General features: G+C 37.7%; 1 protein-coding gene across 3 annotated transcripts; it reads left to right on the forward strand.

The window, feature by feature from the left end:
- Positions 1–9,364: 9,364 nt before the first annotated feature.
- On the forward strand, positions 9,365–44,397 carry HNRNPR (heterogeneous nuclear ribonucleoprotein R). 3 transcript variants are annotated; one of them, XM_081226045.1, is made up of 11 exons: positions 9,365–9,562; positions 12,767–12,935; positions 15,180–15,298; positions 15,851–15,958; positions 18,339–18,452; positions 31,465–31,641; positions 33,227–33,362; positions 34,798–35,003; positions 39,882–40,031; positions 42,855–42,976; positions 43,113–44,397. In XM_081226045.1, the coding sequence occupies exons 2-11, from the start codon at positions 12,779–12,781 to the stop codon at positions 43,723–43,725; spliced, it is 1,902 nt and encodes a 633-aa protein (XP_081082171.1). In that variant the 5' UTR covers positions 9,365–9,562; positions 12,767–12,778; the 3' UTR covers positions 43,726–44,397. The 3 variants fall into 3 exon arrangements, with proteins under 3 accessions (XP_081082171.1, XP_081082172.1, XP_081082173.1); XM_081226046.1 differs by having other exon boundaries at positions 12,770–12,935; XM_081226047.1 differs by lacking the exon at positions 12,767–12,935 and having other exon boundaries at positions 9,368–9,562; positions 43,113–44,396.
- Positions 44,398–72,089: the final 27,692 nt, after the last annotated feature.

Here is a 72,089-nt window from a genome sequence, read left to right on the forward strand (position 1 = left end):
TACACATGTAGTCTATTTATAATCAATTCTTACGATTGCACTTTCAAAACAAACATAAGTAAGTTATACTGAGGGAGCAAGACTCACAATCCCTGTTAAATCTGATTTGTGTAACAGTATAACATGTATATTGGTATATGGGTAATAATCGTAGAATTCTACTGGATTTTGTTTAAAAGCTTACAGTAACACTTCCTAAGGTTTGTCACACATAACTCTTCTGTCTGCCTATAGGGAAGCCTTAAAATAATTAAAACTCAATGGACCAAATATTATGTTCAACAGTCTCCTAGAATTTGATTTCTGGAATTTAGGTGGCAGCTGCTGCCACCGCCTGTGCCAGTCTCTTTAATGGCTGCAGAGTTCAGTGTTAGCGGGTAGATGCGCCAAGGTGCCGATGGTGAGTCTCCAGGGAATCCTGCTGTTGCTAAGTGGGAAAATGTGGTGTTAAATTCTTTCAAAGACCAAGTGTTCATCACTCTTAAATTGGACTTAACAAACCTAATTGAACTTGAAAGTTGATTTTTTTTTTTTTGCCACACCACGTGGTATGCGGGATCTTAGTTCCCCAACCAGGGATCAAACCCGTGCCCCCTGCAGTGGAAGCGCGGAGTCCTAATCACTGGACCACCAGGGAATTCCTGATTCTTGTTTTCTTTCTTTCTTTTTTAAAAAAATAAATTTATTTGTTTTTGGCTGCATTGGGTCTCCTTTGCTGCGCGTGGGCTTTCTCTAGTTGCAGTGAGCGGGGGCTACTCTTCGTTCTGGTGGGCGGGCTTCTCATTTCGGTGGCTTCTCATTGTGGAGCACGGGCTCTAGGCTTGCAGGCTTCAGTTGTTGTGGCACGTGGGCTCTAGAGCGCAGGCTCAGTAGTTGTGGCGCACGGGCTTAGTTGCTCCTCAGCATGTGGGATCTTCCCGTACCAGGGCTCGAACCCCTGTCCCCTGCATTGGCAGGCGGATTCTTAACCACTGCGCCACCAGGGAAGTCCAATTCTTGTTTTCCTGAGTTTGACTGAGGAAATGGAAGGTTGGAAAGGAGAGCTCATTTTCCTAAATTTCTTTTTCAGTTTCCCACCCCCACACACACTTTTTCTGTATTCCCTCAACAGAACCCAAGGAGAGCAGAGAACTCATTTAAAAAAGAAGGACAAAAATAATTTCAAAATCAGAGACTACCAACTTCAGGTTTGGAAATATGAAGGCTTAAAAAGACAAAGGTTTAACTTTATTGGGTTTCATTCATCTCTTCTGGCTGTGTACCATAATGATTATGAGACACGAATTTGGAGTTACATCAGAGTCTGAGTCTCAACTCTGACCTGGGAATTAGTTTCTTCATCTGCAAAAGGGAGATGATACCTTTTGGTACCTGCCTCATATATTGTGAGCATTAAATGAGATAGCATGGCAAATGCTTTAAAATGCTAACTAGTATCATGAAGTCTATGTAGGTATAATCTCCATGGGATGTTTTCTTTTCTAGCAAAGCTACCCAAATGGTTGTTGCTCCTCCATATTGAGACCTTGTGAGGCCACAGTTTTGTTCTTAGATACTGTCATTTCTCAGAACATGTTCAAACTGCATTGCAAAGCCAATTTGCAAAGCACATAAGGAAAATGTTCTCATTATCTTATATCACAGTTTGCTTTGGGCTCTAAATAGTATTTTCTAACTTATTCATCAGATTGACAATGATGGGTTTTTGACTGATAAAAATGTCTACCTCTACAAATGAAGAATCTGCCAACAATAAGACTTTAATTGAAAAGGAGCTTGATGAAGTAGCTCAAAACTCGGTTTGAGTCTTTGTTCACCTGTGTGGCTTTGAGCAAATGTTTTAACCTCCCTGAGCCTTGTTTCTTCAATAAAATGGGATAATATTACTAGCCTTTAACATTTCATGAGAGGATCAGCAACAGCATTTGTAAAACACTGGACACATAGTAAGAGCTCCATAAATGGTAGTGACTATTGTTTAAAATGTTGTGTCACAAAGATAAAGAAACACTCTTTCCATTTTAAAACAGCTTGATGAATTTGAGAATTAGAAGGGAACTCATTGGGCCAGCTAGGATAATCTTCAAAAGAAAAAATGCAAAAATGATGATAAAGCAGGCACACAAAAATGATGATAAAGCAGGCCTTGGGGTAAGTTGACTACAAGCTATTGCAAGCCACCCATATGGCAATTTATTTTTTAAAAGAAGCATAATCCTAGGAGGTAAAAATGAGAGACAGTGTTCAGCTCTGGCCAGTCTTGATTGGAGCACTACCATTTTGGAAAATGGTAAATAAAGACATTTATTATTTATTTATTTATTTTATTTCTGGCTGCGTTGGGTCTTAGTTGCAGCATGCGGGATCTTTGCTGAGGCATGCAGGATCTTTCCTTGCAGCGTGGGCTTCTCTCTAGTTGTGGCGTGCAGGTTTCCTCTTCTCTAGTTGTGGCGCATGGGTTCCAGACCACGTGGGCTCTGTAGTTTACCTCACGCGGGCTCTAGTTGAGGCGTGTGAGCTCAGTAGTTGTCGCATGCAAGCTTAATTGGCCCGCAGCATGTGGAATCTTAGTTCCCTGACCAGGGATCGAACCCACGTCCCCTGCACTGTAAGGCAGATCCTTTACCACTGGACCGCCAGGGAAGTCCCTCTGTATTATTTCTTTTTTCCTTTCCCCTGTGTGTGACTTCGAACTGTGTCTGGGATGGCTTAACCTTGTTAGTAGCAAGTGAAGGCATTTTAAAGAGGCTGAATTGATGTAATCTTGTTTGGACTCTGAGGAACAGACTGTTTCTTTTAGAATCATGAAACAGACAAGCAAGATGAAGATTAATCTAAGGATCCAATAAAAAGGTTTGGTAATTTTAAACATTCTTTGTTAGTTCAGGTTGTAAGTGGTAAAAGTCAAAGCTTCAGTTTGAATATTCTGGTGCCCTGTAACTGTTTTAAGAAGCAAAAGCATGTTGTTCATTGACATACCAGTCAGACCACAGATTTGGTCTGTCACGGTGCAGGGCTGTGGACTCGTCTTGCTGTGCTGTGTTACCTCATCTTAAAAGGTTAGAGATAGCTACCCACCACCAGTCCCTGCCATCAGGAAACCTGCACAAGCCTCTTAGATAGACTCATCCACCAGAGGGCAGACAGCAGAAGCAAGAAGAACTACAATCCTGCAGGCTGTGGAACAAAAACCACATTCACGAAAGATAGACAAGATGAAAAGGCAGAGGGCTATGTACCAGATGAAGGAACAAGATAAAACCCCAGAAAAACAACTAAATGAAGTGGAGATAGGCAACCTTCCAGAAAAAGAATTCAGAATAATGATAGTGAAGATAATCCAGAACCTCGGAAAAACAATGGAGGCAAAGATCAAAAAGATGCAAGAAATGTTTAACAAAGACCTAGAAGAATTAAAGAACAAACAAACAGAGATGAACAATACAATAACTGAAATGAAAACTACACTAGAAGGAATCAATAGCAGAATAACTGAGACAGAAGAACGGATAAGTGACCTGGAAGACAGAATGGTGGAATTCACTGCTGCAGAACAGAATAAAGAAAAAAAAATGAAAAGAAATGAAGGCAGCCTAAGAGACCTCTGGGACAACATCAAAACGCAACAACATTCACATTATAGGGGTCCCAGAAGGAGAAGAGAGAGAGAAAGGATCCGAGAAAATATTTGAAGAGATAATAGTCGAAAACTTCCCTAACATGGGAAAGGAAATAGCCACCCAAGTCCAGGAAGCACAGCGAGTCCCACACAGGATAAACCCAAGGAGAAACACGCCGAGACACATAGTAATCAAATTGGCAAAAATTAAAGACAAAGAAAAATTATTGAAAGCAGCAAGGGAAGAACGACAAATAACATACAAGGGAACTCCCATAAGGTTAACAGCTGATTTCTCAGCAGAAACTCTACAAGCCAGAAGGGAGTGGCATGACATATTTAAAGTGATGAAGGGGAAGAATCTACAACCAAGATTACTCTACCTGGCAAGGATCTCATTCAGATTTGATGGAGAAATCAAAAGCTTTACAGACAAGCAAAAGCTGAGAGAATTCAGCACCACCAAACCAGCTCTACAACAAATGCTAAAGGAACTTCTCTAAGTGGGAAACACAAGAGAAGAAAAGGACCTACAACAACAAACCCAAAACAATTAAGAAAATGGTCATAGGAACATACATATCCATAATTACCTTAAACGTGAATGGATTAAATGCTCCAACCAAAAGACACAGGCTTGCTGAATGGATACAAAAACAAGACCCATATATATACTGTCTACAAGAGACCCACTTCAGACCTAGGGACACATAGAGACTGAAAGCGAGGGGATGGAAAAAGATATTCCATGCAAATGGAAATCAAAAGAAAGCTGGAGTAGCAATACTCATATCAGATAAAATAGACTTTAAAATAAAGAATGTTACAAGAGACAAGGAAGGACAGTACATAATGATCAAGGGATCAATCCAAGAAGAAGATATAACAATTATAAATATACATGCACCCAACATAGGAACACTTCAATACATAAGGCAACTGCTAACAGCTGTAAAAGAGGAAATCGACAGTAACACAATAATAGTGGGGGACTTTAACACCTCACTTACACAAATGGACAGATCATCCAAAATGAAAATAAATAAGGAAACAGAGCTTTAAATGACACAATAGACCAGATAGATTTAGTTGATATTTATAGGACATTCCATCCAAAAACAGCAGATTACACTTTCTTCTCAAGTGCACATGGAACATTCTCCTGGACAGATCACATCTTGGGTCACAAATCAAGCCTCAGTAAATTTAAGGAAATTGAAATCATATCAAAAATCTTTTCTGACCACAACGCTATGAGATTAGAAATGAATTACAGGGGAAAAAAACGTAAAAAACACAAACACATGGAGGCTAAACACTACGTTACTAAATAACCAAGAGATCACTGAAGAAATCAAAGAGGAAATCAAAAAATACCTAGCGACAAATGACAACGAAAACTATAAGACACTGATGAAAGAAATTAAAGATGATGCCAACAGATGGAGAGATATACGATGTTCTTGGATTGGAAGAATCAATATTGTGAAAATGACTCTACTACCCAAAGCAATCTACAGATGCAATGCAATCCCTATCAAATTACCAATGGCACTTTTTACGGATCTAGAAAAAAAAATCTTAAAATCTGTATGGAGACACAAAAGACCCTGAATAGCCAAAGCAGTCTTGAGGGAAAAAAACGGAGCTGGAGGAATCAGACTCCCTGACTTCAGACTATACTACAGAGCTACAGTAATCAAGACAATATGGTACTGGCACAAAAACAGAAACATAGATCAATGGAACAAGATAGAAAGCCCAGAGGTAAATCCACGCACCTATTGTCAACTAATCTATGACAAAGGAGGCAAGGATATACAATGGAGAAAAGACAATCTCTTCAATAAGTGGTGCTGGGAAAACTGGACAGCTACATGTAAAAGAATGAAATTAGAACACTCCCTAGCACCATATACAAAAATGAACTCAAAATGGATTAGAGACCTAAATGTAAGACTGGACACTATAAAACTCTTAGAGGAAAACATAGGAAGAACACTCTTTGACATAAATCACAGCAAGATCTTTTTTTTTTTTTTTTTTCTTTTTGCGGTATGCGGGCCTCTCACTGTTGTGGCCTCTCCCGTTGCGGAGCACAGGCTCCGGATGCGCAGGCCCAGCGGCCATGGCTCACGGGCCCAGCCGCTCCGCGGCATATGGGATCCTCCCAGACCGGGGCACGAACCCGTATCCCCTGCATCGGCAGGCGGACTCTCAACCACTGCGCCACCAGGGAGGCCCAGCAAGATCTTTTTTGATCCACCTGCTAGAGTAGTGGAAATAAAAACAAAAATAAACAAATGGGACCTAATGAAACTTAAAAGCTTTTGCACAGCAAAGGAAACCATAAACAAGATGAAAAGACAACCCTCAGAATGGGAGAAAATATTTGCAAACAAATCAACGGACAAAGGATTAATCTCCAAAATATATAAACAGCTCATGCAGCTCAATATTAAAAAAAACAAACAACCCAATCCAAAAATGGGCAGAAGACCTAAATAGACATTTCTCCAAAGAAGACATACAGATGGCCAAGAAGCACATGAAAAGCTACTCAACATCACTAATTATTAGAGAACTGCAAATCAAAACTACAATGAGGTATCACATCACCCCAGTTAGAATGGGCTTCATCAGAAAATCTACAAACAACAAATGCTGGAGAGGGTGTGGAGAAAAGGGAACCCTCTTGCACTCTTGGTGGGAATGTAAACTGATACAGCCACTATGGAGAACAGTATGGAGGTTCCTTAAAAAGACTAAGAATAGAATTACCAGATGATCCAGCAATCCCACTACTGGGCATATACCCAGAGAAAACCACAATTCAAAAAGACACACGCACCCCAATGTTCACTGCAGCACTATTTACAATAGCCAGGTCATGGAAGCAGCCTAAATGCCCATCAACAGACGAATGGATAAAGAAGATGTGATACATATATACAACGGAATATTACTCAGCCATAAAAAGGAATGAAATTGGGTCATTTGTTGAGACGTGGATGGATCTAGATACTGTCATACAGAGTGAAGTAAGTGAGAAAGAGAAAAACAAATATCGTATATTAACGCATATATGTGGAAACCAGAAAAATGGTACAGATGAACCGGTTTGCAGGGCAGAAATTGAGACACAGATGTAGAGAATAAACATATGGACACCAAGGGGGGAAAGCTGCGGGGGGTGGTGGTGGTGGTGGTGTGATGAATTGGGCAATTGGGATTGACATGTATACACTGATGTGTATAAAATTGATGACTAATAAGAACCTACTATATATATAAAAAAAAGAAAGAATGGCCAAAAAAATCCCCAAATTAATAGAAAACACTAATCTACACATCTAAGAAGCTCAAAAACAAATTGGATACAAGATTTGTTTAAAATCCAAAATCATTTACTGTACTTATAAAGGACAAAACCCACATGATCAATAGACAAAAACATTTGGGAAAATCCAACATCCATTCTAAAAACTCTCAACAAATTAGGAATAAAACGGAACTTCTTCAAAGTAATAACATCTACTGGGACTTCCCTGGTGGTCCAGTGGCTAGGACTGAGCTCCCAATGCAGGGGGCCTGGGTTCAATCCCTGGTCAGGAAACTAGATCCCACATGTCGCAACTAAGACCCAGCACAGCCAAATTAAAAAAAAAAAAGAACATCTACTAAAAAAAAAAAAAAGGTTAAGAGATATAGCTGGAGCTCTCCCTAGCAACTCATTTTTATTATATCTATTTGTATACTTGTCCTGACTTGTCAGCTAGAATGTAAGCTCTCAGAGGACAGAGATTGTTTTATTCATTTTATATTTCCTACTTTCAACACAGTGATTTATATGTAGACGGCACACAACAAATATCTGTATAATACTGCATTCACGAATGCACACACACACACACAGTTGTTTTTGAAATGCAAAGCTCAGATCACCATATTTTCCAAATCAAAAAAATCAAGATATATGGTCTGGAAAGGTGGAGTATACTTAGGAGGACCATATGGGTGAATATTTGAAATATTATCTCAGAAAATATTGGCTGATAGAATCACTTTAATTACAGTATCCAGTCCAGGGGTTCTTATCCTGTGTTAAATGGACTTAAAAGAATCTCTGAATGGAATTCACTGGCCCTTCAACTTGGAAGGGAAAGAAATAACAACTTTATTTTCACTAATATACTGCCAAAATTAAGCATTTTTCCCCATTGTTAATGTAGGCAACAAACCAGAGAATTAGCAGTACTTTTCACTCCGTCACCAATAGGAATCACAGATATTTTCATACACATTATAGTTGTGGGGTTTCATGAAACATCTCCTCATTGCTTACATTTCAGTAGTTGTTTGACCTGCTTCACGATCTTGATATTTAATACTTAAAGAAGAAGATTACTATGTCACAAGAGTTTAAAAAATGTATTTCCTGATTGTATTTCAACATTTGTAATGCTATGTATTTTACTTTATTTTATGCATTTAAAAACCTAAAAGATCCATAGCTTTCACCAGACTGTCGAATGGCACAAAATAGGTTAAGAACCCACGAGCTAGAAGCAGATTTATGTGAAGCTAATAAAGGTTAAGCTTCAAAGTCCCTTTACCATGCCCTTCCAAGACTCTGTTCCTAAATTTGTATTCATCATTTTATATTATTTTTCTAAAGGATCCCAGCATTTGTATAAGTTTCACACCCCATAATACAAAAGTTGGATTCACCATGACGTTTAGCCCAGTACCGGGCACATAGGTTTTCCATAATTAATTTCTGGTTGATAGCTTCTGGGAAATTTAAACGATCCTCGAAGTTATCTGGAAATCTTGCAGACCACCGCTTGCCTTCCTCCACTTCCCGAGAGGGATGGGGCAGTGGAGATGGGGTCGGAAAGGAAGGGCCGTGGGATGAGATAGGTTTGGACTAAGGCAAGACAGGGAACAAACCAGTAGGGGGTGGAAGGTGAGAAATGTTTAGGAATAACGGGAATTAGTCTCCCTTGGGAATGAGCCCTTTTCCTTGCACGGCTCCTTTGGTTTCGTAGTTGTATGTATCTGACCTATCTACCTTGTGAATATTCATTAGCTCCAAACCCCGTGAAGAAAGGTCTCTGCTCTGTCATTTGTAGGTAACATTGCTCTTGAGAAACGCCCACTTCAGCGATTTCCCTCACATTCTGAGCTGCTCCCAACGATGTGTGGAAGGGAGCCCGGGAGTCAGCTTTCCGAGCGTTCCAAGGGATGATTTTCTACACGAAGAAATTCTCCAACAAAACAGACGAGCCAAATCCTTAAACCGTGTTCTAACTAGAGTCCAAAAGACGACCTAGAGGGAGGCCGGACCGCGTGGCGGTGGGCGTGTCTGGGGCGAATGCCGGCGGCGGCGGCTCCCGGCGGGATTACCGGCGCTGTGGCGCCAGCCAAGGGGCGGGAGGGCCGCGGCCGAACAACCCGGTGCGGACGGTAGGGGGGGGCTCCGGAGGCGGCCTACTTGTTCGGCCTCGCGCCGGCTGCAGACGAAGAGGGAGGAGCCTCGGCACCCTGGGCTTGGAGCACCGCAGTTTCGCCTCCACCCGGGGCTTCGCCACAGACCCCTTTGTGTTCCTTCCCCCGCCCCGGAGGCTCCCCAGCCGGCGGCGCTGAGTTCCCTCATTGGCTCAGCCGACGGCTTCGTCGATTGGCTCCCAAGTCGTCCGGCGTGGTGCGCCTCTTCTCGCTACTATTGGTCTTCTGAGCTGTTCCTCAGGCCGCCGCGCGCGGTGATTGCCCGGCCGCTCGGAGTCCCTGGAAGCAGTTCCGGGAAACCCCGCGTGCTGCCGGGATCGCGTCTCTGTCCATGAGGGGGGGAGGGGGTGGCGCGCGCGCCATTTCTAGTCGTTTTCAAAGCGCCTCGCGCAGATTCTCACGGGCCCGGCAGTCGGCCCCAGCTCTGCCCTGGTGAGTTTCGCGCCGGCCCGCGGGGGGAGGGGCCGGGAGCCCCGATCCGACCCTACTGGGCCCGGCCGTGGCACTGCGCCTTGTCCCCAGTTTCGTTTTCGCTCCGAGGCCCCGGGGTGGGGGTGGGGATGGGCTGGTGGCGGTTTCAGCCTTGTCCGGCCGCTCAGTTGAGGGCCTGGCCCAGCCGAGGCGCCTCCTCGCCCTCGCTCATCCTCCCCCCGCCCCTCCAACCCCCGGCCCACGGTCCGGCCGGCCCGGCGCCCTCCGCGCAGGCTGCCGGGCCGGGCGCGCTTTTCCCGCCTCCGCCCGCTGCTCCACGCGGCCGGGCCGGGCCGGCGGCCTGGGACGCCCGCGGCCCCATTGCCTCTCCCCGCCGGAGCCGTCTCGCTCCCGTCTCTTCCGGCCTAGCCACGAGTGGGATGTGTTGCTGATCCGGACCGGCATGGGGAGGGGGTGGGCAGAGGGCGGGATACAAACCCCGGGTGACCTGAGCCGGGAGAAAACTTTTGTGTGAAGCAGAGGCCAAAAGGCTGGTTTGTGTAGGAAGCCTCCCTCCCCTCCCCCATTCTGCATGCTGCGAGTCGAGATTTGAAGGAAAAAATGACTACTAGAGGCCATGAAACTTAGCCTTGGAGCGGCGCCTGAGATACCTAATTCTAAGACTGTCATAGGCGCGCTAAATTGGAAAGGCGATTCTTTTTCTTCTGCGGTAGAAACCGTAATTGCCAAAATTTAAAACTTGAAGCCACGGGGCTCTTGAAGGGTTCAGTCCTTTCACACTACCTGTTTCAGATTTTTGCTGTCCTCCGGAGGCTGAATTTATGTCTCATGAGTCAGTCGTAGGTTAAGGGCTTGACACTCCTAAGCCATGAGATAACCGTTATCTTCATTTCGTTGGTTCTTCTAAAGCCGGTCTCTTAAATGTGAAGAATTTTCACGAGATGTTCAGAAAAAATCAGGGAGGGGCTAGTGCCAGACTTCCCAAATCCCCCAGCAGCCCTTATTTAAATTTCTACTTTTCGCAAAAAAGTTTAGATCAAATGACTTAAGTCACATTAGTGTATTTGCTGCATCCAGAAATATGGTTTGGCTGTGTGGCATCGTATTGAATACACACAAGAGTTTTAAATGGTCTCATATGACATGAAAGTCTTTTTTTAAATGAGCACATTGTATTTGGCTTGAAGAGAGCTTTTTCCTTGATCCGAAAGGTATTCTCTGGACTCTAATAGTTGTACGTTTTTGTTGTTGTTAAAGTTTACAGACTTTTTTTGTAAATTTCAAACAATTTCAGAATCAACTTGTAGAGAGCCTTTGCAGTGAATGGTAGTCATAAATATTTCTGTCTTGTGCTTAATATGCAACTTGTCTTTTTGCTTTACACATACTTAAAAAAAATACCACCTTAACAGATGTTCGTTGAACTTTTCTGTTAAAAATTTGCTTTCTTTCCGTGACTAATAGTATTCCAAGGTGCAATACTGCAAGGGTCTTGTGATACGGAGAACTTCTGAGTTCTGATGATCTTATGGTCGTACTTGGGGGTGGGGGAGCATGGAAAACTATGTTCACAAAGATGTTTTGGACTTTAGGATGCATCTTTATAGAAGTAGGTTGTATTAATCAGTAAACTGTTCATCTTAAACTGTAAGTAGTTTCTTGATCAGAAGTGCCAGTTTTGAATGGTTTTGTTTTTGCCAGTTCATCAGAATTTGAGGCTTGCCTTGAGAAACATTTATCCATCCAGCGATTAACCACGGAGTCTGCGTCTGTATAGACATTAGAGGGCTACGAAGTCTTAATAATGTTTTGTAATCATAAGAAGTCATGGTATTGTTTATCCCATTTTCAAAGTAACCCTTTCTGCATTTTCCTCTCTACCCCGTATTACCTCCTTCTTAGTCTTCCTCCCTTTTTCATTAACTTCAACTAAATATCGGTAGACTTTGAAATGAAGTTGTTTTAAGTCGGAAAACTGCACCTGGTGCATTTGCACAGTGTTTTGATAAGCAGTGTGGAGGTGTGGTTATCTTACGTATGGGTTTTAGCGCTTTTTAGGAAACTTGTATTTTCTTTATAGCGGACTAGGTATCTTGAGTTTCATCAAGAAAAGTAGGCTTTTCCTTGAAATCCACCTTCATGTCCTTTATTTCAGTATTCGTTGCAGTGTCTTTATTCTGGTGCTTATTACCTTCATCACATTATAATTTCACCACAGATAAATGCACTTTAACTTTAATTCCATCTTTTGAGGAGGTAGTATAGAGACTGGCCTTGTATGGTTTTATTATTTAATCTCTCTCTTCAGGGAGTTGATCCATTTCAGCATTACATACAGGTTGAACACCCAAAGTGATTTGGGTAGGTTAATCTGAGACGTCTGACCTAAGTTTATCCTAATTAGGTAATGTTTGTTGAAACTATTTGGAAGAAATTAGTTATCCGTTCTAAAATATGTTTTTTAGGTTTATTTTACTGATACGAAAAATTCAGTATACACTCATGATTTTTTTTTTTAAGAAGCAACCTTAACTATAGCTCACTTTTTATTTTATGTGGACTTAAAACAATCATTTAGCTTTTAAACCTGGTCATTTTTTCTTTTAAATCTGTGAATGGGAATAGCAAATTAATTTTAGAACAAAAATTAATGTCAAGTTGTGTTTTTTGTTTTGTTTTAAGTGAGGCGGAGAAAGCCCAAATCACCAGAATGTTGAACTAGAGACAACAGGGCATTTATTTCACACCTATCTTGGATTTGAAGCAGAGCTAGGAAATTTGAAAGTCCTTGAACCTTAAGTTGTCTGTGGGTGTTCATTCTGTTTTTAAACCAAACTTTTTAAAACTGTGTAAGAATTGAGAGCTTGAGGGGCTTTTTAGGATTTTGTGGTGATTTGTTGATAAGCTCATCAGGACACAACAGCTGCTTTTGTTAATCAGTGATTCTACCTTAAGTAAATTCAAGCCTTTATTTAACCTAGTGTACATGAAGTTCCTTAAATAACACTTCCATGTACATTTTCCATGGTTTTACAGAATTATTATGCAAATTTAGGTCAGATACATCAGAAAAGACATCATAAAATAATATTTTGATAGAAGTTATTAGCAGCATGTATACAAATTAGTTTAGATAAATCATGCATTGTCCTACAAACTAGTTATTTCTGGCTTAATGTAATATAGCTCCTGAATTTTTTCCAGCAGCATAATAAAATGGCTAATCAGGTGAATGGTAATGCGGTACAGTTAAAAGAAGAGGAAGAACCAATGGATACTTCCAGTGTAACTCACACAGAACACTACAAGACACTGATAGAGGCAGGCCTCCCACAGAAGGTGGCAGAAAGACTTGATGAAATATTTCAGACAGGTATAATATACATTTCTTGTTTCTGACTGGTTATGAAAGTGAGGGCAAACCACTTTGAATTTTATAGACTTTTTTTAAGGTTAAATATTATTGTTTCTGATCTATATAGAGCTGAATGTTACTTTCCCTTCATTGAGGGCATATTGGGTTTGACTTTGATATTCTTATTTCATTATTTCAAAGCCTTCTTAGTGTTGAATATGCAGTCTTAGTTGTTTCAGAACAGTACATCAATTTGTCTTAGATTTACCATCAATTAATATATATGTTTCAGCATATCAAATTTTACATTTTTTCTTAATCTAAATCAGTCATCATTTTGCTTTTACTTTTCTACTTTAGCTTCTTAAAGTGATTGTTAAAACAGCTTAGGTCTGATTAGGTGGCATAATAAGAGGACTAGTTAGACTGTATTGTCTGAAATGATAATAAATGTCAGACTCGTTGAGAGTTTGTGGCCTGTCTAGTTTCTAACAGACAGACATCCACAACTCTCAGTAATTTGGAAGTGTTTGGTTTGTAACAGCTGCCTTTTTTTTTCTTTCTTTCTTTTTTTTTTTAAATCTAGGAGTCCCATGGTTAAGTGCTTAAGGAAATTTGAACATTTTAATATGGTGGTTGTAAGTGGTTTGAAGTTCTAAAGAGGGAGAGAAATATATCCCCTTAGGAAGTGTTGTTCATAAATAAATGTGTCCTTCCCCTTTGGGGCCATAGATGGAAACTTTCTTCCTCTGTGTTTTGTGTGCCTATCCAGATTCTGGGAGAGAGAATTGAGCTGTCTCACAAACGTGTCTTAAGTACCGTAGTAACAAATATCTGGGGTTTTTTTGTCCTTAAAACATTTTTTATTTTTAATCTGAGAAGCTCAAGATAATTTTAGACATTAAAATGACTTCTCAAAATGACTCCTGAGTGATGGTCCCATTTGAAAATCAGTCCTCAGGAACTTTCTGTGACATTCTGCCATAGAGAATTGGCAGTGATCTGCTTTGAGATACTCTCTTGTAGAGTGTTCTGTTACTGATAAGAGGCTGATGGTTTGGGTGTAGGGTTGGATTGACAGAATGGACTGATGGCTATCCTGAGTTGTGGCTTTGGGTGGTGATATGGAATATTCAAGTAAGGAAACTCCAATTATTTAGGCATGCTCATTTTGAGCTCTTAAAGCAAATCATGGCAACATTTTTTTTAAAAGTAACTTCGCAAGTGATAGTATTTATTATGGAGTAAAGTTCTTTTTGGCTTTACCAAAATGGAGTCACTTTTGATGTTAGTTCATATGGATTTGGGGGTTTTAATCTGCCAAATATTTCCATTTTACTTTGGATCAATTCTGAAATATTGAGAAATATAAAATTTAACAGACTTAAGAAATTATACTTAAACTTAGTAAATGTTCTGTGTGCAGTTAAATATACTGTATATATATATAGAATGCAGTGCATATATTTTCTGTATAGTTTGCTTGTTAAGTCCACAGTAAAGTCCTTTTAATGCCATTTGCAAAAATTGTCATTGTTGACAGTGTTGTGAATGCCACAGCATCTTTTAAAATCTCATTGTGACACTTCTGAAGAGCAAAAAAATGCCTTAAAATATGACTTTCAGAATTGATTAATCAAGCTGCACTGGCATTTATAGAAAAGTTTAAAATTATGCCTTTCCACATTCTGACTGCAGCAAAGTAGATGTTCAGATGAATTTCATTTTATCTTAGGTGCTAAGGAGGGAAAGCCTGTGACACTTTTTGGAGAGTGGAAAGAATTATTTAGTAAAAGAGGTTCTCTCTTATTTTTTTCCCCACTTCTTGTGTGGTTAGCAGTAACTCCAACAGTGCATGTAATTTGAAGGTTGCTCCTTGGGAAATACAGTGTGTTCTTGTCACCCTAACATAACTTGTTACATTAATGCTTAATCTGTAGTACAGTGTGTACATCAGATTTAACTTCCGGAATTTAAACGTTTTGGGGAGTGGGAAATGGGGTTAGGATTTTTTTGGTTTTGGGGGGGATATGGGGATTGAAATTTATGTTTATAGGTGTTGACATTTTATCTTTTGTTTTCATATTTGTACTCTTGACCTTTCTGTATAGTATTTGTATAGCTGCCTATATACATATAGTTAAATGAAAATGTAGTTAGTGATAGTATTGAATATAACAATTCTTGATTAAACACTGATAGCACAGTTTAGATTATCCCCTTTGTTGCAATAATGTTACCCCTTTTCAATTTAATTTTTAGGATTGGTAGCTTATGTCGATCTTGATGAAAGAGCCATTGATGCTCTCAGGGAATTTAATGAAGAAGGAGCTCTGTCTGTACTACAGCAGTTCAAGGAAAGTGACTTATCACATGTTCAGGTAAGGTCATTATTCAGAAATGTCTTTGAACAACTAATGATCTGAGATTATTTTACTGTTACTTTTTTTCCTGTGGAGGAGTGGTATTTTTGTTTCTGACTACCTCTGCTTCTTTTAAAAAATTAGCTTAAAGAAAAAAAGATCTACATGGCAGAGAGTTTTCAGAAACACAAGCATAAAGGAAAATTCTCTCACTCCTTTGTAATATTTTTGGATTATGTGATCCTGTTTTATTATCTTGGAGGGAAATAATGTTGGTGGGAGGAATAGATTCAGGACACCTGGCAAAATAGCCCAGATACATTTAAATATCTACCAATGGAAGACTGTTTTGCCAGTGTAGCAGGTAAGCTCCCCGGAGGTCTTGTGTGTCTTAACTGCTGTCTGTCCCAGTCTGGCATGTAACAACCACTCTGCAAATATTTGTTGAGTGAATAAATGAGTAAATATTTTGTTAAAATTCTGGTCTTCTGAAATTTAAATTTAATTATGTATTTGACGCTTCATCAATTCATGGTGGTTCTTTTTCATTGAATTACTTGGCTGTTCTAGAACAAAAGTGCATTTTTATGTGGAGTTATGAAGACCTACAGGCAAAGGGAGAAACAGGGGAGCAAGGTGCAAGAGTCTACAAAGGGACCCGATGAAGCAAAGATCAAGGTAAAACTTGACTTGGATAGTTGTAATGAAATTAAATTTAATTATGAGATCAAATGCTTCTTTTCATGTTTTCTAGAAACAGTTGTTTGTTTTTTTTTTTTTTTTGCGATACGCGGGCCTCTCACTGTTCTGGCCTCTCCTGTTGCGGAGCGCAGGCTCCGGACGCGCAGGCTCAGCGGCCATGGCTCATGGGCCTAACCGCTCCGCAGCATGTGGGATCTTCCCGGACCGGGGCACGAACCCGTGTCCCCTGCATCGGCAGGCGGACTCTCAACCACTGCCCCACCAGGGAAGCTCTGGAAACAGTTTTTATTGCACGTAAAAAAAAAGAAAAAGAAAAACTAGTGTTTGGAAATGAGATAATTTAGGGGAAATTACGTAAGAAGAATTTTGGGGGCAGACATTTAATTGTATGTTTGGTGAAAATTCCTAAACATACTCTCCCTTATTCCTTGTTATTTTGGCTATGAATGACATATTTATTGATACTTCCAATAATAGTTTTTTAGATTGATTCAATCATGTCTTTTCAGTTTCTTTCCAAGTATTTTGTGTCTTTTCTCTTGCTGAAGAGGTGTTTTAATAACTGCTTTCCTCCTCCTCAGTTTTTATTTACTTCAGTTTCTTTGTTTGTAAACTGGGAACAGTAATAGTACCTACCTCATGAAGTGTGAAGGTTAAAGGAATTAAGATACGTAAAGTGCTTAGAGTAATGCCTGGAATATAGCGAGAACAGTATAACTATGAGCCATTATTATTATTACTATTATTATTTAGATAAACTGAAAGGTGAATATAGGGCTTTTAGTAAAAGAATTAAATGGGTATTGATGTTGTGCTGCAGTGATAGACTTTTGAGTTTGAAATAGTTAATTTATTTAACGTTGAAGTCTGTACAAGAAATATTTTAGACAAGAAATATAACATAGTTTTTATCATGTAACTAGCATATATAAAGCTCCTTTGTACCTTTTTTCCCTCATCTGTAAAATGGCGTAATCCCATTCTTATATCTTTTAACTAATAGATGAAAACTCTATATGCTGCTGTAATGGTTGTTTTTTTAAAAACTTATTGCTGTTCATTGGATAGATCTGTATTATTTCCCTAAAGCTGGCTATTTGCTCTTGAGAAGGTGCATACTATATATGTAATAAGTGTATATTACATATTATACAAGTAATGTATAATATGTAACATGTTTTGTGTGTATTCTATATTACATGTATTTCTGTGGTTAAAATAGTCAAAGGTAGAAGAATGGAGAGTCTAAGGTAACTGGAATCCCGGGGTTCCTCCAGAGATATTTTTGAAAACTATTGAACTTGGTGATGTCTAAAGTCTGTTGCTGCTCTGACGTGCTGTGATTTTAAAAACCTGAAGTGTAAAATTCCCCTTTCTAGGTAGATTCCATTTCTTTTTTTCCACGTGTCTTTGTTCTGTAGGCCTTTCACACGAACACAAACCCGTAAGGGCAAAAGGACATTATCTTCTTCTCTATGATTCCTCTTAATACCTAATATAATGTTGTGAGGAAGGTTGGAAATCAGGAAACATAGTTTGTTTTTTGAAACCTGAGAGTATATTCATTTGGTAATTGCCAGATGTTTTGAGTCTGTGCCGTATGAGAAATGGTCTGGTTTTTATGGAGCTTATGGTGTAGTAGGAGTACAAAACAACAGGATTAAACAAAATAAAGGTTAAATTATTTGAGTACAGTAGAAAGACTAGGATGATGTGAGAAATAGTAAATTAGAGAAGTTGCATAAAAGAGCTAGGACTTCTGCTTTTTTTAAGGATAGAGAACTTTTTTTTGTTTGTTGTATTATGAATTTATTATTGTCAGTATGATATGGACACTCAAATCACTTTGATATCCTTTAACGCCAGCATCCTCACTGGAATTAATATAACCTTTCCGCAATGTTCTTTAAAGGGGATAGAGAACATTTCATTTGAAAAGAGTCACTGGATGTAAGTATGCTACGTAAAGGGAGGAAATAAGGAAAAAATCTAATTGACATAGAGGGGGTGCAAAATGAGGAATACTGTGGTACATAAGTATGAATAGGTAGCCTGGGGTCAGCTTATGTCAAAGTTTTAGTAATCCTTCCCCCTTTTTTCTGTTCTGATAACAAAAAAGTGATGTGTGCTTGGAGACGTAACTTGCCTGCAACTCTTTCCATTAAATGTATGGAAAGGAGAAGTAAAAGTCAACACGTGTGAGAGGAACCAGTGTGAACTTTGTGATTTTTTTTCCCCAAACTAAAATACATAACCTAAGATGTTAGGGTACCTTTTGGAAAATATTTATATTTTGATTTGTGTGTGTATGATATTTAATATTCAACTATAAATAATTATGTATAATTATCTTTAGGCCTTGCTTGAGAGGACTGGTTATACCCTGGATGTAACCACAGGACAGAGGAAGTATGGTGGTCCTCCACCAGACAGTGTGTACTCTGGCATGCAACCTGGAATTGGAACAGAAGTAAGTGTTCTTCAGCTGTTCGCTGAAATCTTTCCAGTTTGTAAATAATTCTACCTATTGTATGATGGGGGAAAAAACTGATGTTTTTCAAAGAGCTATTATTATTTTTTTGGATATCCATCTGTATTTTGCTGCCATCATAAGTAGGGATAATCATGTGACTGGTAGATACCCAAACACTTTGTAAAGGAATGTAGAGTTTTTGGAACTGGCTACTAAAACTGTGCAACTAACAACACACCATTTTAGGTCCTGGGGGTGAGGTTATCAAGGAGAAACAATTGCTTTATTCTGTTTTTGTTTTTGTTTTATGTCAGTAATTTTGAATGGTGCTTGTCCTCCCTCCTTGACCTTCCCCTTCATCACATAGAAGATACTCAGTGTTCACAGAGAGATTTATTGAAGGGAGTGGGTTGCACAAGGGAAGGATGTAGAATCAGATAAAAGGTTGAGCACATTGGTCTATACTTGAACAAAGAAGGAATCCTTCCTCCATCTGTGTTTTCATGAAGGTCTCTTCATATACCTTTGTGCTAGCCTATTCGAATCCTTTAAATGGAAAAAACTGTGTGCCAAAAGGTAAGCCCTGTTACTGCACGGACCTTTTCTGTTTGGTGTCTATTTAGTGCCTAGCATAGTGCCAGGAGTATAGTAGGCACACAGTATTTGACAAATAATTGGTTATGGTTTTTTTCTTTGAGTACTGTAATCCTGACTTCGTAACTTAAAATTTAAACTAGGTTAAATGATAATCTTACAGGATTTTCTTTAAAACAAAGTGATGGCAGTAGCTTCCTTAGGTGATGATGTCAGTTAAAATATTTAGGTGGTATTGTTATATATCTCCTACTTATTAGAATTCTAAGAAATCTTAAAACATTACTCAAACATTGTCAATGGCACCCTTCTAAAAGCTGAAACTTAACTTTTCAGGTAGCCAGAGGCAAAGATTATTATTTCTGGTTTGTGAATAGATAAACAAAGACATCACCGTTTAACATAACACTTTAGATGTATATCAGAGCTAATTCTAATTATGTTCTCTGTATGTAGAATGTTCTCTGTATGTAGAATATTTTCTGTATGTAAATGTTTACAGTTATTGGTTCCCTGAACTTCTTTTATACATTACAATTAATGTTCTGTTTCTTAATATTTAACATTATGAAAAGGGCTCTAAGCATTTTTGTTTTTTGTGATACCTGTATCAGCTACATATGTTTGTTTTGAGTCTCAAAAAACTACTGTAAATTACTTAATGCTATATAATTATTGATAGAGTTGGGATTGGGACTGTAAACCATCTACATTCCTTACAGGAGCAAGTGTCATTGAAACAATATACAAGTGAATGATATCTTTAGCCTTTTACTCACTTTTGTCCTCTCATTAATCCCCCTCCACCATCCTTTATCTTTAATGTTCTATTTATGTTGTGACTCTTTAAAATCTACATTTATATTTTATTTTTAAACAATATGGAAATATAGTTCAGCTTTCTTAAAGGGACTCCTACACCATATGTATTTTTTTCTAATGGTTTTAAATTTTGTTCCTGGCATCAGGATTTTTTTTCTCTTACCTTAAGCCCTCATATAAAATGAATAAAAGTGGAATTGATGCTTTGCCTTTTTTCTTGTTCTTGAGGCAGCTTGAAACACTTCCAAGAGGAGAATACATTTTGAAAAAGTTATCTGTAGTATACCATGTGATATCCTTATCAATTATTGCTACATTTTCTTAGTTTTGTTTCTTTGACTAATTATAAAATCCTTAGGAGTAAAAATTATTTGTATCATATGGTTCTGTTCTTCACAATGTCGAATATAGCCTGGTGTAAAATTAGTTGGTTGTATCTATCTCATAATTATAGAAATAAACTTTTTTTATTAGATTGGTTTCTTTAATGAGCTCTTTAATGGAAACTTGTTTTATCTTTGCTTTATGTAGATAAGGAAGGAGTTTGCTAGTACTTTAAGATTTCACTGGAAGTATTTGAACAATTTAATAGAGTAAACTTTTGAGTATCCGATTAGAAACAAATAGTATGCTAATTGTAAAATATGTATACATTCTCTTATATTGCACTCCCTCTTTAGCAGAAAGATGCATTTTTCTGCATGTTAGATATCATTACATACAGCAGATATGGTTGCAGCAAAAATCCCTATATGAGATCACCAGCCTAAGCCACTCTTGTCAAGCAGTTTGTTGCAATAAGAGTGCAGTGTAAAAGTTTGGATTTCTCCCTTAAGTTTAGATTTCATGAGATTTGGCCTATATGTTTTGAAAATTAAAGTTTTTAACATACTGGGTTGATGATAGGTTTAGTACATAATTGGTTTTAATTGGTGTCATATGGATGCTCTAAGGTTTGGGTTTTTGTTCTTTTTTGGTTCATTACAGTTACTAAAAATTATTATTAGCTCTTTCTTTTAATGTTTTATTTTATTTATTTATTTATTTTTATTTTTGGCTGCGTCGGGTCTTCGTTGCGGCACTCGGGCTCTTCGTTGCAGTGTGCGGGCTTCTCTCTAGTTGTGGCATGGGGTTTTCTGTCTCTAGTTGTGGTGAGCGGGCTCCAGAGTGTGTGAACTCTGTAGTTTGCGGCACTTGGGCTCTCTAGTTGAGGCGTGTGGGCTTAGTTGCTCCACAACATGTGAGATCTTAGTTTCCCGACCAGGTATCTAACCCATGTACCCTGCATTGGAAGGCGGATTCTTAACCACTGGACCACCAGGGAAGTCCCCCCCAAATTATTATCAGCTCTTGATTGAGGAAGTTGAAATTAGGGTCAGTACATGAGACTGACATTATTAAAATTAAGCTATGAGAAGGCTACGAGGTTTTATCTTTGGATAAAATCTACTGTAAAGGGCTTCCCTGGTGGGGCATTGGTTAAGAATCTGCCTTCCAGTGCAGGGGACACAGGTTCAAGCCCTGGTCCGGGAAGATTCCACATGCTGTGGAGCAACTCTAGAGCCCAAGAGCCACAACTACTGAAGCCTGCGTGCCTAGAGCCCGTGTTCCGCAACAAGAGAAGCCACCACAACAAGCCCGCGCACTGCAACGAAGAGTAGCCCCTGCTCACCACAACTAAAGAAAGCCCAAGCACAGCAACGAAGACCCAGTGCAGCCATAAATAAATAAATAAATAAATAAAAATCTACTGTGAATTAACCCTGTAAGTGAGTACTCATTAATGGACATAGTTGCTAAGCATTGACCTTGAGATGAGAAATACACAAGAATGATAAGTATCAATTTTGAAATGCGTTTTTTTTTTTAGTGTGCCTTGGCTCTCAGGCTTAGTCTGGTTATAGTATCTTTGTATCCTTTTTTTTTCCTTTTTCTTCCAGTTTTATTGAGAAATACTTGACATACAGCACTATATAAACTTAAGGTGTACAGCATAATGGTTTCACTTACATACATCATGAAATGATGACCACACTAAGTTTAGTGGGCGTCCATCATCTCATAAAATTAAAGAAATAGAAAAAAATAGTGATTTTTCCTTGTGATGAGAACTCTTAGGATTTACTCTCTTAGCAACTTTCTTATATAACATACAGCCGTGCTAATTACATTATGTTGTACATTATATCGCTAGTACTTATAACTGGAAGTTTGTACCTTTTGACTACCTTCATCTAGTTCATCCTCTCCTCAACCCTGCTTCTGGTAACCACAGATTAATCTCTTTTTCTATGAGTTTGTTTGTTTGTTTTTGAAGTACAGTTGACTTTCAACACTGTGTTAGTTCCAGGTGCACAACACAGTAATTTGATATTTCTGTAGTTTCAAAATGATTACCATGATAAGTCTAGTTACCATGTGTCACAGTATCTTTCTATTCTTCAGCTGGTATTGTAAAACTGTTTTAATTTGTTTCCATTGACAAATGTAATCTCTATGGAGATCATGTCTATGTAATAAACTCTTGTTTAAAGAGCATAGCACTGATGATCTGTTGAGGAATTCAAAGGAAATGGTAGATTGGGATCTAACTCTTTGGTGTATTAGCTAGTTGAAGTGTTAAAGAACCAGTGTATTTAACAGACCTGTAAGTATATGACTTTGTAGCATCTGAATTGAATTACATATAAAGAAAAGCTGCTGTGTTTGCAAAATAGCGAATAGGAGCTGGATAATGGAACCACCCTAGTAGATAATCAAAAGACACTGTTGAGGGACTTCTCTGGTGGTCCAGTGATAAAGAATCCGCCTTCCAATGCAAGGGACGTGGGTTCGATCTCTTTTTGGGGAACTAAGATCCCACATGCAATGGGGCAACTAAGCCCGCACGCCTCAGCTAGAGAGCCTGAGTGCCGCAAACTACAGAGTCCACGCACCCTGGAGCCCACGTGCCACAACAAAGAGCCCGTGCCACAATGAAAGATCCCGGACCCCCCAATGAAGACCCCCCCATGTGCTACAACTAGGACCCTATGCAGCCCCCTCCCCCCCCAAAAAAAAGACACTGTTGAGCTGTATGGTTACTTCTGTTGATTCCTTCCAGAGTCTCAGAGGGCTTTCTCTATTACTGTTGAAATAATGAGTGGATAGATGATAGACAGCCAAAACTTTCAAAGCCTTAATGCCTAGTGAGTAAAGGAAGAACTGTTGTTAGGGTATTCGCTAGATTCTGTTGGTCCTGGAGGGGGAGGATTAACCTGATTGAGTGGTTACTCTGAACAGCTCATATGGAGCCAGAATAGCTCAACAAGTTAATAAAAGGAAAACATTTATGTTACATTTTAGTTAATTTAAAATAGAGCTTAAAAACTTTAAAAAGAGTGATCTTAGTTTTTGAATACTATTTATTTTCAGCCTTTTTAAGTTCTTTTAATGTCCTAAGTTAAATTGATCTTGAAATGAGACCATCTCCTATTTCTCAAACAAATCAGTATTTTTGGCATGTTTCTTCATGGACCCCAGTGATTATAATATTGGGCACTTTGTTAACCATAGGTTTGTGGATGTTTCTTTTATTTATTTATTTATATTTATATTTTTAATTTTAATTTTTTGTTTTGTTTTGGCCGTGCCACGGGGCATGTGGGATCTTAGTTCCCAGAACAGGGATCACACCCATGCCCCCTGCAGTAAAAGCATGGAGTCCTAACCACTGGGCCACCAGGGGATTCCCTGATGTTTCTTTTAAAATAGAACAGTATTCTTATGGCAAAGCTATAAGTTGGACTTCCAACATTCAAATGATAATTTAGAGTATGAGGAGCTTGCTGTTACGAATTCTTTCTGTAAGGTAATCATTAAATTGCTTTTCCTGAAAATACAGATTTTTTTCATTTTAGGTATGCTTAATGAAGCAAACCTGAATGTTTCTAAAAATACAGACATGTGTCATGAAAGAAGTATAATAATCTGACACTTAGCTTCCTCACTTAGGTATGTTCAACTGTTGTTTTTTTTTTTTTAATTTATTTTTGGCTGCGTTGGGTCTTTGTTGCTGCCCACGGGCTTTCCCTAGTTGGGGTGAGCGGAGGCTAATCTTTGTTGCGGTGCATGGGCTTCTCATTGCGGTGGCTTCTCTTGTTGCGGAGCGTGGGCTCTAGGCACGTGGGCTTCAGTCGTTGTGGCTCATGGGATCTAGAGCTCAGGCTCAGTAGTTGTGGCGCACGGGTTTAGTTGCTCTGCGGCATGTGGGGTCTTCCTGGACCAGGGCTCGAACCCATGTCTCCTGCATTGGGAGGCAGATTCTTAACCACTGCACCACCAGGGAAGCCCCTCAACTGTATTTTCATAGTGCCACTGCATGTGCTTTCTTTGCTTTTGCCTGTATTTGTAATGGGTAGGGAGAAAATATGGATGGTGAATGATGTAATTATGAAGCACAACTGCATTATGTTAATAGAAACAATATAAAGCAGAATTTTCTTCCCAGAACAGTTTTTAAATACTCAAATACAGATATTCTCAAATTTAAAAATATTCAAACCAGGCTAGGCCTAGTGTGGCCAGAGAACCTAGCCACAACAAAAAATACATTTCAAAATTAATACCAATTACTCGTGTGTATTTTTTGTTTCAGGGTACCTTTTATCAGTAGCTTTTTTTTTTTTTTTTAAAGTGTTGTGCCCTGTTAATGAATGCTGATTTATAGAGTTGATAATGTTGTAAGGTGATATGCCTGAAGCTAGTGAGAAGTGGTCAGATTCTGGATAATTTGAAAGCATATCTAACGATTTATTGATGAGTTGGATATGGAGATATGAGAGAAAGGAACCAAAGATGACTTTAAGACTCATGACCTGAGTGGCTAGAAGGATGGAATTGCCATTTGTTGAAATGAGGAAGGCTACAGAGAAGAGCAAATTAGCAGGATTGAAAGATAGTAGTTCAGTTCTGGACATGTTACGAGTTATGTGTCTCTTAGACATCCAGATGGAGCTGTTGAGTGAGCAGTTGCTTAGATCATGGAGTTCATAGGAGAATTCTGACTGGAGATTATAATGTGGGAGGCATAAGCATCTAGATGGGTTTTTAAAATATATATACATATATTCATTTATTTTTGGCTGCCTTGGGTCTTAGTTGTGGCATGCAGGCTTCTCTCTAGTTGTGGCGTGCAGGCTCCAGAGTGTGTGGGCTCTGTAATTCCGGCACGCAGGCTCTCTGGTTGTGGCACACAGGCTCTAGAGCGTGCGGGCTCAGTAGTTGCAGCACGGGCTTAGTTGCCCTGCAGCATGTGGGATCTTAGTTCCCCGACCAGGGATCGAGCCTGCATCCCCTGCATTGGAAGGCAGATTCTTAACCACTGGACCACCAGTGCAGTCTCTAGATGGTATTTTAAAACCATGAGTTTGGGTGTGTCACCAAGGAAGTGTGTGTAGCTAGAGAAAAGGTCTAAGATCTGATTCCTGCAGCCCTTCAACATTTAGAGTTTGGGGAGACAAGAAGGAACTAGCAAAGGGGACTGAGAAGAAAGAGCCAATGAGGTAAGAAAAACCAGGAGTGGGGTGTGCCAGAAGTCAAGTGAAGAAAGTTTTCATAGAAGGAAGAATGGTTTATTATATCAAACTTCCCAAGTAAGATGAGGACTAAGAATTGACATTTGATTGTGACAGCATTGATGGCATTAATGACTTCGACTGGAATGGTGGTAAAAGCCAGATTTGGAGAAGATTCAAGAGACTAAGGAGATGAGAAATTTGAGGCAGCAAGTATATATGGCTCTTTTGAGCAATTTTGCTACAAAGGGTAGCAGAGAAATGGGGCAATAGCTAGAAGGTGTTATAATCAAGATTTATTTTTTATTTATTTATTTTTTTGCGGTATGCGGGCCTCTTACTGTTGTGGCCTCTTCCGTTGCGGAGCACAGGCTCCGGACATGCAGGCTCAGCAGCCATGGCACACGGGCCCAGCTGCTCCGCGGCATGTGGGATCTTCCCGGACCAGGGCACGAACCTGTGTCCCCTGCATCGGCAGGCGGACTCTCAACCACTGCGCCACCAGGGAAGCCCCTATTTTTTATTTTAATTTAAATTTTAAGGGAGAAATTATAACATACTATGTGCTGATAGGAATGATCCATGTATAAAGGGGGAAATTGATGATAAAATTGTTGCCGGACCAAGGGTCCTTGAGTAAGAAAGAAAGGATGGGATCTAGTGTGTAAGTTACAGTATGAGGTAGATGTTCATTCGTATATTCATTCAAAGATGAGCAGCTGTTGTGTCCCTGGCACTGTGTTCAGTGCTGGGAATAAAATGAGGATCAAGATGTGGGCTCTCTGCTCACATGGAAATTGAACCCTCTTGCTGATGTTATTCCCAGGTAAGGATCTTGAGACTCACTGATTGAGAAACTTGCTCAAGGTAAATAAAATGTAGATTTGAATCCCACATAACTAAAAACTCACTGTTTCTCAAATTCTCCCTACCTTTAAGCTGTCACCCTACTACAGCAAGCCACCATCATCCCTTGCCGTATTAAGCTGACTGGTCAGCCTGTTTTTCCATACAGTCCACTTTCTATCCAGCTGCCAGAATATTCCTTTTTTTTCTTTTTCTTAAATTAATTAATTTTATTTTTGGCTGCGTTGGGTCTTGGTTGCTGTGCGTGGGCTTTTCTCTAGTCGCGGCGAGCGGGGGCTACTCTTCGTTGCGGTGTGTGGGCTTCTCACTGCGATGGCTTCTCTTGCTGTGGAGCATGGGCTCTAGGTGCGCAGGCTTCAGTAGTTGTGGCTCGCGGGCTGTAAAGCGCAGGCTCAGTAGTTGTGGTGCACAGGCTTTGTTGCTCCTCGGCATGTGGGATCTTCCCTGACCAGGGCTCGAACCCACGTCCCCTGCATTAGCAGGCGGATTCTTAACCACTGCGCCACCAAAGAGGCCCCAGAATATTCCTTTTAGAACATAAGTAATACCCAGTTGTTTGTCTGCTCAAATCCTCTGTCTTCCTAAGAAATAAAACTCAAACTTCTAACCATGGTTTAACTTAATCTGGCCCCTGTTCTCTCTTTCCCATCACTGTCTCCTGTGTGGACATTTTATTTTATTTTAATTTTTTAAAATAAATAAGTATTTATTTATTTGGTTGCACCAGGTCTTAGTTGCAGCTGGTGGGCTCCTTAGGTGTGGCATGCAAACTCTTAGTTGCGGCATGCATGTGAGATCTAGTTCCCTGACCAGGGATCAAACCTGGACCCCCCGCATTGGGAGCGCGGAGTCTTACCCAGTGCGCAACCAGGGAAGTCCCAGATCTTTTATTTTAATCACTGGCCTATTTGCTGTTCTTCAGATATGTCAGTTGTACTCCCCATCGTTTTGTACTTGTTCCATCACCTTGGAATGCTCTTTCCTCAGATTTTTACTTTATTTTCTCTCTTAGGTCTCAGTTCAAATTCACCTTTTCAGGGAGGCCCTTCTATTAAAATACAACCTCTTCTTCCTTTATCCCTTTTCTTTGCTTTTTTAAAAAAATATTTATTTATTTATTTGGCTGCGCCAGGTCTTAGTTGAGGCTCGCAGGAACTTTTTTTTTTTTTAGTTGCGGCATGTGGGATCTTTTAGTTGTGGCATGCGGACTCTTAGTTGCGACATGCATGCGAGATCTAGTTCCCTGACCAGGGATCGAACCCGGGCCCCCTGCATTGGGAATATGGAGTCTTAGCCACTGAACCACCAGCGAAGTCCCCCTTTTCTTTGCTTTTATTTTTTAAATTTTTAAAAAATAAATTTATTTTATTTATTTTTGGCTGCGTTGGGTCTTCATTGCTGTGTGTGGGCTTTCTCTAGTTTTGGCGGGTGGGGGCTGCTCTTCATTGCGGTGTGTAGGCTTCTCATTGCGGTGGCTTCTCTTGTAGTGGAGCGTGGGCTCTAGGCTCACGGGCTTCAGTAGTTGTGGCATGCGGGCTTAGTAGCTGTGGCGCACGGGCTTAGTTGCTCTGTGGCACGTGGGATCTTCCCGGACCAGGGCTCGAACCCGTGTCCCCTGCATTGGCAGGCAGATTCTTAACCACTGCACCACCAGGGAAGTCCCTTTGCTTTTATTTTACTTAGCCTTTACACCTCCTGAAATCATATTGTTTATCTTTTTTTTTTTTTTTTTTTTTTTTTTTTTTTTTCTTTTTGCGGTATGCGGGCCTCTCACTGTTGTGGCCTCTCCCGTCGCGGAGCACAGGCTCCGGACGCGCAGGCCCAGCGGCCATGGCTCACGGGCCCAGCCGCTCCGCGGCATATGGGATCCTCCCAGACCGGGGCACGAACCCGTATCCCCTGCATCGGCAGGCGGACTCTCAACCACTGCGCCACCAGGGAGGCCCCCATATTGTTTATCTTTAAATATTTTTTTTGTCTGTCAGTAGAATACAAGCTTCATTAATGCCTAGACCTTTCTGTGGTGTTCACTCTTATCTCTAGAATATAGAAAAATACATGGCTTATGAGTCCATGTCTCGTGAAAGGTCTAGACAAGTTCTCTGACTAGAAAGGGAGCCAGTTATCTGTATAGGGTAGCATTATACATTGGAGCGACTTCAGCTTATATTTAAAAAATAAATTGGAGGGCTCCCCGGTAGCGCAGTGGTTGAGAGTCCGCCTGCCGATGCAGGGGACATGGGTTCGTGCCCCGGTCCAGGAAGATCCCACATGGCGCAGAGCGGCTGGGCCCGTGAGCCATGGCCGCTTGAGCCTGCGCGTCCGGAACCTGTGCTCCTCAACAGGAGAGGCCACAACAGTGGGAGGCCCGCGTACAGCAAAAAAAAAAAAAAAAAAAAAAAAATTGGATATGGATGGGAATGGGAGGGATTAAAAATATCTGAGGTTTTTATTTATGAGAGTATTATTTCCTCAGTCATCTTGGGGTGGAGGGGGGAGCAGAAATTACGTTCTCCCAAGAGAAATGTGGGGAAAATCAGAGGAGCTGACTGACAAGGGTAGGTTTTAGTCATTTTGATTTTTGGATAAAGGAAACGTTTGTTACAAATATATTATACCTTTATTGTAAAATATTTAGAAAATATAATAAGGAGAATAAAATTAGAGTAGTTTTTTTCATGTATTGATAACAACTTTTAATATTCTGATACATAGTCATTCTTATCTATACATACATTTATAATCAAAAAACAGAAATTGGCGTTGCTGAACTTACTGATGATTTGGGATAAAATCAGGACTATCAGAGGAAATGTTTAATAGGTAGTTGGAGATCTAGAATTAGGTCTTGGGATGTATGGGATGTATTGGGAGATGACTGTAGAGTTGTAGCCTTTGGGAATGGATATGATCCTTACGAGTGAAGAAAATACAGTGAATTATGGGAAATAGGGCCATAACTTTGGGAAACATGCAGATTATTATTAGATGGATAGACGAATCACCATGGAAAGGATAGAGGAGTAGTTAAAGATTAAGACCAGGTTAGTGGAGGATTCTGAAAGCTTAAGGGAAGAGAATTTTCAGAAGATAACATCACCACTGTTAATGCTTGTTGAGAAGGCAAGGATGATGAGACTGAGGAAAGAAAGACTTCTGAATTTGGTCCTTAGAAGTCCATTAGTGACGTTAGGGCATACAGTTTAGTGATAGAAGAAGAAGCCAATTTTTAGAGAGTTAAAGAGAGCGTAGATGCAAGTACTTTTCAGAGTGAGCTTTTATTAGAAAGATGGTTCTGTAGGGATGTCACTCAGATGATGCCTGATGTCTTATTTATACTTCTCGTAGCTGCACAGTATTAAGCATACAGTAGATGTGTTGAATAACTGCATGAGTGAAATAAAACAGATATGGGCCATGTGTTCAAAGCATTTAAAAGTGAAAGGAAAGATACAGGCTAAAAAAGGGGTTTTTTTGTTTGTATTTTGTTTTGTTATGGGAGATTTGGCATGTTTGAAGCTGGAGGAACCACTGGGAAGGAGAGAATGCACTGAGCAAAATAGGACAGTTGAAGAGATGAAGATTTGCGATTATTTCCAGAAGAAGGTAGTGAGAAGAAATGGGCTTACTTATTAGGGTTAAGGAGCTAACCTTTTTTTGGAAGGGAGGTGAATTTCTGAGGTATAAAGGAAAGAAGTGAAAATAGATGTTGAGAAAGGTTTTTAAGACTGAGAGGAAAGAATGTTAGGAAACCAGTGGCTTTGCAGGTGATCTCCTTAGAATGAGGTTTAGTGAACGAGGATTGGAGACTTTAAGGAGGTAGACAAATGAGAATAGCTGTCGTGTGAGAATTGTGCTAGAGATTTAGAAGAAGACCTCAAGTTTTACCAGGTAGCAGTGAAGGTGAATCTGATTATTTTGAAAAGGATTGTCTTAAGATAGCACAACTGTAGTAGAGCTTATTAACACCAGAAACTTAATCTCCAGTAATAATATTGGCATCTTTTGGATTGCTATTATTATTACTTCATTAATCAGGTCATTTCAGAATATGAAATGTTGATGTAGATGAGTTTCACTAGAAAATTCATCTCATGCAAACACTAATTTACTCTTTAAGACTTTGTGTGTGGATTGCTAATGTTTTAACATAAAAGATTATTTTCAATGTTGTTGACATGGTGGAAATTTGAAGAAAATTGTAGTCTGATATTAAATACTGAGAGGGTTTCTGATTGTTTAATTCTAATTTATCATTCTTATATAACTTAATCCTGCTTACTATATAATTCTAAATAAGTGCACAAAATCTTTAAATGTTGAAAAATTTTTTTCATACTTACTTAAAATGTAATATCCTGATAGAGAAAGGGATAGATTGAAGCACTGGAGTTTCGTTTTTTTTTTTAAGCCACGCAGCATGTGGGATCTTAGTTCCCTGACCAGGGATTGAACCCGCGCCCCCTGCATTGGAAGGGCCGAGTCTTAACCACTGGACCACCAGGGAAGTCCCAGCACTGGAGTTCTAAGTAGTAAAGAATTTGGAGTTGAGGATAAAATATGAGGAAGACCTCATCAATCTTTTTGTTCAATTATTGTTTTTATAAAAATGCAGAGGGGGGCTTCCCTGGTGGCGCAGTGGTTGAGAGTCCGCCTGCCGATGCAGGGGACACGGGTTCGTGCCCCGGTCTGGGAGGATCCCACATGCCGCGGAGCGGTTGGGCCCGTGAGCCATGGCCGTTGGGCCTGCGCGTCCGGAGCCTGTGCTCCGCAACGGGAGAGGCCACAACAGTGAGAGGCCCGCATACAGCAAAAAAAAAAAAAAAAAAAAAAAATGCAGAGGTATTTCCATGAAGATTTATACATGCCTTTTATTCTGTATTTTTGTGAGAAAAAGACAAATTATAAAAATTCAAAATTTAGAGCTGTTACCACAGATTTTGCACACTTTTATTAATCATTTTCCATTTTTCAATATAGAATATTGTTCTATGTTGATGCCCTGTAAGTCATTATAATAAAAACTAAGGTTAGCTTTGCAAGATTCAAATTGTCCCCATTTTTCCTTAACCATCTTTCTGTCCCCACCCCTTAAAAAAAAGGCAGCTAGGCTTTGTGGCTCTAAAATCAAATGCTTACATTGGGATTCTAACACAGAGGTTTTATTTCAGGTCTTTGTAGGTAAAATACCAAGAGATTTATATGAGGATGAGTTGGTGCCCCTTTTTGAAAAGGCTGGTCCCATTTGGGATCTACGTCTTATGATGGATCCACTGTCTGGTCAGAACAGAGGGTATGCATTTATCACCTTCTGTGGAAAGGAAGCTGCACAGGAAGCTGTTAAACTGGTATGTGATAAGCAAATGCCCACTGTCTAGCAAGTCATTATTTGAGAGAAATACCTCAATTGAAAACACTTGCAGTTAACATTGTTTCACTTTCTTTAGTTTTTGCTTTGAAAGTTTTTATATTGACTGAGTTGGTATGTCACCGTTGGCTATTTTTTTCTGATTATAAAAGTAAAAAAGAAATGAAAGTACCCAAGAAATAAGTTATTAGAGAAAGTCTCCCATAATTCTAAAGTTATTTATTAGAGTGATTAGTATCTAAAGTTTCATTGAATATTTGGCTTCTGCAGGTCTCTCTTTTGATCTTAGACAAAAATGTCAATTCTTGCTGTTAAACTTTAGGGTAGGATTCTTAAAGTGTGATGAAGTCTGGGATGGGTTCTGGGGAACATAACTGGGCAACAGTGACTTTTAGGACACAATTCAGGAAATGGCTGTGAATCTCTCTTGTTTTTGCCATAGCCTAATCATACAGTTTATTTTCTAAGTATATTCTTGTTCTTTCCTATCTTTTTGTTTCCAAGCCCTCCAGTTCTCTCTGTCTTTAATCTTTTCTCTCTTTTTCTACTGTTTTATAACCAATCTAGTAATTTCCTTTCTGTAGGGCCTTTTACCCTTTGTACTTATTCCAGAGTAGTAGTAGTAGTAGTAGTAGTAACAGATACGCCAATTAAGTATATCTTTGTTCCTATTCTGTTAAGATACAACCCTCTCAGTAACCCAAAATAGCAATATCGTTGTTCCTTGGCATATTCTTTTGCCAGACAGCTAAAGGCCTCACTTAGTCTAGTTCTAGTTCTTCTAGAATGGTAATCTCTTTCACCAAGGCTTTTGGTTTTATTAGTTGCCTCAAAATTAGTTCTACTTCTAGCTTGACCCAGATTTTAGTTTTTATTACGGACTTTTCCTTCTAGTTTGTTTATTCAGTACCGAGAAGTTTTCAAAGCTTTATTTCCTTGTTTCTGCCAACATATGGATGATTTTTTTAAATTACATATCTTTTAGTAAACTAATAGGTAAGTAATGTTAAGCCATTAAAAAGCTAAAGTTTATCAAGGAAATCATCACCATAGCCATTTAAATGAAACATTTTTTATTCCTGTCATTTCATATAATTTTATAAGTATTGTGTTCGATATGTAGTTTCAGATGTTGGAATTCTGTGTTTTATGTAAAATGTGAAATTCTAAATTTCTTTACATTGATTAAACACAGCTGGTATTCTTTATATATTATTTTACCTGTGGCTTATCTATATCTAATTTCATCTCCAAGGGCAGATGAATGATCAGTCTCAGGTATTTTTTCTGAAATTCTCTGGGAGAAAATCTTCAGATAGATAATACTGAGATATGAAATCAGATCTTTTTAAAGATAAAGTGAATAGCAGTGAAGGTTAAAACTAAAACGAGAGGCTGTAACAGGTTTAAAAATACACATTTTATGTTACGGCAAGCATGAGGGAACTCAGTGAGTTCATGAGGCAGGGAGTGTTTGACCTTAAATTGTTCAGTTTTTTAGCTTGAGATCAGTTGTTCTGAGTTTGGGGTGGTTGTGGGGTGTCTGGTTCTTTTCTTCCTTTCAGTGTGACAGCTATGAAATTCGCCCTGGTAAACACCTTGGAGTGTGCATTTCTGTGGCAAACAACAGGCTTTTTGTTGGATCAATTCCGAAGAATAAGACTAAAGAAAACATTCTGGAAGAATTCAGTAAAGTCACAGGTAAAACAAAAATGTATTTAGAAATTAGTTTTGGGAAATCTGTGGTACTATTTATAGGTGCAGAAAAATGAGATGTATCTTAATCTAAGAATTCACATGTCTATTCAGTGTCTAAATTGCCTCCTTTCTTCTTTTTAGTGGTTTGGACTAAGCAGCTTCCCTTGTAGCCTCAATTTCTTGGAATGTCCTCTTTACTTTGCCTTAATTGAACCCTAGCTTTTGACACAGCCTTTGCTCTGTAGCCCTCAAGTGAAGGAAGGCTTTTCCCCCTTGACACTCACTGTGCTTTAGGGCTGAGGGGATGAGAGTTCTTAATCCTCCTTCTTCCTCTTACCTTGTCTAGATCGGATTTTTCCAGATTTCCAATTTTAAATCCATGGAAGTGATTGAAAAGAACATTTTATATCACAGATTTATATACATTTATATATAACTGAAACAAAATTTAACAAAATTATATTTTCGCTTACTGCATATGATTTAGTCTGACATTTCCTATTCCATTTCATTGTTTTAAATGCTAATGGAGATCCACTAATGCTAGTTGCATTTAAAAAAACACTTTTAGACCATTACTTCTCCATCCCATATAAAAACCATTATTTCTTTACATTTTTGTCATCCAGACATATACTACAGATAAACAATCCTTTCTCCCTCCTTCAAGCTGTCACCTGTTGCTCTTCTGGTTTCAGTCTTGGATTAATTGAAGATTTTTTCTGGTTCACAGTCTTTCTCTTCTGCCTGAAATTGACTTATTGTTAGTACTTTTAACATCTATGTGGATGAACCATCCAATGCTGTAACCTCCTAGTTTTATGACTGCCTCATCTCTGGTCCTTCACTTCAGCTCTCCCACATTCAAATCACATTCTGGATCTTGCTGCTGGGAGTAAAATCTAAGCACTCTTAAGGATATGGATGGTATTTAAAAGTAGGGACCACCTAGAAAGAACATATATGGAAAGATGAGGGTACAGAGGTACACCGGTTTTAAGCAGTTACTTTTATTCTTGGTAAAAATAGTAACTTTTAAAAAGTTAGATTCAAGGATGATTTTTGGTCATGATTAGTTGTTGAGTGGTCTCTTGGATTTATATTATAATTTGGTTTTTAAGTTCCTTGGTAGTATTTTCATAAATTTTAAGCTCACGTTATATCAAACACTCTAAAACATTGTTGTATGTCAGAATACAGTAGTTGGACTTGTTTATGGCTGTACCTTCAGGATCCCTAAAATTAAAAGGGAACATGAAATACTATCCCTAGCTCCATATCTAATAATGCTGATTTAATTGTCTACTAGGTAATTAGCAAATAATTTTGAGGCTTCTTCAGTTATTTTTTGCTCTTCGGCAAGTGGATTTAGGTCTGCCTAATCGCTAAATGTGTGGTGGATGCTTTTGGCTTATATATCTGGCTGTTGGTTTAACAGAGGGTTTGGTGGACGTTATTCTCTATCATCAACCCGATGACAAAAAGAAGAATCGGGGGTTCTGCTTCCTTGAGTATGAGGATCACAAGTCAGCAGCACAAGCCAGACGCCGGCTGATGAGTGGAAAAGTAAAAGTATGGGGAAATGTAGTTACAGTTGAATGGGCTGACCCTGTGGAAGAACCAGATCCAGAAGTCATGGCTAAGGTAAATGCAATTGCTTGGGTTGGGGGTGCAGTTGTCATTTAAATTTTGTACTCAGAATAATGCTGGAATATTTCAAATTTTACAGTAAATACAAATTGTAGCCCTTGATCTTAACTATTTAGACACCAAATTTAACAGTCTGTCTTGGTATCCAGCAATTTCCATTAACCATTCCTTTTTCTGCAGATTAAATGTGTAAAAGGAACTGAAATGAAATCCCTTCAATTAAGTGTTTGTTTAGTCCTAGGCACTATGAGAGATACAAAGGTAAAAAAGTTAAGAAAAGAAAAAAGACAAGGTCTTACTGAATAAAGAGAGAAGTAATGTTCTGGTGATTATGAGTTATAATCTTCATTGACCATACTATGACTTTTATTACATGGCCATGAATTATATTTTATTGAGATTTATAGTTTACTTTCCTTTTTCTTTTTTTAAAGCTTTTCTTTTTTAATGATCAAGCTCCCTTAGAGTACTGTCTCCATGAAGACAGGCAAAGGGTTATCACGTTCGCTGTTATACAGTAGTGGCAAAATATGCATGGCAAGTCCTGTAGCGGGCCCTCACTTTCCTCCTAAGTCCTGTACTTTCATTGCCAGGATCTTTGCCTGGTAAAGGATGGTTCCAAGAGTTCTGGTTCTTAGGCTTTCCTCTGGGAGACTCCTGGGGTTGAAGGGACACATCTGAAGTTGCATCTCTGCTGCCTTTAGTGAGTTTTCGAGTATTTTGGTGTATGTCTCTTTCCTTTTCTGAGGCAGCAACTCTATGGATGGTGATAAATGAGTGGTTGGATTATTCTGGACTGAGAAGTCTTTTCCTCAGGCTTTTTATTCCAGATTCTGAGGAGACAGTCCTCACTCTTGATTAGTTTGGAGGAGAGCCCTGGTTTATACTAGCATGGTAAAAGTTTTTGTAAGCAGAAGCATTTTTGGATTAAGCAAAGAAGGTTCATTGAGAATGAACTGGAGAGACTCAGATGTGTCTCTCACTCTTTTTCTTATATTCTTTGAGTAGATAGGTGTCAAGGAAAGGGACTGGGAATCTAAAGAGCCCTGCTTTTTAATTTTTATTTATTACTAGCTTGATTTTAATTCCACTTGTTTCTTCTCCTAATACAATTGTGACTTTGAGCAAACTTACTGAATTTGGATGTTATCTGTTTTATTGGAGTTGGATAAATCTCTTTACAAGATCTCTTACAACTTTGAATCTACCTTGTAGAAACTGACTGTAGCCTGTATTGCATTTCCTATAAAAACATTTTAAAAATAGCTTATAGATTGAGAGGGGAATAACATCCCCAGAATATCTAAATTATAGCTAGTAATTTGCTTATTTGACCACTTTTCACATACCTCTGCTAACCTTTCAGATTGAAATTCATCCTAAATCTTTTTATAAGATTAGAAAAACCTCATGATTTTATTCTAGTAACTATTCTTCCTGGATCAAAAACAAGTTTCAGAATGAAAAGGAAGCTTCTATAAACTTGAACAATACCGATTTGAATAAACTTGATTGAATAATGCTCCTTCATTGTTTTCTATTCCGGGGTTGGGCAAGGGGGAGTATACCCAATAGTGTAAAGCTTCTGCTGTTGATTCACTGTATCAGTGTTATCATTCATTGAAGATTTTTTTGCCAAGTTGGGTCATTTTTGTAATCAACCAGAACCAAAGAGCCTAAATGTATCTTTCTTTTTTTTTTAATTTTAATTTTTATATTGGATTATAGTTTGATTTACAGTGTTATATTAGTTTCAGGTGTACATAAATATATCTTCCTTAAAGGGACCTTTTTCCTATTGAATGTTTTAAATACAGTTTCAACTAGTAATTTTTATATAGGATGCTTTCTTTTCATCTCAGAAAAGAATAAAAGGTCCATGTTGAGTTTAAAAAAAAAGGTAAATAAACCAGTTGGAGGCCTAATATAGAATTAGACTTCAGTATGACAACATTGAGAAAGATAGAGGGTGTAATGATAGAGGTGGAAAACTTTCCTCCCTTGAATTAATATCTTCTCCCCAAATCCTTTTTACTCAGCTAGCCCTTTATCTGAGGCGACAGTTTGTTCAGTAGGTGTGTTAATTTTTTTTTTTTGAATGAGTAATCTATTTCCTTAGTTCACAAATCAAAATTGTACATAGAAATTCATCCTAAATCCTAAGTAGGAAGTCCTACTTCCACCTCTAGCCCCATCTACCGTGTCCTCCTTGTCCCTTGTAGACATCCAGTGTTAATGGTCTCTGGTTTGTCTTTTTAGTGCTTCCTTGGACAAACACAGGCAAATATTAGTATATATTCTTTCCTTCCCTACTTCTTACACAAATGGTTACTGGTAGCTGTATTAATGATCTATGTTTGCTTTATTCACTGTCATATTTCATCTCATCTCATATATTTCAGCTCTAAGGAAGTATACCGTTATTTTATGTACCACTAAGAAATTATAAAATGCTGCCAATTAAACTATGACAAGTGCTTATCTGTCACATTGACTGTAAATTGGATCCCTATTTGGAGGTATAAAAATGGGGGAAAAATCTTAGCAACAGTGTATCCTCGCATTTTTTTCAAAGTAGCTCTTAGAGCTCTTCTTAATTTTTTGACTACATAATTTTCCATTTAGATGTATCATAGTATATTCAACCAGCTGGGCATTGGATGTTTCTAATCTTTTGTTATTATAGTACTCCAATGAGTAAGTTTATATCGTTTCAGTTATTTCAAGTGCAAATATATCTGTAGGATAGATTCTTGAGGATAGAATTGTGGGCCAAAGGGTAAATGCATCTGTAATTATTAAGATATTGACCATATTCTCTGTAGGAGGTGTACTTGTATTCTGCTCCCCACCAGCAGAATACAACAGGCTGATGTTCCTCATCCTTGTCAAAAGAGGATAGGATCAAACTTCTGGGTTTTGCCAAATCTCATAACAAATGGTACCTCAAAGCTGTTATGAGTTGCTTCTCTTTACTATGCATGCGTGAGTTTACGTTTTTTATACATTTAAGGACCATGTGTGTTTCTTTGTATGAACCATGTATTCATGAATTTTGCCTATCTTTCCATTCATTTTGTTTTTCTGTTGATCTTTTTCTTATTTTCTGGAGCTCTGATATGAAAGAGATTAACTCTGTGATATAAGTTGTTTTTTGACTTTGCTTATGGTATTTTTCTACTGTGTAGAAGTCATTTCTTTTCAGTAGTTGAATTTTTCAGTCCTTCGTAGTTTATAGATTTTAAGTCACAAAGCCTTCTCCAAGTGCAGTGTTACATAAAGGAATTGCCTTTATTTTCTTCTAATGCTTTCAGCATCCCCCCCTTTAAAATTTTTTATCTATTTGGACTTTATCCCCGTGTATAGTGTGAGGTATGGATCCAATTTTCATCTTTATTCAGATTAACACTACACTGATTAAATGATTTAAGCATTGAATTGATAGAGTTTGTTATGTCTAGTCTCTAAATTTTGTTCTTATTTTTTTCCTGGCTCTTCCTGCTTGTTTATTTTTTCATATGAACTTTAGAGTCAGCACATCCAGTTCTGAGGGGTAAAAACAAAAACTTGTTGTTTTAGGGGGACTTAGGGACCATATTAAATTTGTAAATTAACGTAGTAATATATTTTGGTTCCTTGAAGGTCCTGTTCACAGTATTAGTTACTTTTAATGACATGGCAGGAGAAGGAACTGATAATTTATATAAATTGTTAACTAACAGAATCGTTTTCTTGGTACTTTTCATACTTTCTATCATAGCACTTTTTTTTTTTAATTGAAGTATAGTTGATTTACAATGTTTTGCCAGTCTCTGCTGTACAGCAGAGTGACTCGGTTATACACATATATACAATTTTTTAAATATTCTTTTGTATTATGGTTTATCACAGGATATTGAATATAGTTCCCTGTGCTATACAGTAGGACCTTGTTTATCCATTCTAAATATAATAGTTTGCATCCACCAACCCCAAACTCCCAGTCCATCCCTTCCCCCCCGGCCCCCCGGCCCCAGCCCTTGGCAACCACAAGTCTGTTCTTCACGTCTATATCACAGCACTTTTTTTTTAACGCTTCCATAAATTGCCATTTATTTTCTTTATAATCTTAGCATTTTAGTAGATTTACAATACTGCATTTTTGAACAGTTTTGTATACTTTCTTTTTTTTTAGCATTAATCTGTATACCATTTACTTTACTAAAAGTAGTGTACAGAAATACAGTAGCACAGTATCATTAGCCTCCAAGTTACAATATGCTTCTTTTTTTCACACACACACACACACACACACACACACACACACACACACACACACACACACACACACACACACACACTGTATTTTATTTTTACAAGAGATAAATAAACTGACACCAAGCACTGTAAATGGATGATCACAACAAAAGCAACAATGATTGCAATTACCAAAAACGAAACACACTCATACTGTGTCATATATTGACATTCAGTCCAGTAATCCTCCACTGTAACAGCTCCTTTACCTTGCAGTGAAAATTGATTTGTATATTTTTTGCCTCTGAGTCCTTGTGGGATTTTTTTTTAATTCAAACAGAAAGTCACAAAAATTATAATCATCCTCATCAGTTCGCTCAGTCCCATGTAATTAATTTTTTTTCATCTTGATCTTTTGTTAACACTTTTATGAATTCATCAGTTTTCCATTAGAGTTCTGAAAATGCTTATTTATTCAGTTCAGCAGTATAGTCAGTTACCAGATCACAGCACTTTAAACACTTAAATGTTTTAGAGAAGAAAAGCCTATGCCATGAAGATAAGAAGAAATACTTTAATATAGGACTTCAGCTAAAATTAAGTAGCCAATGCCAATTTGTATATTTGTTATATTAGGTGAAAGTTTTATTTGTGAGAAACTTGGCTACTACAGTGACAGAAGAAATATTGGAAAAGTCGTTTTCTGAATTCGGAAAACTTGAAAGAGTGAAGAAGTTGAAAGATTATGCGTTTGTTCATTTCGAAGACAGAGGAGCAGCTGTTAAGGTAGAAAATTTAAAATTTTGTTTTTTGATACTTGAATTTTGTTGAAACTTGCTAAACACATAAAGTGACTTTAAAAGCAAATAAAATTGTTTTCAGCTTTTACCGAACTCTGGAACTTTCTTTTAATAATCTCTGTGAAGTGGTAGTAGTATAACAGGTAAGACTCCATATTTCAAAGCCTGATTATTACTAACTGGGTTTGTGATCTCAGGCAAGTTATTTTTAATCTCTGTATTATTTTTGTAAGCCTAAGGTTTGATAGCATGATACCTTGAAAATGTTACAAGGAATAGTAATTAGCTGGTGTAAATACTAAAATGGTGATGAGTGTATCGTAACTACTTTGTTTACCTTGGTTTGTGGACCTGTGGAACTGAGCAGTGTACATGGGTTCATACCTAGTACAACACATTTAATTCAGTAGCTGTGCTCTGAGGGAATGGTTAGTTCTTCATAGTTTTGCCTTTCTTTAGTCATTTTAGAATCCTCATAGTATTGACTGTGTTTTGCCAGTTTCAGTAGTTGTTAGAAATATTTCTTGCATGGAATAGTTAATTTATTTGTTGATGATAGTATTGGAAAGTGTGAAAAAAGTCTTTTCATACGGTGTCTAGAACATATAACCCGAATACTCTGCTGCTTTCTGATGATAATGGATCAGCACCATCCTTAGTGGGTGAAATTTCGGGTTTCTTCTTCCTCTTGTTCCTCTCTCCTTTCTGGGGGAAGGTGGGGGAGGGGTAGAGGGGAGGGGGATGACAAAACAAAAGACAAGACAAAATAAAAGCTTTTTTATGTAATTGGGGAGATAGATCCGAAATCCTTGGTGACTCAGGCCTGGTTCTTTTTCTACATGTTCTGTCGGTTAAAGTGATGCCATCTCTAATATGAGCAGTTTTTGTTTCCTGCTCAGAGTACTGCTTTAAAATGTGCTTTGTAGAATCTTTGACTAGTTAGAATTTATTGGTTTGCTTTTTGATGGAAGCTAATTAGTGAGACAATATTGCTTATAAAATTCACAGCTTATTACAGAATTTAATGTGTGGCTTCTGAATTGCCAGTGGTACGAGGGACAGTTAACTAATACATTTATACCTTCTAAATATTCCTTTTGAATCAGTTGGTATTAAATAACTGGTTGTTCGTAATTTAAAATAACTTTCAAGGGTGGTTTGCCAAAGAAGTCTCTGAAATTACAAGATTTCTAGCTCAGTAACTGGAAATCAGAGGATGGCCAGAGGGGATAGTAGACAGATGCTCCATTCTTTTGTTTATACCAGGAAGCTTTTATAGACTCATTTAGTTGCTTTAGTTGAAGCAGCCAAAAGCTAAGGTGTGGTAAAGGGGAAAAACTAGTTAGAGGAAGATACTGATTTAATCTTTGTCTAGATACTTGTAAAGCACTAAACGTTCTTTATGGATAGAGCATTTTATTATGTATATCCAGAGAGGAAAAGGTTGTATAGGGAACAGAAAAGCTGTGGTGAGGAGGTGATACTTTGTTACTGAGTTACCTGAACCCTGAACCCTATGGCAGAGGCTATTAGGTGGAACTACGTAAATAAAAAACTAGAGCCTAGAATACTTTTGATTACTGCTTTCCAGGTGAGTACTTGAATCTTCATTAGTTCAGACCTTTGCTAGGCTTTGTGCTTTTAACTATTCAGGCAAAGTATGTTCCAGGTTAAGCATTGTGGGGGGGTGGGGACCTAGGCTTTTTTTGGTCAGTATCTTATTGAATTTCACTGATAACCTCATTTATGTTTCAAAGCCTTAAAATTTTTATAGAACAGTTTAAGACCTACATGTTGAATGCCACATGTTTGTTTAAAAATTTGAATCCTGAAAAGTTTGTTACTACTGGCACTTTTTCCAGATGTGAATTTGCGGCTTTGGTTTGGCTAAGCTTGGAAGTTATTTGGAATTAAGTTTTTGGATTTAAGTAGCAGCAACAGGCAGCTCTCTGGCAATCTTTTATCTTTTTCTTTATTTTTATTTTATTTATTTATTCATTGATTTAATTTTTGGCTGCATTGGGTCTTCGCTGCATGCGGGTTTTCTCTGGTTGCTGAGAGTGGGGGCTACTCTTCGTTGTGGTGCACGGGCTTCTCATTGTGGTGGCTTCTCTTGTTGCGGAGCACAGGCTCTAGGCGCGTGGGCTTCAGTAGTTGGGGCACACAGGCTTCAGTAGTTGGGGCTCGCGGGCTCTAGAGCGCAGGCTCAGTAGTTGTGGTGCACGGGCTTAGTTGGTCCGCGGCATGTGGGATCTTCCCTGACCAGGGCTCGAACCCATGTGCCCTGCATTGGCAGGCAGATTCTTAACCACTGCGCCACCAGGGAAGTCCCAATCTTTTATCTTTTTTTTTTTTTTTTTTTTTTTTTTTGCGGTACGTGGGCCTCTCACCGTTGTGGCCTCTCCCGTTGCGGAGCACAGGCTCCGGACGCGCAGGCTCAGCGGCCATGGCTCACGGGCCCAGCTGCTCCGCGGCATGTGGGATCTTCCCGGACCAGGGCACGAACCCGTGTCCCCTGCATCGGCAGGCGGACTCTCAACCACTGCGCCACCAGGGAAGCCCTATCTTTTTAAGTATAATGGTAGGACATCAGTTTTGTTCTCAACATAATTTACACATAAGAAAGTAAGATTGAGGGGAACAAGTACTTTCTTTGTGTATTTTTTTTAACTTGGTGGGTATATTCATCTTGCAAATTAAAATAGTTGTGAAGTAAATTGCTTATCAAGTGTATTAATGGCACAGATATGTTTGTTATGTTTAAAGTACTGTTATGTGTAAAGTAAATTTATTTCCTAATTTTGTATAGGCCATGGATGAAATGAATGGCAAAGAAATAGAAGGGGAAGAAATTGAAATAGTCCTAGCCAAGCCACCAGACAAGAAAAGGAAAGAGCGCCAAGCTGCTAGACAGGCCTCCAGAAGCACTGCGTGAGTCTACATTTTAGTAAATACATCTTTGAACAGAGAATAAGTTGATAACAGAGATCAGGTAATTTTAAAAGTCAGGAAGAGTCTTGAAGCAAACTAATTTGTTTTTTCTTTTCTCCCTTCCCTCCATTGCTAGGTATGAAGATTATTACTATCACCCTCCTCCTCGTATGCCACCTCCAATTAGAGGTCGGGGTCGTGGTGGGGGGAGAGGTGGATATGGCTACCCTCCAGATTACTATGGCTATGAAGATTACTATGATGATTACTATGGTTATGATTATCACGACTATCGTGGAGGCTATGAAGATCCCTACTACGGCTATGATGATGGCTATGCAGTAAGAGGAAGAGGAGGAGGAAGGGGAGGGCGAGGTGCTCCACCACCACCAAGGGGGCGGGGAGCACCACCTCCAAGAGGTAGAGCTGGCTATTCACAAAGGGGGGCACCTTTGGGACCACCAAGAGGCTCTAGGGGTGGCAGAGGGGGTCCTGCACAACAGCAGAGAGGCCGTGGTTCCCGTGGATCTCGGGGCAACCGTGGGGGCAATGTAGGAGGCAAGAGAAAGGCAGATGGGTACAACCAACCTGATTCCAAGCGCCGTCAGACCAACAACCAACAGAACTGGGGTTCCCAGCCCATCGCTCAACAGCCGCTTCAGCAAGGTGGTGACTATTCTGGTAACTATGGTTACAATAATGACAACCAGGAATTTTATCAGGATACTTATGGGCAACAGTGGAAATAGACAAGTGAGGGCTTGAAAATGATACTGGCAAGATACGATTGGCTCTAGATCTACATCCTTCAAAAAAAAAATTGGCTTATCTGTTTCATCTTTAAGTAGCAATTTGCTGCCATTTGTATTGGGCTGAAGAAATCACTATTGTGTATATACTCAAGTCTTTTTATTTTTTCCTCTTTTCATAAATGCTCTTGGACATTATTGGGCTTGCAGAGTTCCCTTATTCTGGGAGTTACAATGCTTTTATCCTTTCAGGCTTCATTTTAGCTTCAAAACAAGCTGAGCACACTGTTAAATCATGATTTTGCAGAACCTTTGATTTTGGACAGCTTCATTTTTTGGATTTGGGATAGATTACCTAGCAGTATGGAGTATGCTGTAAATAAAAATACAAGCTAGTGCTTTGTCTTAGTAGTTTTAAGAAATTAAAGCAAACAAATTTAAGTTTTCTTGTATTGAAAATAACCTATGATTGTATGTTTTGCATTCCTAGAAGTAGGTCAACTGTGTTTTTAAATTGTTATAACTTCACACCTTTTTGAAATCTGCCCTACAAAATTTGTTTGGCTTAAACGTCAAAGCCGTGACAATTTGTTCTTTGATGTGATTGTATTTCCAATTTCTTGTTCATGTAAGATTTCAATAAAACTCAAAAATCTATTCAAAACATTACCTATTTCAAATTCAATTGTGTCCTAAAACATTATTTTATTCGTAATCCTTGCAAGGAATATTGTTTTCAAACTATAACTGCCTATGTGAGTGATCAAATTCATGCAAAATTTCTTGTCTATTCCAGTATGTATCGTGGATATCAGACTGAGAATTAGACTAAATTCTAGTATTTATTCCAAATAGCACTGCACCTGATTGATGTTCTCTCATAGTCTTTTCTAATTTGGCAATTTTATCCTTTATTTTTATTAGAAACAGGTTCAAAGGCTTTTGAACATTCTTGCAGGCATTGGATAATTTGCGTTAAATAAAATGGGGTTGGGGAAGCAGACTGCAATTTATTTTGACCCACATTCTTTCTATAAAGGATAATTTGTTGTCTGAAGACCTTAATTGCTGGAGTGAATGTACATAACAGGAAAAGATGTTAGTACTGTGGCGTCAATTGCTCTGCGGACTAAACTTCATGTAAACTTTTATACATGATTGTGACTACCACTTCAGTTACTGGTTTAGGAATATAATTTCCTATTGCTATGTAAATTTACTCTGAGAAACACTCATGCCTTATTAAGAGAGGCTTAAAAATATTCAGTAGTCCTACTTCTGACTTACTGTTAATACCTCTTATTTTAATTTTTTTTACTACTCGAATGGCTAAAGTTTTGTTGGCCAAGTCATAGCATCTATTTCCATTTCCTTTAGAAATTCTGATTTATTGTAAGTACTTTTTTTTGCTTGAGAATAAAAGGAACAAAAGAATCTGACCCTAACAGTGCAGAAAACTCTATCACTTTCAAATTACCAATAAAATTTTCCCTTCTATTCTATTCTTAGGTGAATCTAAAATGTTTTTAAATTATAAAAAATAAGCCATTGGAGAATAATTAAAATGGGCACACCTTTATTGTGTGTTTTGTTCTTGTTTGGTGTCTTTTATGACAGGAGAATTAGATTTCAAAATTATAAGCCACTTAATTCCTTGTGAGCTCAGGTAGATCATATTTTGGGTTTCATGGCTTCTCTTTTGACTTGGAGGAGGAAAACGAATATTTGCTGATGAAAGTCAATATATCTGATTTCTCTTTAAAAGTACACTTATTACATAGTACAGTAAGTTAACAGACCTTGTTAATATTCCTTTTATGTTTTAGAAGCTAATAAAGGAATTATATGTAATTGCTGTGTATAGTAGTGTCAAGTTAACATGGGTATCTATTTGATGAAGCTTAGATCTGGTTGTTTTTCTTATGCCCATGTATGCAAGTAAAGACACCAAACATTCTTTAAATTCTGCCTTTAAACTTTGAAAGTACAATTTGAAGCTATAACTATAAATCTAAATTAGACTTAAGTAAAACCTTGATTTTTCTTGGAAAGAAGAGAGGATCTAGAAATAAAATTTGAATTGTTTGTATTTCTTACAACTTAGATGTTGCCAGCTACAAAGTTCTTAGGAACAAAATTAGGAATGGGAATAGAAGTGATTCTGAAAAAGTAATTTATGTGCTTCCCCCGCCCATCCTAAAATATAAACCCTAGCAAGAACATAAGAATCAAACCTAGGTTCCATGTCAAAATCCTTTTCTTTAATTACAAATTATATTTCGCTCTCACCAATTAAAAATATATCTATAGAAGTGTCCCTCTAATATTGCCTTATAGGTTTTTTAACAGACAGACAAAACTGTATAAGCATTAAATCTCACTCTATAGAGCTTTTCCCTTGTTGATGTCTTCTTGTAAGCTATTCCGAGAAAATAGCTTCAGAGCTTAAATTTTCACAGAAGTAAATTTAACAATCTAAGTAATATACAAACCTGAAAAATGTCCGTTGAGGAGATTTTTATTCTAGATTTGCATGAGATTTTTTCTTAAATAGGCACAAATTATAAGTTCTGGGAAATCTGATTTCCGACTCTCCTGCCATCTTTTTTGTTCCCCAACCTAATTCATTTGGTTTTATTTCTGAGCCTGCTACAGTAACGTGTGTGTTGGGAAAGATTTTTACTTTATATTGAGGATAACCTCTTCTTTGTAGGTACCCTCCTGAGATTGACATATATATACCCCCTCCCCATAATGAAATACTAATTTTTATTTGATCACTCATTTATAGCAGTTGCTTAAATGTATGTATTTATATGATGGTGTTTTAATTTTTTAAAAGCAAAAAAGTTCTAATAAGTAGCCAGATTTTTAATAATTCCAAGTTTATTTGATCAATTCATGTGGAAATTGAGGTACTATGGTTCTGTAGGTAGTTTTTTTAAACGAGTTCAGCATAATTGTTTTTCAGTTATTCTAGTTACTGGGGTTATTCTGCATAAGAAAGCCCAATGCTTTCTGTTAGTAGATAATTTTTCTCTCATTTGACTTTGAAATGTGATTTAGGAGTTGAACCCTCTTTTTAAAAAGGTCAGCATGCCTTGAAATAAATTATATATATTAAATTCCAGAAGAGAAGGGATGTAAAATTCCATTCCTAGCATAAAGCCATATAATATTCTTGAAACTCATTGCATCATTTGCCTCCTGCCCATTTGGATAATCATACCTACGTTTTATTAATTGTGTATTATTTGTAAAACCAAACCCTTCCAGTAAATACTTGCTATAAGGCTATCACTTATCAATTAAAAAGACTTCTGAAGATGTTAAAATTTACCATTTTTATTTTTCCAAAGAGAATTTTATTATATTGAACTATCCAGTATTCTTAAAACCAACCAAAGTATATAGAAGAATTGCTAATGTTGTTGTTGTCCTTTATTATGTGAAGCCACTTAAGTGAGCAGCTAAGAAAAAGCCTTATAGAAAGAGTGCACTGGATTTATAAGTGTGTTTATGTTTCTCTGAGAATGGGAGCTTCTGTTAACTTAGTTGTTCTAAGACAGTGGATTGGGTGACTGACTAGAGAATCCAGAATGACAAATCCATTGACCAGGCATGTTTACTTTTGCATTAGAAGTTTGTTGATTAGTTTTTATTTTTGAAATGCAAACACTAAACTTTAAAAATACTGCATATTTAATGTATTGGTCAGTAATTTAATATAAATATTTAATTGGAAGTGATCATTATTAATCTTTCTAGGAAAGTTTTTTTCCTTTTAAATATATATACATATATACTTTTTATTTAGAGGTTACCAGAAGCTCTGGGTTTTTTGTTTTGTTTCTGTTTTTTAATCATTTTCAGATGTTATCCAGAAATCTGCAAGTGTACTTTTCCTGTTTTAACTCCTTCCTTTTATCACCTGACTATCAGGGAAGCGAGGTTGAGGCTGCCCTGACCTGACATGTCATGATGTCGACTTGCTAGGTGGGGTTCGCTGGGGACGATAACCAGTGGAATTATTGGTAAGAACTTTTTTTTTCCTATTTTTTTTTTTTTTTTTTTTTTTTGTCAGTAGTGGGTCATTAAGTTTGGGAGAATGCCCATATTCTGTAAGTGGGCATTTATGTCAGCCTTGTAGAAAAATAAGACTTTAATATTAGGTAATTCGGTTCTTAATAGGAACATATAATAAGTACTTCATACTCTATTTTCAAATTTGTAGATTAGCAGGAAAGGCCTGCAAGTATGAAGTAATGAAATATTCAGGGTATATTTTAAGTGGTCAAGATAGACTCTAAATAAATCTCTTGGAGAAACAGTAAATTTGCTTTATTTTATGTGATTTCAATCCGTCTAATATTTTCCTTATATTTACATTTTTATGGGGTAGATGAGCGTATAATGCATCTTTAAAAATATTTATTGCACACGAATGTTAGTAAAAAAAATAGGAAGGTGAGGCTTCCCTGGTGGCGCAGTGGTTGAGAGTCCGCCTGCCGATGCAGGCCTGGGACGCAGGTTCGTGCCCCGGTCCGTGAGGATCCCACGTGCTGCGGAGCGGCTGGGCCCGTGGGCCATGGCCGCTGAGCCTGTGCGTCCAGAGCCTGTGCTCCGCAACGGGAGAGGCCAAGGCAGTGAGAGGCCCGCATACCGCAAAAACAAATAAATAAATAAATAAAATAAAAATAAATAAATAGATAGATAGATAGATAGATAGGAAGGTGTTAATAGAATGGAAGGTTTAAACACTAGGGTAAATTATTTTTTAAAGTCCTCCAAAAGAGATACTAACGTTATAAAATGAAATTTAAAAGTTTTAGCAATTTGACAAACGAGTCGGCTCAATTTAAAAGTTCCTTGATATGATGACTTTAGGTCAAGAGGAAATAACGTAATTGAAATATTAGGACCTTGAATATAGCAGTAACACAAATCTATCAACTTGTGTTTCGTCTGAAACCCAGGACAGCTGATGGGATTAGTAGATATTGATAGAATTAGAGTAGATTTTTAGGTCATCACTGAAGAGCAAAATTTCATACTCAGGGGATTCTATGATGGTAAAGTATAAATTGAGGAAATTAAATGTAATAATTAGGCATTTCTGACTATTTACCACATAAAAAGTAATTGTAGTATAACATAAGCACTGGTTAAAATTATGAATTTTCATGCCTAGAACCTCCTCAGTATTCTTATGCCTTCTTTGTTGGTTGGGCGTATCAGTCTAGGGAGAATCTCCTAGGTATTAATGGGCTAGTCAGTGTCATGAATGTAAACCTTTATCTGTAAGCTTGCTATAGAGTAGCTGTATATTACTACAATGAAATTATACTTTAAGAACTGCAGTGATTGTATCATTGTGTTGAAGTACTTGTTTCTCTTCTGACACATTTTATGCATGTATCAGTGATAGAAATGATTGGGGTGTCGAACTTTTAGATTGCACTTAATACCATGTTATCCTAGGGAAGTTTTATAATTAGCAATAGGAACACTCAAGTAGTGCTGAGGGGTTCATATAACTTAAGGAAAATGCAGTGCAAACTTGCTGGCTTTTATACACTAACAATAAAATACATTTCATGGGACCAAAAAAGAAGGAAGCATATGGGGGAAAACTTGAATTCCTCAAATATAAAAAAGGGCTTTCATTTTCTGTAGTAACTTTGTCAGGATCCCATGAACATTGCGTATCTTGATGTCTCATTTATGATGGTTGGACAAAGGGGACTTCTCTAGCCTGTTCAGTAACACAGATAGAATGGTACTTTAATGAGTCTTATTATGATGTTTAGTACTGTTATAAGGCTATTTCTATAATTGAGCTGAAAGCTCCTGCAAACATTACATTGCTGATACGCATACAGTAACATGAGAATATTAAAATAGGAACATTTGCAAGACAATTTAATCAGCAGTTTAATAAAAATTAATGCTTTTGGTACAGTGTTGAGGTACCATAACTGTGTTGGAATATTTGTACAATGTTAAATACTTTTAATAAAATCTAACATGTTCAAAGTGTTGTGTTGGTGATTTTGAGTGGGGTGTGATGGGTTCAACTGTGCAAAAAAGATTCAGTAGTACTGTAATTGAGACTTCTGTAGTCCAATGGAGTTCTGTTCCTCAAATTTAGTACTAGATATTGGGCACCTGTTCAAGTGAGGGTAGTGAAGGAGTGGGATAGTGAAAATAAAAGTACCGAATGAACTCTAGTGGGTTTATTAGAGTATCAGGAAGTAGCTTTACTGGGGTTAGAACTGGGTCTACAGGTGTCAGATGGGATTGTTGTCTTTGGCATAATAGGCTACTTATAAAGCTTCTCTGATGAAATTGTGGCATATCCACATTGGAAATGATCCTAGAAAACATAGAGTTGGGCAAAGGGAAACACTTGTACAGTGCTTTCAGTAGGCATTTTATTCTCCCAGTGTCCTTGACCCCTTGACATGACATTTCAGCAAGTGAAGGAGAAGTGAGGGAATATTTGAGGAAGGCTATGTTGGAAGATGTAGGTGCATCACTGGTAAATATCTCCAGTATGTAAGAAATACCATATAGAGGGCTCTCTGTTTCATACTGATCCCATTGTCTTAAAGATAGCCCTAATCTAGTAGTATTTCTTGTGACTTCTTTTCCTTGAAGGTGTACTTAGTTCCTTACCAGTCAAAAAGGTAGAAGCTCTGCAACTCAGAATGGAAATTTACTGGAAGTACTGTGCTCATTCCTCTGAATACTGTACCATTAATAACAATAAGGATTTAGGAGGAAAGTGACCTAATGATTTGTAAATAAATCGAGTAAGAAACCATTCAGAAGGAGTAGTAATACATTCTGCCTTGTCTCTTTTAAATGAAGACTGTTAAGTAAATGTGAGCTATGGGGAAGAAAAAGTGTACCCTATTGTTTGAGAAAGAGTAGACAAAATTCTTTGGTCAATATTTTCCAGAAAGAGTTTACTGTTTTTATTTTCCTTTTCCCCCAAATCAAGAGGTCACTCACTGAGACAGTAAGGAATGTTCTGACAGCAAAAGTATCTAAACTTGGACAACTTTAGGAGTTGGCAGAGCTGGGGATGGGGGCAGATTGGGGCAGGGGTGGTGCAGCTCACTGGTTTATGGTGTATGTTTTCCAAAAATAGAAGGAGGTTGATTTTTGATGATCATTTTAGGCTTAGGCTCTATTGGTGTCTTTTGGCTCTACCTAAAGCCCTAAATTTATTTATTTTTAGAAATAAGATTTTATAAAGTATTTTCCCTATGGACTATATTTTATTCACATAGGGGAATATCTTCCTATTGCTATGAACTGTTTATTTAGACTTGAAATCTGTGACTGAAATCACAATCATGTACAGACATTTCCTCAAAAAACTAATAAGCAGGAGTAGTGTTTTATTCACCTGTTTACTTAAAATTCCCTAAGGGTGACTTTAGGCCTAGCTGTCCATTTATTAAGAGGACAGGAGGTTAAATTAGTCATAAAGTTGTACAACTTAGTCATGCCTTTTAAAATAATGTGAGGTTTGATCACTTAAAAGTTTTTTCCCACGGGGTTAAAGGTGAGGACCAATATTGTTAAGTATAGTAACATTGGTGAAAAAGGAGCTCAGCCTCAGTTTTCAAACATGTAAAGGGGAAGATATTTCCTTAAATATGAAAATATTGCATAATTAGAGATCTCATGTACTATATTGAGCACTTTTTAATAGAATCTGGAGACAGAGACATCTATACAGGTGGTTCTTGGGGTGTTAGTTTCAAGCTTCCGCCAGGAATCCTTTAAATCTGCAAATTTCAGTTGCCTGGGTTTTTAAGTAGATTAAGCAGAGGTTAGTATATTCTAAAAGGCCATTACTGTTTATCAGCTAAATCACTATTTTGAAATTTTGTGGGAAAAAAAGTGAAAAATATCATCAAGACAAATCTTGTTTTTATTTGAACCTATTGATTATAATGGTATGTGTTTATATATTTTGTTATTGTTCAAGTACCTCAGCTGCTTTGGTCAGAACGACTTGGGCATACTTCTGGCAAGTTAGGTACAACTAAATATCTTGGTTAGATGGTACATGTTTAGCATTGGCTTATCATATTGAAACTTTCTTTCCTTGCTTCCTGTTAAGAAGTATAACCTTATCAGATTAATAATATTTAAGTATCATCTATGTAGAGTTGGTGTGGAAAACAGTTTGATCTATTTAAGTATAACCAACAATAAATATTGTTATTGAATGTCTTTTTAAATCTTGAAGAGTAATGTAAGTATGCTTGTTAGTTGTAATGTCATTTTTATTTGACTTTTCAAAGGTGGGAAAAAGATAAATGAGACCGTTGGTTGCATTTATCAAAATAATTTTGCAAGAACTTCTGGTGATTATTTTAACTTTTTAGTTAAACTGTTTAGGTCACAGTTCACCATTCAACAGTGTTTCTCAAACTTTAATGTGGATGGGAATCCCTGGGGATTTTTTAAAAACGCAGATTCTGATTCAATAATTTGAGACGGAGCAAGAATCTTCACTTCTAATGTGCTCGTAGGTGATGTCAGTGTCCCTAATTACACTTTGAATAAATAGCATGGTCATAGATTATATCACATTTGGGGGGTTTTTAGAGAGTAGACCTTAGTAGAAAAGATACCAACAACAGATGTTTACAGTGGTTTGTAGGATGGTTGATCTAGGTGGATCTAGTTGGAGATTAAATGGCCACCACAAATGTTAATTGTGTTTAGATCCTAAGGAAAGGTTAAGAGCATAATCTGCAAGAAAATGAAACGAGTTTTGAAAATCAGGCGTTAATAGTTTTAGGGAACTGATGGAAAATAAGAAGGAAAAAGCAAAAAAGACTAGGTGGCTGAGGAAGTGTCATGGCATGTTTATTTAGGAATTACATCAGAGAGCAGATACAAAAAGTCATAGAAGATAAAATAAAAATAACTTCTGACAGCTCAGAAAGGAAAGGCTAATAGGTAACAAAAAATAGCCATGTGGTATTATTTTTCTTGAAATGTCTGAGTTAAAAAAAAGTTAACATTCATTAATCAGATCAAAGTAAGCCTTTGGTGGTGAAAAATTAAAGCAGATTAAGGAAGAAAATCATTATAGATGACTTTAAAAATAATTTTTATGGATTAAGGTCAACAGATGGGAAATGTAAAGAATAGAAATGGCAGGTATCCATACCAAAAACGGTATCCGTTTTTATACAAAGAGGGACTAGGATGTAGTCCCTGGGAACTGATAAAATATCTTACTTTCAACTCTAAAACTTTATTTTGAAAAATAAAAAAATATTATAGTTGAAGTATGGAAAAGAAATATTCTGCTGTTTCCTTATGCCAAGCATTTTTTTTAATGGTAGGTTAATAATACTAACTATTGTGTGAGTATTGTGTTACCAGGCACTGTGCTAAAGGAATCACTTTATATTTTGTCTGTCATGTAATCAACAACCCTTTAAGGTAGGTGGTATTGTCCCTACTTTAAATATGAGGAACTCAGAGATTGAGATTTAAGTAATATTTTTTGCATAGCTAGTGGTTCTATAAAGTGGTGAAGCCAGGATTCAAACCCTGTTCTGCCTGAGTATACACTCAAAACTACTAGGTTAGGAATAGGCCTAATAAGTCAGGTTAGACTTAAAATGTTTAATTTTATGTTTACTTTAAAGCTCTTTAACTTATGCCTAAAATAAAGTCAAACTAATTTGAATTTGGAGTAGCTTTGATCCTTGAACAACACAGGGTTTACAGGGACCAGCCCTCCTTGTAGTGGAAAATTCACATATAGCTTACAGTTGGCCCTCCTTATGCACAGTTCCTCTGTATGCCATTCCACGTTCTCGGATTCAACCAACCGCAGATCATATAGTACTGTATAGTATTTACTATTGAAAAAAAAATCACATGTAAGTGGACCAATACAGTTCAAACCTGTGTTGTTCAAGGGTCAATTGTAAAGTCCTAGATTAAAATGGATTGTTAAAGGGAGTGTGTTTGTGTGTTGTGTGATGTTGATAGTTCAGTTGCCATTTGTTTGGTTTTTCTTCCATTATTCATTTATAAAAGTTTAGGCCAAACTATCATACTGGATTTTGGCCTCCAGAAAAGCCATTTTTAACTAAGCAAACTTACGGTTGATTTGGAAAGGGAATGCCACTTTCTGATTGACTTAAAAAAAATTTTTTTTTTACTTAAAATTTTAAAATTTCACTTATTTTATTCACAAAATCCAAATTAATCTTCATCCCTGAGTTTGGTCTATACTAGCGTTTAAAGTATTGGGTTTTTTTAAATTGAATTCTTTTAATTTTTAAAAAATTTTTGGCTGTGTTGGGTCTTCGTTGCTGTGCATGTGGGCTTTTTTCCTCTAGTTGCGGCGAGCAGGGGCTACACTTCGTTGCGGTGCGTGGGCTTCTCATTGTGATGGCTCTCTTGTTGCAGAGCACTGGCTCTAGGCGCAGGCTTCAGTAGTTGTGGCTCGGCTCAGTAGTTGTGGCTCGCGGCCTCCAGAGTGTAGGCTCAGTAGTTGTGGCACACGGGCGTAGTTGATCCGGCAGCATGTGGGATCTTCCTGGACCAGGGCTTGAACCCATGTCTCCTGAATTGGCAGGCGTATTCTTAACCACTGCTCCAGCAGGGAAGTCCTACGTATTTTTTTAAATGTTGTATTAAGCCATCCCCATCATCTATCTAACATTTGGTTTTTTCAAGGACATGGTAGAAAAGTTTGTTAAAGGCCTTCACTTAAACCAAACCTCAGTGAGTGTGTGTGTGTGTGCACGCACACACGCAAGATACAGAATTAACACATAAAAGGAGCCAGTATAGTCAGCTGTAAAATTGGTCACGTAGAGAACCTATTTTCCTTCCCTGATGCAGAAAGAAAGGTCGTCTGTAAAAAAAAAATTTTAAATAAAATTATGGCTTTAGATTATTCAGAGTTTTCTCTACAGTTGTATTTCATGAAAATCTGAGCTATATAAAAATGGTATATAGGTAAACAGATATCAATATTTTTGTTAAAAGCCTGTTAATTCTTAAGGACTATAATGTCTTGCTTCTAGAATTCTATGTAATTTGGTCCATTGCTTAAAATAATTTGGTATTTCAGAATAGATTCAGGGATTCCCAGTACTCAGCAGTCCTGAATTTAAGTCACCATGATGGTAACGTGATGCTATAAGGGATTAGCTGAAGACTTTATTTATGATACCTGAACTTAAGTCATTTCTTTGAGTTTATAACTGACCAGTTGATCTGGCTCTAAGAAAACTAGCTCTCTCCTTAACGGAATTTTCACATGATTAGTTTTGTTAGGTGTAGACTAAATGTTTCCCAGAAGGAGATTATTAATGATTTGAAATATTACATTAATAAAGGATCTGGCCAATATTTTCTGAAAAGTCACTATCATTGCTGTTTTAAAAGTAATATTTTTATATAAGCTTTAGCGTTGCTTTATATTTAAATCTGCAAAGTAGGTCAAAGCAATGATGAGTGCTTCTTAAAATTTACCCAAAGATTCTGTCTGGGGCAGAATATTTAAGTCTGTAGATGTATAGTATAGTAGTCTTGAAGAAAAGTTTGACTAACTGTATTCCAGCAGCTGAACATTGACATGAATTCTCAGCATATAATTTATATGATCTTGCTTACCAATAAATATTTGGGAAAAATGTTTAAATAGTTTTAATAAATAGCAAAGTCAAATTGAGGCTTCATCATGACATGTGGTGTTGAAAATTATTAACTTTACTCTTATTTTTATTAATGTAACATGTCTTTCACCTTAACAAGATTGCAAAATATGCAGTTGCTTTCTAAATAGTGTGGGCTTTCAGTATGACAGTAAGAACTACCCAAAATTCCCTATACTGGATTTTGTCCTTGAGAAGTATTATAACAGTAATTAACTTTTCTTTTTCTTTTCAGAAAGTACAGTAACATCTTGATCAACCTGTTAATGCGTAGGAAGGGATATAATCAAATAGATTCATCTTGTACATTATCAACCAAATCTAGATAATCAACTAAAAGTCAGTTATTTATTGAAAAGGTTAACAAGTCTAGTCTTTACCTAACATTGATAATTGATAGGTTGTCCTTCATTTTACAACCATTGAGTGTTTTACATTTCAGGAGTTAGAAATACAAAATAGTAAGTCATCATTATCCTCAAAGAATTTAGAAAAGATTCCAGGAGGCAATAATAGATTTATAAATATTAGGGATCATCAAACCAAATCTTCCAGAAAGAACACCATTGGAAATTTGAAAGGGGTTCCGTGCTCATAATAAAATATTCAGCTTATAATTGGAATACATGAATAATGTGTATGATTTGGATTACTCCTAGAGAGAAGAGCTTATAAAATGTATATATCATGAATTTTTAAACTAAAATTGTTTAGTATCCACTGGATATGATCAAAGTAACTTGATTTTAGGAATTTTCACTGTAGAGTTCAAATTTTAAAATGTAAAGATGGAGTGACCATATGAATTTGAAAGAACAAATGTGAAGGTAGGTTTCCTTATATTTGTATCTATTTTTCCCTTACTGAAAACTGAGCCTTTAAGTGAGAAATCCCTGGTCAGGGTTGAAATAATGGGCAGTTCTCTGAAATATTTCTTACCTCCCTGAAGATAAATAGACATACAGATGTTGCTTTGTTCAAATGGAGTAGATTTACTAAAAATAATATTTTTCTCCATTCCCTGTAATTCATAAGGCCTCTCATGAGGTCAGGCTGTTTCAAACTCCATGATGTCTTAACAAAACTGGTTAATGTCTAATAATACACACTGTTATTTCTGTTTTTCACCTATGAACATTTTCTCTTTTAAGAAGTTGTAAGACCTATAATTGCTAGCCAGAACTTGTAGTCAGTAAGAGAGAACTGAGGTTAACACGTTGAAGTGGTTATAATTTCAGTCAAAAACAAACTTGGCAGAAGAACTAATACTGAATGCTTCCAATGGGCTGTCATTGTCTTAAGTAATTGTAAATGTGAAAACTGAGAGAGACATTTTGGTCCAAGGTCCTCCTGACTAGAAGTGGCCAATCCTGAATTGACCCCAGGTTGGTCTGATACCAGAGCTCGCATTTTAAACCACTCTGTACTGCCTTCTGGGTTTTACTTGCTGTGTGCAGTCTTATCTGGTAAATGTCATTAGGCTTCTTTGAAATATTGAATAACTGGGGTATTACTAACTAGTTGGTTAGACTATTAGTTTCCCCAGCTCAGAACTATAGGTGGGGCCAAAGACTAGTTTCATAGAAATGACAGCATAAGAATTATTTTGTGTTGTGATGGTAAGACTAATGATAGCCTCTGAATAGCTGAGAAGCTTCCCTTTTGTAAATAAATATTGCTATCAGTGTAGCCTTCATTAATTGAACCTTCTTAAACCTATTTATGGTTAACTACTCTCTTTAAAAAATTTTTTTTGTATTTCTGGCTTTTGTCACAAGTTTACTAATCATCTTGTGATTTGAAATTTCTTTTTACCAATTTAAAAATATTTCCTAGTTAGTGTTTCAGGATTTGTTTTAAATTACTTTGAATAAAATGGAGCCAGAGTGTGGTATCTTATCTGCAACCACTATGATTTTACATGGAATTCAATTTTATCATCTTAATTTTCTTTCCAGATTGGAGTTCTTACTCTTTGAAGGTAAAAGCTACTTTATTTTTGTAAACACTTCTTAGCTGCCCTGTTTTGTACGTTCCCTGGCTTTCTTTCCTGTCTTTGAAGTGGCTGCTGGAAGGTCATGAAGTATGGGTGCATATATAACCTGGCTTTGTGTAGTGTTGATTATCTTTTTTTTTTTAACATCTTTCTGATTACCTGCAATTGTTATCTTTCTGTTTGTGTGTGTTTTAGAAGTAGGGCATTATTGTTTAACTCATGGTTTGCCTAGGCTAGGGTCATAGACTGAAGATAGAGCAGAACCAGAACTTACTGCCTTACTGTTTTCCACTCACTTTGATTCCTGGAGAAAGAAGCCTATATGTAGTATGCATAAGCAAAGTTGAATGGCATCCTGATTGCCTGTGAACTTCAGGAAAATCAGTTCTCAGATAGTAACTGATACGTATATGTATATACATATATGTATATGTGGCTGGTGAATAAACAGTTTCGCAATATCAGAGTTGGCACTTGTGACCTGGAAGATACTAATCAAAGTCAGGCTGGCTCTAGTTATACTTAGCACCAAGACCAGGTTCAGAATTCCAAATAGGTATCTGACAAACCAAGGTGCCCTGGGTTGCTTTGAGGTTCCATCCAGCTGTGTCCTGTCTAGGAGATTCATAATTACAGATCATTTTAATTGCTGCTCAGTTAAAGCCAGCATTGCTAATGACAGCAATGATCTTCAGCCCATTTCAGTTGCCCTTTTTCCCAGTCATTATCCTTGATCGTCTTGTTATTTTTGACACAATTGAGTAAACCTTCAAAGCTTTTCTGGCTTTTGCTGGCTGTGGTCCACAGTATGTGTATTTCCTTGTCCCTTGTAATGCCCTCTTCCTGTGTCTTTTGTCCCTCTTTAGGGACTTCAGCCACTATTAAGTCTACTGAATTTTATATCTCTAACCCCACTCTTTCAGTCTCTAATCTCATATGTACCTCCAGATCACATGAAACTTGATAATGCTGAAAAATAGTTACCAGTCATTTAACAAACGTGTAGTGAGTACATGTGTTCCTGGCACTGGGGATACAAGGAGCAGCATGTGGCAAAGGGAACAAAACCTTACAGACATAGTCATGAAAGAATTACGTGTTTTGGGAGCACATTTTGATCCTGTGGGTTGCAATCTTAATAATTCTCCTGTTGGATTTTCTGATAAGTCATACTGATTCTTCTACAACGTCTTTTCCTTACTTTCTTTAGTTAATCTACTATCCTAGGGTGGGAGTTCTTAACCTTGCAGGAAAATGACTTGGAACCAGTGTAGGAAAAAATATCAGACCAACCATAAGAACTGACAGCTGTGGGACTTCCCTGGCGGTCCAGTGGTTAAGACTCCTCACTTCCAATGCAGGGAGCGCGGGTTGGATTCCTGGTTGGGAAACTAAGATCCCACATGCCGCACTCCACACGATGCGGCTGAAAAAAGAACTAACAGTTGTACTTCACTACTTCTGTTGATTGGAAATTTTGTATTAAAAGATTCTAGGAATTCAGCAATACTTTTTAAGTGAATTATTAATTACAACAACATTCACATTCAGATTTAGACTATACTTTTAGAGAGCCACCTTTATGCTAAATAATGTACTAGGGTCTGAAAATACACTGTGGGTATAAGGCAGTCTTCTTCCATTATGGAGCTAATGTTCTATTAAGGGAGAAAATTCACATTAAGTTGGCTTGATGTACCCCCAAATCTAAGACTTACAGGTTAGGAGGCATTGCTGTGTGTCTTGCAAGTCAATTTCTAGATTATTACAACTCTTCTCCTAATTTTCCTACCTGATCTCTCACTATTCTATTTGTCCTATACAGTTGCCATAATAATTGTCACACGAATACCAATATTCCCATCACATCATGGTGTCAGATCTGAATTCTTGAAATTTGAGACCTTTTATATACTTCCCAGGCATCTTTCCTTTCCAACCTTTTATTCCTTTCCCATTCTGACATTCTAGTTAAACCTTTACTGTTAACCTTAGGAAAGTTAGACTGCCTTTGTCCACCTTGCTTTAACTCATTACTTCCTAGCAATTACTTTGGCGATTATTCCGTTTTCTAAAGAGACATGGATTGGAATGTGATATCATTCATGAAATAAGAGGAATATATGGTTGTACTATGAAAATTGCTATATACAAAATGGTTTCTAGACTCCAACCAGTGGCCCACTTCCGGGAGCACTTGGAATCACTTAAGTGGCAATTTGACAACAAAATTGTACTGAAACTTTTATCTAGATGCAGTGGGTAACAAAATCTAAGTAGAAAATGCAGAAGGGTTAGATTTAGTCAATATGGATATGAGAGTTTGCATCAGGTTTTGAGGATGAACCTAGTGACTCACAGGGAACTTAAAGTTCTCTTGACAATTAAAGAGCAATCTTTTGCTTTACAGTTTTCAGAATTCCACTTCTTAAAAGTACACAGACCAGGGCTTCCCTGGTGGCGCAGTGGTTGAGAGTCCGCCTGCCGATGCAGGGGACACGGGTTTGTGCCCCGGTCCGGGAAGATCCCACATGCCGCGGAGCGACTGGGCCCGTGAGCTGTGGCCGCTGAGCCTGTGCGTCCGGAGCCTGTGCTCCGCAACAGGAGAGGCCACAACAGTGAGAGGCCCGCAGAGGCCACAACAGTGAGAGGCCCGCTTACCGCAAAAAAAAAAAAGTACAGAGACCAAATAGAAAAAAGGCCTAGTTGGCCATTCCTGGCCTAAAAATTACATAGGTGGGTACATAGAATTTTACATGCTGTTGTATTTTCTGAAAGCAAAGGTACTGTTACATTATTGCAGTACACGTCCATATTGCGGTAGTCATCCATACTGTGAGTGAGTTTAAATCTGTACTTTAATCATGGTGATAGACTCCCTTAGACAAAGCCTGTTAGACCTGCTTCCTATGTTCGATGCTCTAGCTGTCTCTTCCTGGGGAAATTAAAGTACAAAAAGAAAGGCTTCTTGATATTTTTCATTTTTGACTTGATATCCAACCCTTCTCACAGTAGTCAAGCAATAGCTCCCATTCATTGAGTTCCTACTGTGTGCCAGTCACATGCAGCTAGGCGCTTTATATTATCTTTAATATTCACAGTAACCCCCATGTTAGGCACTAGTATCCCTATTTCCAGTGGGAAAACTTAGGCCCAGAGGGATTGAATGACATCGCCAAGGTTGTACAGCTAGTTTGTAATAAAGCAAGTATTAGAACTAAAAATTTTCACTTTTATCTTTCTCTGGAAATATATTTTGCTTTTTAGAGCTAGAGACAAAACAGTTTCTTAGGTTAGATTTATTGTGGGGAGTTTTGAATTACAAGCTAAAAACAGAAGTTTTTTCTAGAATATAAGGTTTAAATTTGTAAAATTTAATTTGCTATTGTATGCTTCTATTGCCCTGCTCTTAGCCTCATAGAATATTTTCTTTTCTACATTTTGTGATTGATGTATGTTTGCTTCTTTATATATATATATATATATATATATACACACACACAAAAGCTTTAGTTTTGTAGGGGAAAGGAATAAAAGGTTAAGTTGGTTTTCTACTTGCAAGTAGAGTCTGACCACTTGATTATCCTCACAGCAAACTTGAACATTTAGTTCATCACATTTAACATACATATAACACTATATATATAAGGGTATACTGCCTTCCATCTCCTAATATCAATAATAATAATTGATGCCAGGCAAGAAGAGTGTTACCTCATATTTGGATCAGCTGTTTCTACGTAAAGAACGTTTGAAAGAATTTGCCTGAAGCTGTTCTGAAAGTTAAGTATCATTAGATACATTGGCAAGACCTGGACTCAAATTCCAGCCATTAAGGGAGCCCATCAGGGAGATTCCTGCTTTTGCCCTTGGAAAAATAAAAATAATAGTTGATAAGGAAATAAAATTTAGGAGAATCTGTGCTCTGTTTAATGCTGATGGCTAGCATTTGTTAAGTGCTTACTATGTGTCAGGTACTGTTCAAAGTGCTTTTCAGGTGTTCTCTTCACAGCTTCACTTTTACAGACGAGGACATTGAGAGGCAGGAATGTTTGTAGTAGAGCCACGTCAGATACTAAATAACTGATCTGTTCAGAAATAGAGCCCTGCGTCTCAATAAACTAGAAGAAAAAAAGAAAATAGAGCTCCATCATGTAGTAGAGAAAGGTTTTTATTTTATTTTTAATTTTGGTGTTTTCTCTCTTCCTTTCCTCCCTGCACTTACCTCTACCCCATGTTCTGTGTAAATTTTTTTTCCCTCCCACATTTAAGTTTTACTTTTTTTTCCCTTTTCAAACTATTTCAGCATCATCAGGAGCAGTAAACTGGAAGTTTATTCATAAGTTTAGAAATTTTATAAAAGACTTCAAAATAATTATACTTCATTGACCTATGTCTTGTCTTGAAATTTTTCATTTTGAACTATGTTGTTCAGGGGGAGAGCTATTAAAGTGTTTTCTCTGCATGTTTATGATACATTTTAGATCTCCCACATTTTTTCCCTGGATATTTATCAGGAGATGGTGTAGAGGTTTGGTAAGTAATACAGTTTGATTTTGTATGTCTCAAGAGTTTCTCATTAAGTCACATAATTGAGTTTTCTTTATTCTGACTTTTTTCTCCTGGTGATTCTGTTTGTAGTATTGACTGAAAATCCTTACACTAATGCTAATTTTGATCTTTTTTTTCACTAGCGTGTATTGGAGCCCTCAGACTTGAAGAAGGACATAGGTAAAAAGTATAATATGGGACATTTTCTACATTAGGGTTATGAAGTCTTTTTCCTTTAGTTGCATACTTGCTATGTTCAATCTGAAAAATATTTACATAACAACTTAAGTGGTATAGGTTTTGCCAAAACGATTACGGATATTTTGATTCTCTTCTATTTTTATAAACATATCAGTTCTCAATCCTTCAGGTCAAAAAAGGTGGTCTCATGTTATATTAGGAAGTACTTAGAAATTTATTTCCCCTCTGTGTGAAATTTTACGCAGTACTTGAGTTACTTAATTGTAAAGTGAATAGCAAATATTAATCTAAAACTAACATTTTAGATTTATCGGAATCAGGCCTTACTGCTGCTCTGTCCGAAATGCTTTCTTCCCCAGACGCCTCAGTGGATATAAACCCCATATCGTATCTCTCACATATCTGAGCCAGGTGTGCCAAAGTGAACCCTGCAAGTTCCTTTCTATGACTAGAAGTTGTAGAAGAGCAAAAAACCTTGGAAGTGTCATATTCATTTATCTGCTCATAAAGTTGTTTTAAAACATCCTTTAATTTAGAAACAAGGTATGCTACACATTTAAAAATTTTCCTTTAGTGACACCAAAAATTTTAACACATTTTTCTGTCAAACAAGTGTTCTTTGAAAACTAAATGTCTGCAGTTATTTTTTTACTTGGAGTTACTTGAAGTTTGCTTAAACTCCATTTACTTGAAGTAGAACTTCACAGTGAATGAAAAGGACTAGGTTCTTCCGCTAAGTCAGTGAGAACATGAGTTTCTGCGTATGGATAATACACATTCTCTCTTTTTCTTTGTCTTGATAATCAAATCTCTGAGAAAAAGGCTCTGATGGCAGCCTTTTAAAAAGCTATAGAAAAAGAATACTTTTTTTTTTTTGGCCACGCGGCTTGAGGGATCTCAGTTCCCCGAGCAGAGACTGAACGTGGGCCACGGCAGTGAAATCCCAGAATCCTAACCACTAGGCTACCAGGGAACTCCCAATAATACATTTTTTTAAATTCCACATTTTACATCTTACTTATAGTAACCTAATTTAGCAAGATCAAATTGGGAATTTCACCCAAGGTATCGGGTAGAACCATTAGTTCGTTGGAGAATTTACGTGGGGAAAAAATAGTGGAGGGAAGGAGAAGGTGCTGGTTGATAGCAATCAGAAATAAATGTTGTAAAGCATCTTTGGAATTTGTTGTAAGTGGGAAATTTATCTGGTATATAAAAATTTTATGTTTGTTTATTTATTTTTGGCCATGCCACATGGCTTGTGGGATTCTAGTTCGCCCGACCAGGGATTGAACCCAGGCCCTTGGCAGTGAAAGCGGGGAGTCCTAACCACTGGACTGCCAGGGAATTCCCCAAAATTTTATGTTTATTCATGGGATTTTTTAGAAATTGACCCATTTCATAAAGCAAGGAGAAACTTAATACATGTGTGGCTATTGACACTTAGAAATATTATGTCCGTTTATTTTTAAAAGTGACACTCCAGGTTACATCACAGTCACTGGCAAAGTTCATTCAAATACAGATTTTCTAGTTTTCTTCTTTGCTTTAGCATTAATCAAAAAGTGACCTGAAAGTTTAATTTAGATAGGAAAATAAAGGCTTGATTAATGGAGTTGTGTATGATGGTATTAGAGTGCCCATGTTAGTATTTTCATGAAAGGGGGAGAGTGTAATAACTGATTGGCCAATGATTAAAAGATAGTGACACATTTAGGATTTCTTATTCTTTGAAGTTTGAGTTAGAAGTTTATAACCTTTGACTCATGAACCTTGCAGCAGCTCCAGTCACTCCTCCACATCTCTGCCTAAGAGGAAGGTGGAGTCAGAGTCTCCATACTTACATTCACTTTGTCCCTGACAGTCTGTCAGTGACCGTGATTTCTAAGGCTCACTCTTGGAACCAGAGGCAAGAAGAAAGGGGAGAGGGTGCTAATCAGATTAACTGCCACCTTTTTAATTTGACCCTTGTTAATAATTTACATGAAAAGTAGTGTTTACTCTGCCTCTAGTTTTAACACTGATTTTTTTCCTGAAATTTCCAAGAGCTTAGCTCAATGTCTTTTTCAAAGAAAGAGGGGTGGGCAAAGCCCACAAATGTTGGAAGAATAGAATTACACGGGGAAAATGTTTTTCTTAAACAAAAAAGAAAATAGAGAAGAGGTTGCAGGAAATGGAGTGGTGGGGTCAGCATTAGGAAGGCAGGCGATGACATAAGGAACTTAAGTCATCTGTGGTCTGATTTGCTTCCTATGTGGTTTTACTTAAAACTAACATGAAATGAATGTTTCACTCCTTAAGTATGCACTTTGGGAAAAATGGGAAGCCAGGCTGGAGACACAGATCTACAGCAGACGCTCTGTATCCAGGTAGCAATGTCTCTGATGGCATTCAGGCCAAGAGCAACAGCATCTCCAAAGGAAAAATCTATAAATATTCATGAATGTGATCACCTTCACCATCACCAGCCGACTGATACTGTCATCAGCCAGGATAGGATAAGGCTTCTTGAAAGGCACTTTTTTTTTTTTTTGCGGTACGTGGGCCTCTCACTGTTGTGGCCTCTCCCGTTGCAGAGCACAGGCTCCGGATGCGCAGGCTCAGCAGCCATGGCTCACGGGCCCAGCCGCTCCGCGGCATGTGGGATCTTCCCGGACTGGGGCACGAACCCGTGTCCCCGGCATCGGCAGGCGGACTCTCAACCACTGCGCCACCAGGGAAGCCCCTTGAAAGGCACTTTGATGGCTTTTGATTATCAGGAAATTTTATGTAGAAAAAAAGTTGAAATTATGCTCAAGACTTCTTTTTCTGGTTTCTTATTCTCTTGATATTTCACATTTCACAACTAAAATAATCGTAACGCCTTTGTTATCTTTTAAAATGAATTTTCATGAGCTGAGGCTACAGAAATCTCCATTTCGTGGGCATAATTGACACTTGACGCTTTGTTTATAGTTATGTACAGAGCATCCCCAAATTGGGAGAGATTTTGCCTCTTTAAAGTTGGTGGCCATCTTGGCTCAGTGTTAACAAGGCCTAGTGTACAGGTTCAGGTTTGCTTTTGGCTTTGTCCTTGAGTTGAGAACCAAGTTGAGAGAACCAAGTGGAAGTGTTCAGACCAAGCTAGCAACTATATTTAAAATATATATATGAGTCAAATGTACCGTTTTTGAAAGACCAGTTATTGAGCCCACCTCAGTCAGGGATACTGAATATTGGGTTTAAATAAAACAAGAATGTTACTCATTTTATATGTTCGAAATTAGTATTTTAAAGAAGCATGTAAACACATAAAAGTGTAGTTGCATTTGTTGCAGGCCAAAAAACTATGGCTGTTATCACTAGGGTATGACTCGTGGTTCTTGATTATTTACACTATTACAGAAGAACACAAATACGCATAGCTCCAGGTAATTTAACTTTTTTTTTTTTTTTTTTTGTGGTACGCGGGCCTCTCACTGCTGTGGCCTCTCCCGTTGCGGAGCACAGGCTCCGGATGCGCAGGCCCAGCGGCCACGGCCCACGGGCCCAGCCGCTCCGCGGCATATGGGATCCTCCCAGACCGGGGCACGAACCCGTATCCCCTGCATCGGCAGGCGGACTCCCAACCACTGCGCCACCAGGGAGGCCCAAGGTAATTTAACTTTGAAGTGAGAGATTATAAGCACCTTTCTATGTGAAAGAAAGGTGTTTACTTCAAATGAGTGATGAAAACTTGGTGCTAGGACCTCCCCCTTTTTTTAGGTCCAGTGGTCAACTTCTTATAAACCAGGCATGAAGAGAAACAAAAAATAATTAATTCTCCATATCTTGAGCTTTATTCTCTTCAACTGGTATAATGGAACAGGTATAATGATTACATTTCTCAGTTTCCCCCCACCCCTCCCCTCTTAAGTCTGTAGGAGCAGTTGTGATGTCAGTGGAGCAGTTGTGATGTCAGTGAAGCTGTGGTTAAGTATATTAGATTATATTAGAGGATTTGAAATATAAACAGAAGTGTTTTGTAGTATAGATGTCAGAATAACCAGCTTCAAAATACAAACCCTGAAACTTGTTGACTGTTAACAAGAACAAAATACTACAAACTAGGATGTCTTTAAGAGCAGAGGTCTGCTGTTGCCAACTCGTGGCTCTTAGTTTAACAGATCTGATCCAGGATGCCTCTCAGCCCTGCAACAAGCCGTATTTTATTTTTGCCTTATTTCCAGGTACCAGTTTAACACACGTGCTCTGCCCCATTGCTTAGCTTTGAGCAGTGGCCTACTTTGAAAAGAAACTTACATGTACATTTTGTCTTCCCTTTGAATGCTACTTTTTAACTGCAAACTAAGAAGCATTGAGCCTAGCATTCATACAGCTTGTTGTCAAACTCTGTTTTATGAAAGTTTCTCAGCTTTTTTCAGATCATTCTAAATGGTCATTTCTTTTTTTTTTAACATCTTTATTGGAGTATAATTGCTTTACAGTGGTGTGTTAGTTTCTGCTTTATATCACAGCCTTTTCTTTTTTAAACTGAATTTTGCTTTTTCTTTGTTAAGTTAAGAGTAGGTAACATGAGTCCCTCTTGCCCTTTGCAATTAGAATCTGGCATCAGAAGCAATTGTTGCTGTGTCTGATTTTCACCCATGAACTTTTCTTTTCTGGGATGGAAGGCATATTGATTCCAATATTTATTTAATTGGGCAGTATAAATAAATTCACTGGCTCGCCTTCCTGTTTAGCGAACACCTAACCATGATATTTTATATTCCTTACACTTCTGGAATGCCACTTCAAAAATAGAAGTTGCGGGGAGGAAAGAGGGTACTTGGACCATACTTTGAATAAAAGACATTTTGAAATTGTTTTGTTTCTTAAAAACAAAGCCAACTCCTTAGTACCAGATGTGTTCATTATACTTTTTGAGAAATTACTCTGGTCATTGTATTTATCATTCATGAATTAGTATTCTGCCCTAGTCCCTAAAGATAGTTTTATATGCTAACTTTTGTTTTACCTTTCTAGCTGCTAAGATAGATAATGGTTATTACAAACACCATGTTTTTAAATGGTCTCCCGTGTGGACTGCTCAGCCAGTGATGGAGTGAGTACGTTGAGGAAGAATGTGTCATTTGGAATCCAGAGCCATTCAACAAGGATAACTGCCTGATACATGGTCGGAATGCTCAAACTAATGGCATACCGATGGCTTTCTCTTCCATTCCCCTGAAAAGCAAGTTTGTGAGCCTGAGTTCCCCTAATCTAGCTACTCTCGTTTATATTCCCAAAGTAGTGACCTAATTCTGTCACTTTTGGCTGTCAAAGGGAATTGAGGTTTCAGTGTGTGAGTACAGCAAACATACTTAATGATTTATAGGAAGGAAAGAAAAATAGTTTTGTTTGCTAACTACTTGAAGTGTAGAATGTTTTGGTTTTCAGTTTATGATTTTGCAAAGCATAAAGACATTTCTTGGTTGTTAATTCCACATGAATTATTCAGTATTTTTTTCTCCTCTCTTACTAAGTTAATTTCAGTGCTAATTTCCTATGAAAGCAATTGAATGGAAAAAGTCTTAATTTAAAGCTTGTACTAATGATAATCAGATACGGTTCACTTTTTTTTTTCTGACTTGAGTGATACGTAAGTAAAATACGCATTTCAAATTTGACTGGCAAATTAGAAAATCAGAACAGTTTGCCAGTATTTTTCATTCCCTTTCTTAGACATGTTTTTCCTTTACACATTTCCAGTGCAAAATAAACCAGTGGTGCAGACTCATACTATATTGATCAACTTTTGTCTTGGTCTTCATGGGAATTGCATCTTTTTTCACTCAACATTTATTAAAGGAACAAACAAATTTTAGGCTATACCAAACTAATAACTTTAGCTTGACTAAGAGCTGAATTTTATAAAGGAACAGAGTATGTAATTCATTTTCACATAATTTAAGGTATGACTCATCCCTATTAAAGTTGTGAGACTCAAAGCTACGCCCGTATCACTTAATTTTATGTCCTTCCCTGTTTACTGTGTCTAACCTTCAAGATTTCGTGACTGATGCTGAAATGGAAGCCAGCCATTGCAGAAATTTGGGGGAAAATGAACCTGAAGAATGCAAGGGGAAGTAGGAATTCATTTCTAGCATTCCCAAACCTGCTTTGTCACGTCAACTCCACTACAGTCAGAGGAAAAGAACTGAGTTCATGAAAAGTACCAACTAAGCCTTACATCTGTCTTTAATATTTTTAGGAAATATACTGAAAAGGTAAGTGAGACGTCTGTTTTGAAGAAAGACTTTGTTAGGTATTTTAAAACCAGTTCTGTATTAGTAAAACTGGACAGCTGCTTTATTCTGAGCTTCAAAAGGCTTGTCCCCATTTGGTATGGTTCTCAGTAATTGTGGAGAAGGTGGAGTTGTTCCAGCCAACACGAAGCTTTTCCTCTACTTCTCAGCAGTTAAGCAGGATCTTGCATTGATGTGTACAAAGTGCCAGTTTTTGTTGTTCAGTGCTCAAATCCTCTCTTAAATTATTTTTAGTTGAGTTTTAATTTTACCCCTTACTGTTTAGAAAACCTTTTTAAATGCTTCAGAGTTCCTACCAGAACTACATTTGTATTGTATGTAGTTAAATAAGAGTAAAATTATGGAGTTTTATAGATCTCTATTAACATCCACCTATATGGGTTTATAGATAATTTTTAAACTACGAGGATTAAATTGTTCCAAATTTATTAAATCCCTATATAATAGGCATTGTGCCAGGCCCTGTAATAAAAAGATGGACTAGCACACAGTTCGTGTCCTCAAGAAATTCATTTTTATTGATACAGTACAGATAGAATTCTAGTTTAGGGAATCAGAATCAAATAAAATGAGGCTAATTCAATTTCCCAGTCAACAGTCCACTGTAGCTAGCATGTTAATCTATGACAAATTGTATTTGAAAGATCCAGCGCTGCATGTGTGTGAGAGAGACATTTACTCAATACTTCCTATGTTCTAGGTACTGTTCTAGGCTCTTTATATATATATATTTATATATTTTTTATATTTATATATTTAATCCCTATAACTATCCTATGAGATAGGTGCTTTTTTTTTTTTTTCAGTATGCGGGCCTCTCACTGTTGTGGCCTCTCCCGTTGCAGAGCACAGGCTCCGGACGCGCAGGCTCAGCAGCCATGGCTCACGGGCCCAGCCGCTCTGCGGCATGTGGGATCTTCCCGGACCGAGACACGAACCCATGTCCCCTGTTATCGGCAGGCGGACTCTCAACCACTGTGCCACCAGGGAAGCCTGATAGGTGCTATTTTTAAAGCCCATTTTCTAAGTCATTAAGGCAGAAAAGTTAACTTACCCAAGTTTGCAGAACTGTCATCTAGGACCAGTATTTGAACCCAGGCAGGCTGATTGCAGAGCCTGTACTCTTCAATTTGGGTGTGATATTTATATGCAGTACCTGGCTAGGAGTACCCACCAGACTTTCCAGATTCTTAATAAAAATTGCCTAGTTTTAAAAGGAAAGTTTCAGTAATATAGAACTCCTATAGATAGTAGTTGTCCAACTTTTTAGAGAGCCAGAATTTCCCTTTTTTCAACTCCTGGCTCCAAGACAGTCATTTTGCATGATGATCTCCCCTCTTCCCCCTCCCCTCACTCCCCCCAACAGTGTGCGTGCACACACACGAAATTTAAAGTGCTGGCACAGAGAAGCAGAGCTTACCACCCTTGTATTTTCTCTTCACTACCTATTGTCACTTATGTCCACCCCTCTTTCTTTCTGGAATATGGACATTTTCTTTAGCTGCTAAATGACGAGAAAATAAGACTGCTGAGATTTTCCCTAGGATTCTTTAAAAATAGATTAGGCTCTGTACAAAATAAAGAAAAACTGCTGTGAGAACTCCAGGTAGGTAATTTACTTCCTGTTGTATGTATAGTTTCTGAAGCCTCTGCACCTCTAGCCCCTGTTTTATATTTCTGTAAATCTGATTTGACCTTTAATAAACTGTTTTCTGAAGTGAGTGGTTTTTTGGTCTCATTTCCCATTTGGATGTGTATCTCCTTTGGTCACTTGATGTTATTGCCACCCTTTCAAAACTGGTGGTTTACTTAAAGTAAGAGTACCTACTATATACCTAGTATTGTTGAGGGTTTAAAAAAATATATGTCAAGGCTTTGCTTTTAGCTCAATGCAGGTGCCACCCAGTACTAAAACTTTGCAAATTTTTAAAGGAAAAACCTGGTGTTATAAAATCATTGTGAACGGTAGTTGATTGTATGACTCAGGCAATTGTGACAAGAAAAATCTGCCCTAGTGAAATCAAATTAACTGTTCCATAATGGTTAATAATGAAATTAACTGGAGAAGCAATTTTGACTGTATTTCTTAAACATCAGTGCTTCTCAAACTTGAATACATATAGGAATCACCTGGTGATCTTGCTAAAATGCAGATTTTGATTCAGTAGGTCTGGGGTAAGCCTGAGAATCTGCATTTCTTTTTTTAAAAAATGTTGAAACAATTCATGTAAAATTCACTCCTTAGAAGTGTACGATTCAATGGGTTTTTTTTAGCATGCAGAGTTGTGCACCTGTCACCAGTCTTAATTTCATCCAGGACAGTTTTCATCATGCCAAAAAGAAACCCTATGTCCATTAGCAGTTATCCCCATTCATCACCACCCCAAGTCTCTGGCAACCACTACTCTCTGTCGCTATGGATGTACCTATTCTGGACATTTCATATAAATGGATTCATACATTATGTGGATTTCTGTAACTGGCTTCTTTCATTTAACATGTTTTCAGGGTTCATCCATGTTGTAACATGTACCAGGTACTTCATTTTATGGCCAAATAACATTCCATTGTATGGACATGCCACATTTTGTTTATACTCATCAGTTGATGGACATTTGAGTTGTTTATACCTTCTGGCTATCATGAATAATGCTGCTGTGGACATTTGTGTGTGAGGTTTTGTGGTCATGTGTTTTCATTTCTGTTAAGAATATAACTAGGGGTGGAATTGTTGGGTCATTTGGTAACTTTAAAAAAAATTGTAACAACACTTAATATCTACCCTCTTAAATTTTCAAGTACACAGTACGGTACTGTTAACTGTGGACGCCACATTGTGCAGTAGATCTTAGTCATATATTAACTTTAACATTTTGAGGAGCTGCTAAACTTTCTAAGTGGCTGTACCATTTGAGAGTCTGCATTTCTGATAAAAGCTCCAAGGTGATGATGAGTAGCAGGCTGTAGATCACATTTGGGCACCTACAAAGGAAACAATTAGGAACATGAACTTTCACTTAATTCAACTTGCAGTGTCTGACTAGAAGCAAAGAAGGTGTCTTCCTTTCACAAGGCCTTGGTGCCTCATTTCTTTTAACATTAGCCTTACTGCATGTGGGCTTATTTAGCCTTTGAACTCTTCAAATGTAGATTGATACATCTAAAGGGGAAGAGAATATTCATTTTTAGTTGGAAGAGGCAGCTCTAAGTTGAGAATGCTTATATAATTGGCAGAATATTAATAAAGGTCTTTGGTAGTGTTCTACAAAAGTTCTGGGTGGCTCTGTATATGCTGGTGATAATATTTGGGGGAAAACAGATGAACGAATGAACGTCAGAATGAGAGGATGTGTACATTTCCTTCCAGTTGAGTTAAACGTTTTGATCCTTTCTAGATGCCTTCAGGGAATGAAGGGTATAGTGGTGGAAGTACACACATGAGCAATTTAATACATTTTGGTGAACACTGGGATAGACCAAAGGCGGGTAGGTTCAAAGAAGACTCCCAGGAGACGGGAACTCCTAAACTCAATTCTTTCACCCATTCAACTAAGATTTGACTTAATTGGAGATTCGGATTCTGGGCTTGGTTCACAGTTTGATGGGGAAGAT

The sequence above is a fragment of the Mesoplodon bidens genome (genome assembly GCF_964165515.1).
Source record: "Mesoplodon bidens genome assembly, chromosome: 2".
Taxonomy (NCBI): Eukaryota; Metazoa; Chordata; class Mammalia; order Artiodactyla; family Ziphiidae; genus Mesoplodon; species Mesoplodon bidens.

Coding starts and splice junctions, on each gene's coding strand:
- HNRNPR (XM_081226045.1), top strand. CDS start 12,779: ATGGCTAATCAGGTGAATGGTAATGCGGTACAGTTAAAAGAAGAGGAA. Junction 15,959..18,338: donor CCGATGAAGCAAAGATCAAG/GTAAAACTTGAC, acceptor AATTATCTTTAG/GCCTTGCTTGAGAGGACTGG. Junction 31,642..33,226: donor CACAGGAAGCTGTTAAACTG/GTATGTGATAAG, acceptor TCTTCCTTTCAG/TGTGACAGCTATGAAATTCG.